At 47.8% G+C, this 69,052-nt stretch overlaps 4 protein-coding genes across 11 annotated transcripts in view; all 4 read left to right on the top strand.

Annotated features, from left to right (window-relative positions):
- Positions 1-27,930, top strand: part of slc8a2b (solute carrier family 8 member 2b) — a 28,595-nt gene extending 665 nt beyond the window's left edge. The window contains exons 2-14 of the mRNA XM_030109280.1: positions 3,242-3,379; positions 3,715-3,942; positions 4,202-4,585; positions 5,713-5,838; positions 5,993-6,188; positions 6,340-6,470; positions 16,083-16,456; positions 18,614-18,717; positions 19,706-19,723; positions 22,486-22,610; positions 26,150-26,249; positions 27,072-27,347; positions 27,527-27,930. Coding sequence (XP_029965140.1) covers positions 3,242-3,379; positions 3,715-3,942; positions 4,202-4,585; positions 5,713-5,838; positions 5,993-6,188; positions 6,340-6,470; positions 16,083-16,456; positions 18,614-18,717; positions 19,706-19,723; positions 22,486-22,610; positions 26,150-26,249; positions 27,072-27,347; positions 27,527-27,903 — 2,577 coding nt within the window. The 3' untranslated portion in view covers positions 27,904-27,930. The remainder of the gene's footprint in view (positions 1-3,241; positions 3,380-3,714; positions 3,943-4,201; positions 4,586-5,712; positions 5,839-5,992; positions 6,189-6,339; positions 6,471-16,082; positions 16,457-18,613; positions 18,718-19,705; positions 19,724-22,485; positions 22,611-26,149; positions 26,250-27,071; positions 27,348-27,526) is intronic.
- Positions 27,931-32,953: 5,023 nt separating this feature from the next.
- On the top strand, positions 32,954-40,291 carry srsf7a (serine and arginine rich splicing factor 7a). 3 transcript variants are annotated; one of them, XR_003932865.1, is made up of 9 exons: positions 32,954-33,150; positions 34,656-34,889; positions 35,033-35,209; positions 35,304-35,408; positions 35,702-35,743; positions 35,849-35,893; positions 36,701-36,799; positions 36,994-37,180; positions 39,629-40,291. XR_003932865.1 is itself a non-coding variant. In XM_030109285.1 (8 exons), the coding sequence occupies exons 2-8, from the start codon at positions 34,666-34,668 to the stop codon at positions 39,675-39,677; spliced, it is 741 nt and encodes a 246-aa protein (XP_029965145.1). In that variant the 5' UTR covers positions 32,954-33,150; positions 34,656-34,665; the 3' UTR covers positions 39,678-40,291. The 3 variants fall into 3 exon arrangements, 2 of the variants coding, with proteins under 2 accessions (XP_029965145.1, XP_029965146.1); XM_030109285.1 differs by lacking the exon at positions 36,994-37,180; XM_030109286.1 differs by having other exon boundaries at positions 36,994-40,291.
- An 823-nt stretch (positions 40,292-41,114) lies between these two features.
- Positions 41,115-49,193, top strand: LOC115401109 (heterogeneous nuclear ribonucleoprotein L-like). Of its 4 annotated transcripts, none has more exons than XM_030109282.1 (14): positions 41,115-41,259; positions 42,667-42,782; positions 42,878-43,115; positions 43,755-43,840; positions 43,985-44,081; positions 44,249-44,321; positions 46,528-46,560; positions 47,207-47,275; positions 47,346-47,593; positions 47,742-47,863; positions 47,935-48,136; positions 48,216-48,273; positions 48,398-48,508; positions 48,630-49,193. In XM_030109282.1, the coding sequence occupies exons 1-14, from the start codon at positions 41,182-41,184 to the stop codon at positions 48,686-48,688; spliced, it is 1,590 nt and encodes a 529-aa protein (XP_029965142.1). In that variant the 5' UTR covers positions 41,115-41,181; the 3' UTR covers positions 48,689-49,193. The 4 variants fall into 4 exon arrangements, with proteins under 4 accessions (XP_029965142.1, XP_029965141.1, XP_029965144.1 ...); XM_030109281.1 differs by having other exon boundaries at positions 47,204-47,275; XM_030109283.1 differs by having other exon boundaries at positions 41,182-41,259; positions 47,204-47,275; positions 48,633-49,193.
- Positions 49,194-49,879: 686 nt separating this feature from the next.
- LOC115401107 (protein sel-1 homolog 3) lies at positions 49,880-59,892 on the top strand. 3 transcript variants are annotated; one of them, XM_030109279.1, is made up of 23 exons: positions 49,880-50,039; positions 50,116-50,575; positions 50,802-50,928; positions 51,001-51,122; positions 51,192-51,307; positions 51,386-51,447; positions 51,512-51,644; positions 52,234-52,372; positions 52,451-52,585; positions 52,750-52,955; positions 53,038-53,217; positions 53,292-53,411; positions 53,869-54,009; positions 54,092-54,154; positions 54,224-54,397; positions 54,477-54,604; positions 54,689-54,772; positions 54,849-54,939; positions 55,030-55,117; positions 55,195-55,304; positions 55,397-55,524; positions 55,607-55,709; positions 55,822-57,170. In XM_030109279.1, the coding sequence occupies exons 1-23, from the start codon at positions 49,989-49,991 to the stop codon at positions 55,906-55,908; spliced, it is 3,048 nt and encodes a 1,015-aa protein (XP_029965139.1). In that variant the 5' UTR covers positions 49,880-49,988; the 3' UTR covers positions 55,909-57,170. The 3 variants fall into 3 exon arrangements, 2 of the variants coding, with proteins under 2 accessions (XP_029965139.1, XP_029965138.1); XR_003932864.1 differs by lacking the exon at positions 49,880-50,039 and adding an exon at positions 59,839-59,892 and having other exon boundaries at positions 50,110-50,575; positions 52,234-52,585; positions 55,822-56,968; XM_030109278.1 differs by lacking the exon at positions 49,880-50,039 and having other exon boundaries at positions 50,110-50,575; positions 52,234-52,585.
- The last annotated feature ends 9,160 nt before the right edge of the window (positions 59,893-69,052 follow it).

The following is a 69,052-nucleotide window of genomic DNA, read 5'->3' as shown; positions in this document are numbered from 1 at the left end:
TTATCAAAGTGTAAAAAGGCCTCATGGCGAGTTTTAGTAATGCCTCAGAGACTCTTTCCTTTTGTCCTCGACAACTCTGTGTACAACGCTTTTGATGCACTCAGTAGATTAATCGGGTGTTTGTTTCGTTTTGGGGGTCTTGTGAGGTCAAGGCGGGGGAGCATCGTTTCTGGTTGACGTCACTGAAAGACAGTATTGAAGTTGTGTGTGCTAAAAGCACAGATGACTTGTTTCTCTCCTAAAGAACGGCTTTCCTCTCAGGATCAGGTCCAGGAGCTCCTGTTTGCTCTCGATGTGACATGTGGGCGTGGCTTTTTCTGAAAACTGCTGTGATTGGATTGAAATTACAAATTCAGTTCAGTTCACTTTCAGTGCAACAAAACAGTCATTTTGCAGAGAAAACGTGAAGTAATCCACACGAGCAAGCAGAGATGACAGTGTGAATCAAACACTTGATTCGTTCACTCTCTTCTCCACCTCTTCCCTCTTCTGCTCTCGTGTTTCTCCTGAAACCTGAAATGTCCTTCTGACCACAGTTAACCTTTTTATTTGCTCCCACCTCCAGAAAACAGCGTTTTCTGCTCTTCGGGAGTTTTTGTCTTTTTTAATGGCCCACACTGGTCCTGAAGTGTTCTGCTGTGTTGACGTTTCTAACTGCACAGATGAGAGCTGATTCATCCGTTTGCTGACTGTACGTCTCCAAAATAAACCTACGTGACATTAATATATTCGTGAGGCGGTATATTGTAGTTTGATTCGGACATCATTTATTCATTAGTGCTTGTTATGTTGAGGGTTTGAAGGCATGTTCACTTTCAGGAAGCTTGGAAATGTGTTTGTATCATCAGATGGCCGCTCTGCAGCTCAGGTCCCGTCTTCATGTGTTAATCCTGCACGGTACAGCAAATGACCCTCAGCTGCTTCTCTCAGGTCAGCCTGGTGTTTCCACACTCATCCCGCCGTCCCTGGTGGCCTTTAATGCTTCCGCAGTCGTGTTAAAAAACACAGAAGTGGAGGCCTGAGAGGATTGAATGGAGGAGGAAGAACGAGCGCAAGGAAGAGAGCGGAGAGACAGAAGAGGACAGATTCACTCCGTCCCTGTGCTGCTGTGCTTACTTCCATCAACACACACATTAATGAAGGCATTCTTATTTTTATTGGTAATAATAATGATAATAAAGGAAATGAGAAGAAGAATCTCACACTGGCAGCTGGAGAAAGGGAATCAAACCTGTGACACTGAGATTGAGAGACGACGGATGCAGTAGACTAAAGTCTGCGCTGATCACTGCCAGGAGCCCTGTTCCTCTTTCTTCCTCTTCATATCTCTGAAAAAGCTGTGAACACCTAAATCTCTTGTTTCCTTCTGACTGAAAATAGAAATCTTCAATAGGCTGAAGCTCCTCAGAAAGCGTTCGCAGTCCTGTCTCATCCTGATCGCGATACGGTCACTCTGCCGTCAGAAGAGTGATGTGTTCTGGAATTGTTTGAAATGTAATGGTTGGTTAGAAAGACAGAAAAAGCTGGAAGTGACCAGTACAGGGTTGAGCTGCTGCCAGACGTGAAGAAACGACGCAGGAGATCCAGTGTGAACGTCGGCAGACGCTGGCTGTAGGTTGATAGAGGAAGGACGTCCTGGTATCAGAGGCTGTGGTGGCAGAAAGGAGGAAGATGGAAGGGTTAATGGAGGAAAACCTCCATTAAAGCCAAGGTCACTGAAAATGAGTGTGTGTGTGTGTGTGTGTGTGTGTGTGTGTGTGTGTGTGTGTGTGTGTGTGTGTGTGTGTGTGTGTGTGTGTGTTATGAGGATTTATGGGTGCAGTGTGGAGCGCTGTGAGTAAACTCCTGATGGAAACTGAGACGACCTCTCTGGATGGAGGAGCTCTTCCTGATGTGTGTGATCGTCTCAGCTCAGCTTCTCGTCCCCCGCTCGAGATGTTCAACTCATTCTCGATAGAACTGAGTGACTGATGAAGTATTTCATCATCCTGGGGTGTGTTAGGGTCCACAGTGGGAGACAGTCTGCTCAGTTTCTCCGCTGAGCTTTGAGGTTTTCCTGTCGGTCAAACGGTCGTTAAGCGCTGCTGATCAGCCTGCTCTGCTCTGCTTAATGTAGAAGATCTCATGTTTTCATCAGAAGAATTTGGAAATGCAAAGTGCCCAATAGTTTCATGTGTCGATGCTTTGATATGCAAGACAAGCGAAGCATACAGCGAAGAGCTGCTCCAGCTGCTAGCATGTCGCAGATTTGGACGCAGCTCTTGATTATTGTGTTAAATTTTGGAAACTCCTGTCCGTCGGTATGACTCCTCCAACCTAAAAACCTGGAATCGATCAGCTGGTCCCTCAACGCAATTGACAAGGTATTTTCACCGAGGAATGCTGGCGTGGCAGAGGGACTTTTCCTGCAGGCTACAGCATCTGTGCCCAACCATTATTTCGTAGGATGTTGAAGATTTGAACATCTCCGTATTCATGAAAGGACATCTCCTAACAGGTCTCCAGGGTTGGTCCCCGGAAAGACTCTGGCTTCTTCCAGCGGATAATGACTGAAGGCAGAGTGACCGGCCTTATCTGACCCTGTTCCTGACCAGAAGACACTCATGGACACAGCTGCTGCTTGGACGACAATCAGCAGCTACTGTTAAACATTCAGAAGCCATTTTCAAGGACACTGACTACAGATTGTCTTCATATACGATCCCCGCCTGTGAGGGTTCCCCTCCACGTCCCATCCGCCCACCCCCACCCATTATAGGCCGATGGAGGGCCTCCCTAGACCCATCCAAACAGCGTCAGATGTATACTGTTGTCTATGAACAGCGAGCTGTATAGCTCGTCGCCCCTGGCTGCTCTTTCTGGTTCTTCCTGGAAGAGGAAGGAGGTGTTGGCGATGCTCTTGGTTCGCTGCGACTCACTGAACGCGACCTCGTTATCGTATTGTACTGTAATGACAAATAAAGCTTCTTGTGTTCTAGTGATGTAAAGAACTTATAATGACCCAGTCCCACTTCAATACATCATAAAAAAAACCTGTTAAATCTCAATAATTTTATGCTGACAGTGGAAATGATACTTGTTGCTTTGTTGCCTGAAGCCAAAGTTAATAATGTAGAAAATGGTGAGAGAGGAGAATAATCGTGGCTCAGTACAAGGTCAAGTGGCTCTAAACACACGCTGTGTGTGTGTGTGTGTGTGTGTGTGTGTGTGTGTGTGTGTGTGTGTGTGTTGGGTTCATCAGGAGAAAGAGGTGACCATCACAATGCCCAACGGGGAAACATCCGTGGCCACGGTTCGAATCTGGAACGAGACGGTGTCCAATCTGACGCTGATGGCTCTGGGCTCCAGCGCTCCCGAGATCCTGCTGTCTGTCATCGAGGTACGCACACACACACACACACACACACACACACACACACACACACACACACACAGAGAGAAAAGTGCTGATCATAATCAGAGGACTTTCCATGAATTCTCTGACAGTATCAGCTCTCTCAGCTTCTCTTCTTAATAAACGTCTCATTTTGACTTTATGCTGAATCACTTGGAACTTTTCGCTGCATTGACGTTAAGAACTGCCAAGAAACCCATCAGGATGTGATATACCTCATCCAAAAAACAGAAATGAAGCAGAGAAAACAAACCAATGACCCCAGCCAAAGTGAACCATAACATCAGTTTAACATCAGACCTCCGGTTCGTCCTCCGCAGGTCTGCGGCCACAAGTTCGAGGCGGGTCAGCTGGGCCCGGGAACCATCGTCGGCAGCGCCGCCTTCAACATGTTTGTGATCATCGGGATCTGCGTGTGGACCATCCCCAACGGAGAGACCCGCAAGATCAAACACCTGCGGGTGTTCTTCATCACCGCCTTCTGGAGCATCTTCGCCTACATCTGGCTCTACCTCATCCTGTCCATCATGTCGCCCGGCGTGGTGGAGGTGAGCCCTGCACGGCGAGCTCACACGGGGACCGCGCAGGGGGGAAATCCTCTCTTGGTTGCTGCTTTTCACCTTTTGTCATTAGTTCACGAATCTGAGCTAACATCCAGATTACAGAACATCTTCCTGCCACTGGCTGATGGATCTGAAGTTAATGAGCAAATTAGTTCCATTTCTTCCTCATTTTGCTGGTTATTAATGTTGAATGAATCAACATTGTGTGTGTGTGTGTGTGTGTGTGTGTGTGTGTGTGTGTCAGGTGTGGGAGGCCCTGGTAACCCTGCTGTACTTCCCCGTGTGTGTCATCCTGGCGTGGATCGCGGACCGCCGCCTGCTCTTCTACAAGTACATGGGCAAGCGTTACCGCGCCGACAAGCGCCACGGCATCGTCGTGGAGACGGAGGGGGACCTGACCCCCAACAAGGGCGGCATGGAGATGATAGTGGACGGCAAGTTCCCGCCGCGCGGCGGCGCCGTGGTTCCTGCCGAGAACTGCGGGGGCGCGCAGGACGGCAACGCCGCCAACAGCATCGGCGGAGCGGCGGGAGCCATGGCAACGGGCGCCGGGGGCAACCTGCCCAACTCGAACAGCGCCATGGTCAACGTGGACAGCAGCAAGGAGCTGGACGAGAGCCGCAAGGAGGTGAGACGAGGACAGTACTGGACACTGGAGCCCGATCGCGACCAGCAGCACCGCCTGCCGCCTCTTTAAACCCTCTCACTGGTGACTGCTGGTAAAACTAACTGGATTCTAACTGGAGCCGAGCTGACAGCACACACAGACGGAATCAGAGAGTATGAGCAGACACACTCATCACCACACACTGTGAGCTGTAATCGATCAGTAATCTCACCTTCTCACAGGCAAAAAAGAAGTCAGGTAGCAGAAGAAACCGTTTGAGCGGTTGTGTTCTGAGTAATGGATCCTCTTCCTACCGGAGACAGCAGGAACGTAAATGTAACAAATGTCCTGTTTATGCTGCATCTCATTTCCACATGTGGATTATCAGAACAGGGCGACGCACTGCCTCCATCAAGCCAGGGACCTTTATGGGTTTTTAATCTTCAGCTGAAAGTGAAGAGAGAACTCTGTGAGCTGCAGAAGGAACACATGGAAATCACTCAGCCTGCAGCGAAAGAGAGCTTCTCGAGTGTCAGGAGGTTTTTATTCTCAATACTTCCATTCATCCATCCATCCATCCATTTATTTATGATAAAATAGAATAAAAATGCATTTTTCATCTCAGACTGAAGTTATCGAACTTAGCTCCACATAGAAAAGAACCCAAAATAAACAGCATTGAAGTTCAAATATCAATGATAGGATGAAGCTGAATAAGCTAGCAGTGGTTGGTGTCAGCGTAGAGGAGCAAACTGTCAGTAAAACACAACAAACACTCTTTACAGGGATTTGGTTACCAAACAGGATTAATATAGTTCTAGTTAAATACACGACTTCAGCAGTTCTGGCTGTGATGTGAGGATAGAACCTGCTGAAACTCTGTTCCACATGATTATTTGTTTGTTGTGTGATGTGCAGTGTGTCACATAGTGTGTGTGGGAAATGTTCGACTCTGAACATATTTCTTTTCCTACAGACCCTGAATGATCTGTGTTGAACTCAAAATTTCTCGTTTCCACTTTCCTGCAAAAAATAAGATTTTGAACACCGACACTTTCAGTGTTTGTGTGATCACCTGTGCCTGCAGTGTGTGTGTGTGTGTGTGTGTTATTCAGATAAGTGAAGTGTGTATGTGTCTTCTGCTGCAGGTGATTCGCATCCTGAAGGAGCTGAAGCAGAAATATCCAGACAAAGAGCTGGACCAGCTGGTGGAGCTGGCCAACTACTACGCTCTGCTGCACCAGCAGAAGAGCAGGGCCTTCTACCGCATACAGGTGACACACACACACACACACACACACACACACACACTCTTCTGCAGACCTCAAAAGCTGTTATGAGTTCGGACCCATCTCTATGGGTACATTAATAAAAAGATATTTCTTGACGGTTTCTCTACTCTTCACTCTGCCTTCGCCTCCTCTGCAGGCGACCCGCATGATGATCGGCGCCGGGAACGTCCTGAAGAAGCACGCGGCCGACCACGCGCGCCGCACGGCGGTGACGGACGAGGAGGCGCCGGAGGACGACGACCTGGAGATCTGCAGCCGCATCTCGTTCGAGAGCGCCCACAGTCAGTGCATGGAGAACTGCGGCGTGCTCACGCTGGCCGTCGTCTGTCAAGGTAGAAGCACCCAGCGCTTCCTCACAAACGACTCAACATCTAAACAGAGACAAGGATGAAAAGCTTATATTTTGTCGAGAACTGAACCTAAACAGAGATGTTTCACAGCCGTTAAATCCTCGATGTGTTCTCGTGTTGTGGTTGTTTCCAGGGGGTCTGGGGGAAAACACCTTCTACGTGGACTACAGGACGGAGGACGGCTCGGCCAACGCCGGCTCAGACTACGACTACAGCGAAGGAACGCTGGTGTTCAAACCTGGAGACACGCGTAAAGAGATCAAGGTGAGTGGAGAAGAGACGGGAGGTTCGGAGGAGACGCGTTACAGCTCAATATGCTCAAATCAAACTCTAAACATGTCCTACCTTTGTGCTCGTCATTTTGTTGTTCATCGTGAAAGTAGCTTTCGATGCTGACTTACTGCATTTGACGATCTCAGGTTTAGGCTGCAGCATATTTTACTTCAGTGAGTTCGGTATTGATCCGGGTCCTGACCTGTCATTAAAGAGCGACAGTGGGACACGACCAGAGAATAAAATGAAATGAGCTGCAAAAGATGTAAAGTAAAGAAAATAGGAAGTGGACTTCATTTCTGTAACATTTTCTCTGCGTCAGCATTTGTTAAGAACTAAGGTCTTCAAGACAGTCAAGCAAAATGGCAAAAAGCCAATGACATCTTTAATCTTGATAGATTTTTACTTCAGAATTCATCTTTCAGAAAAAGTTCCTGTTTTGATGGAGTTCAGATTGGCTTTTCCCACTAAGAAGAGTATTTTTTGCTTCCAAGTCCCCATGAATGCACCATTTTTATAGAACTCCTTTGTTTCTCGATGAGTAATATATATTAGTCCAAAAAGGTTCATTGGTCTTTCCAATTTATAATCCAAAAGCAAAGGTTCTTTTCCAAAGACCAGGGAGGTATTTTTGTTATTTACCTGACGGTTTCGGCAGCTGTCAGCTGTCTTCTTCAGAGAGTCACGTGATGTTGTTGTGACGTATCTTGTGGGAGAATAGCGCCAAAACCTGTATAAATCAGCTGACAAGATACGTCACAACAACATCACGTGACTCTCTGAAGAAGACAGCTGACAGCTGCCGAAACCGTCAGGTAAATAACAAAAATACCTCCCTGGTCTTTGGAAAAGAACCTTTGCTTTTAGTAATATATATTGTCCTAAGTATTTCCAATATTGGACTTGATTACCAGACATGGAGTTTTTTTTAAACAGGTTCTAAACCAGATACCTGATTTGTGGTTGTTTGGTCACAGTCTGTCCTGAAAGAAGTGACGATGAGTTTGTTGTTGTCGTCACAATAATCTAAATTATCCACGTGTCCAGACACACCGCTGTGGTTCTTCCGCATGGCGTCTCCGTTTGCTGTGTTGATAAACCCGAACACGTCGGACTCAGACTGGCAGCAGTCTGCTCCTCTTCCTGGTGTCAGCTTTGACAGGAAGCGGATCCCTCCATTAAAAAATTCATTCAGGTTTTTTGGAGCTGAGATGAAACTTTAATGAACCCAGTTGGAAAAAAATAAACAGCTGGTGGAACACATTCATTATCAAACCAGGGATCTGTCATTTCAGCCCAGCAGAGGGTTTCTACCCGATCAGTTACCGGGTTGCCAGGTTTGGTGCAGGAGGAGTTTTCCTCACTGGTGCAGTCTCATGCTGCGGGTGGATGGATCGTGCACCGCAGGGCTGTTACATGTGATTTAATCAGGAGATCAAAGTGAGGAGAGAGCAGGGTGATGATGAAACGGGAGGAGGGTCCCAGCAGGAGACACCGGGGGGCTGCAGGAGAAACCATGGCTGCAACGAGTCAGACTGAAAATAACAGCTACCACGTGACCGAAACTGAAAGTCTGTTTGTTCATCCAGCAAAGAACACTGAGACATCTGACAGCTGCAGTGCACACAAGATTCAACAGAGGCCTGAGATCTCTTTGAGAGGTGGCCTGGTATATCTTTTTTAATTAATTAACTTTAACAAACTCGATACAGATTTTAACTTTTCTGATTTTTTTAATGGCTCACTCTGATTTTTTTGAAGACATTTGCACTGTTTCTGATTGCGTGGGACATTTCCTCAGCTGGCTCCCCGTGACTTTCATCAGCAGACTTTTTGATCAGATATTTTCTGTGTTGCGCTTTAAACTCTGTGGATGAAGTTCCTTCACAAACACAAACACAAACACCTTTTTTTTTTTTTTTTTACATTAATCAGATTTCCCTTTTCCTGACGGCATTGTTTGACTCTGAAAACCGTATTCCTGCTGCTGTAAGCTGGATAATCTCTGCAAAGATTCAAAAGTCCGCTGGTGAAGGATCAAAAGAAACATCTGGATGAGAGCGGAACGCTGCAGTCGCCTGAAGAGGCGAGCAGTTTAAAAACGAGATTTTTCTGTGTGCGTTGGTGTGTGTGAGACAAAGGTCACACTCATCTGTTCCAGCACATTACATTGATCACTGCAGCGATTAGAAGTGAGCAGCGGGGAACCCAATTACTTACACCATCAGTGGTTTTGGTCACAGTCCCACCTGTGACTGTCTCCTCGGCCTCCGCCACCTCCACCCTCCTCCTCCCTAATCCCATTAAGTCCAGATCAGACTCACAGAACAATCAGACACTTCATCAGCACTTTGTGTTAGAAGGAAAATAAACTGTTACAAGCTCAGGTATGGATCTGTAGCTTTCTTTGCTGCGGTGTTTGCAGTTTAAAATGAGAAGACCATCTTAAACTTTTCCAGGCCCAGCCAATCTGCTGGCACTACCTCCGTTACAGCAGTGATTGACAGGTGGAGCGTAGCATTAGAACAGTGTAGCTCAGTCCGAAATTAAAATCTAGAATTGAAAAGGTCTTTAACAGCGAAGTACACGGATTCTCCATGTGTAGCCTGCCGTCGTGGCCTCTGTTGCTTTTCTTTTGCTTTGTTCAAATGAAGTTTTAATTAAAATATTTCACTCCTATTTATTCATTCTTCACTTTATTTCTGTTTTATCACAACTTCATCTCCATCTCTGCCCTCTTCTGCTGACCTCAGTGCTCCTGTCACTCTTTGACTGTGTTGTTTGGCACAAAGTCTTTATTTTTTCTTCTGTTTCTGATTTGATTCTTTGAATTCACTTTCAAATTGTTATGTATTGGATTTAGTCTTTCCGCTCCTTTAGCAGCCCTGAAGCTCTTTGTTCATACATTATTAGTCACATTCACCCATTCACCCATTCTCACTGTGATGGAGACAAATGGCATGTGAGGCGCTCCATCTATTGAGCTCCATCTGGGCTTTAGTTTCAAATGAGAGGGACAGGGATCGAACCGGCAACCTTAGCTCACTGTTCCCCTGAAAGACTTCATGTGAGAGCTGTTATATTTCCAATGAATGGATCCTGTATGAACCAGTATTTCTTGTAATCATCTGTGAACCTCTTGTGTTGCTCCTGTTTTCAGATTTAACTTTGTCTCAGATCTTCGTCCTCATTGCATTTTTTTCTCTTCTTTTCTTTCTAAGCTAAATTCATGTTCATGATCTCTCAGATGTGTTTGGCAGCTCTCTCCTCAACATGAACTCCACAGCATCACATTCATTTAGCCAGAGCAGTCCTCACAAAAGGCCTCATTTCAGGTGTCATGTTCTCATGGTGTCATCCGCGTTGATCACTTCGATAGCACACACACACACACACACACACACACACACACACACACACACACACACACACACACACACACACACACACACACACACACACACTCACACACACACACACACACACACACACACACACACACACACACACACACTAATAGCACTATTTATCTGTGTTAGCATGCAATTCAGCACTGTTTATGCAAAGTGAATTCGGCGATAACTGTTAAACAAATAGCTTTAATATCATGCCAGAGAATTCCAAATGCGTGAAACTACTTCTTTTTTCTCATTTGTGCCTGAAAGGAATATTAAATGAGCAGTGGCCGCGCACTGAATGAAGCCCTGCGCTGCATCCTGAGCAGACAGGCCGGCTTCCATCAGCAGCACACATCACACTCTGATTACAGAAGTGCCGCTCTGTAATATGAAAAACCATCGGAGGGTTTCTGCTGTCTGCTATTTCACTTCAGTGCATCTAATAAAGCCTCCGCAGACATTGTCAATTTGTAGCCTCGTTCACAAGTTGATTAGGACCTGTATTTTAAATGTTTCAGCAGCCCAACATGAATAGATGTCCAGAGACTGTGGTCCATTTTAATACAACGAAATCTGTGCTCTGTTGATGAATTTGGTTAATAACTGTCTAAATATGTGAGAAGATATCAGAAAAACTCAGCTAAAAACCTGCTAAAAACCTGAGGTTCATTGTCAGATCCTCGTCCTACTGAGAGAAGGTTGCAGTGGTGCTGACAGTCACCAGGGACCAGATAAAGTTCATGTGAAGGGGCTGTAAATGTTAACTTTCAAACATCAACATTATGGTTTAAACCACAAACTGAGTCCTGGAGACTGTTTTCTTTGCAAAATTTAAAGCAACTATCCTCTAAACCAGCGGTTCTCAAAATTTTCAGTGTGCACCACTGAGCTGACCCCAACATACAACAGCAGGCTGACTCTGTTCACTGTGGAGTTATTACTTATACATTTATTTTAAATGTGATTTTCACATTTCATCCATCCATCCATCCATCCATTTTCTACCGCTTATCCGGGGCCGGGTCGCGGGGGCAGCAGTCTCAGCAGGGATGCCCAGACTTCCCCGTCCCCAGACACTTCCTCCAGCTCCTCTGGGAGGACCCCAAGGCGTTCCCAGGCCAGCCGAGAGACATAGTCTCTCCAGCGTGTCCTGGGTCTTCCCCGGGGTCTCCTCCCAGTGGGACATGCCCGGAACACCTCCCCAGGGAGGCGTCCAGGAGGCATCCTAAACAGATGCCCGAGCCACCTCAGCTGGCTCCTCTCCATGTGGAGGAGTAGCGGCTCTACTCCGAGCTCCTCCCTGGTGACTGAGCTCCTCACCCTATCTCTAAGGGAGTCCAGCCCCCCTACGGAGGAAGCTCATTTCGGCCGCTTGTATCCGGGATCTTGTCCTTTCGGTCATGACCCAAAGCTCATGGCCATAGGTGAGGGTGGGAACGTAGATTGACCGGTAAATCGAGAGCTTCGCCTTTCGGCTCAGCTCCTTCTTCACCACAACGGACTGATACAACGACTGCATCACTGCAGCCGCTGCACCGATCCGCCTGTCAATCTCACGCTACATCCGTCCCCCACTCGTGAACAAGACCCCAAGATACTTGAACTCCTCCACTTGGGCTAGGGTCTCTCCACCAACCTGGAGGGGGCAAGCCATTTCATATATATTTCAAAATTATTTTGATAATTTTATGCATTTGAGTATTATGCATGTGAGTATTCTAGCATAATGGCGGCACGTGCACACGCAGCGGCTCCTCTCTGTCCCGACCACATGGTGTTTCCGTGTTTTTTGTGCGTCCCAAGGAGAACGTACTCCCGCAAGCTTCTGCTCGACATCCGCAGAATCATATTGAGAAATACATTCACGCCAGAGATTTCAGCGGACGTGGAAAAGCTCCGCTCCGACGGTCTGCTCCGGAGTCCCGCTCAACCCCCGCCCCTGCGGTAAGCCCACAGTGGAGGCGCCACAGGCGGAACAGGAGGAAGCAGAAGAGGGGTAAGCGCGGAGGTATCCGAGCTAGGCTAGCTGCTAGCCCTCATCGTCCGGCTATCCCCACCATCATCCTGGCTAACGTGCGCTCGCTGGATAACAAACTGGATTACATCCGCCTTCTTCGGACATCTGTAAAGACTGTGAGTGAGGGCTGTGTCCTTGTCTTCGTGGAAACATGGCTCAATGACAGCGTCCCGGACTGTGCTATCCAGCTAGAGCGGCTAACATGCTTCCGGGCTGACAGAGTGCTCGTCGAGGAGGGAAGACTCGCGGCGGGGGGCTCTGTGTTTACATCAGTGACGCCTGGTGCCGTGACGCCGTTGTAGTCTGTAAACACTGCTCACCACTGGTGGAGTTTATGATCATCAAGTGCCGCCCATTCTTCCTGCCAAGAGAAATTACAGCTGTTTTGCTGGCAGCAATATACATCCCCCCTGGCTCCACCAACAACAGGAGCGGGGCACTGAATGAACTCTATCAGCACATCAGTGAGCAGCAGACAGCCCATCCTGACGCCTTCCTCATCCTGGCTGGTGATTTCAACCACGCTAACCCAAAGAGCGTTTTTCCACAACTCCATGGACATATTAACTTTCCCACAAGAGGTGCTAATATCCTGGACAATTTTTTCACTACACACAGTGGTGCCTACAAAGCCACCCCCCTCCCCCACCTCGGGGCTTCAGACCACACTACTGTTATGCTCCTGCCAGCATACAGGCCGCTGGTTAAAATCACCAGACCAGCGAAGAAGACAATCCGTGTGTGGCCAGAGGGGTCGTCAGCGGCACTCCAGGACTGCTTCTATACCACTGACTGGAGTGTGTTCAGACAGGCGGCCACCTTCAACGACACCATAGACCTCCAGGAGTACACAGAGACCGTCACTGCTTACATGAGGAAATGCATGGACGACGTCACGGTCTCCAGAACCATCTCCACTCACGCCAACCAGAAACCATGGCTGACAGGGGAAGTCCACAGACTCCTGGGGCCTCGGAATGCTGCCTTCAGAGCTGGGGATGAAGCAGGCCTAAGGACAGCCAGGGCTAACCTGTCACGAGGTATCAGAGTGGCCAAGAGACAGTACTCCAGGAGGATCGCAGATCGTTTCACTGACAGCAGAGACACCAGGAACCTGTGGCGAGGGATCCAGACCATCACGGATTATAAGCCCGCTCCACAGACCTGTGACAACACCACCTCTCTGCTGAATCAACTGAACGACTTCTTTGCTCGCTTTGAGGATGACAACAACACCCCAGCACAGAAAGCCCCACCTCCTCCTGACGACCAGGTGCTGAAACTGTCCCCGGAGAGCGTGAGGAGATTCCTCAAAGGGACCAATGTACGAAAAGCCCCAGGTCCTGACAATATTCCTGGTCGTATCCTGAGAGACTGTGCTGAGGAGCTCACTGATGTTTTTACTGACATCTTTAACATCTCGTTGAGCCAGGCTGTTGTCCCCACATGCCTCAAAGCCACCACCATCATCCCGGTTCCTAAGAAGCCGTCTCCATCCCACTACAATGACTATCGCCCGGTCGCACTCACCCCCATCCTTATGAAGTGCTTTGAGCGGCTCGTCATGCAGCACATCAAGTCTGCCCTCCCATCCACCCTGGATCCCTACCAGTTTGCTTATCGGTCCAACCGCTCGACCGATGACGCCATCGCCACTGCTCTCCACTCAGCCCTGACCCACCTGGAGACCAAGAACTCATATGTCAGAATGCTGTTCATGGACTTCAGCTCAGCATTCAACACAATCATCCCCCAGCAGCTCATCTACAAGCTGGACCGGCTGGGACTCGACACCACCTTGTGCAACTGGCTGCTGGACTTTCTGACAGGGAGACCACAGGCAGTTCGGGTTGGCAGCAACACCTCCGGCACCATCATTTTGAACACGGGGGCCCCCCAGGGATGTGTGCTGAGCCCCCTCCTCCTCACTCTGCTGACCCATGACTGCACACCCTCATCCAGCTCATACCTCTTCATCAAGTTTGCTGATGACACGACCGTGGTGGGTCTCATCAACAATAACGATGAGACCATCTACCGGAGTGAGGCGAGCCGCCCGGCCACGTGGTGTCAGGACAACAATCTCCATCTGAACGTGGAGAAGACGAAGGAGATTGTTGTGGACTTCAGGAGAGAGCATTCCCAGCATGCTCCACTAACCATCAACGGTGCTGCTGTGGAGAGAGTGAGCAGCACCAAGTTCCTGGGTGTGCACATCTCTGAGGATCTCTCCTGGATCACCAACACCACATCACTGGCTAAAACAGCTCAACGGCAGCTCTACTTCCTCCGCAGACTGAGAAGAGCGAGAGCCCCGCCCCCATCATGACCACCTTTTACAGAGGCACTGTAGAGAGCGTCCTGACCAGCTGCATCGCGGTGTGGTACGGCGCCTGCACCGTGTCCTGCTGCAAGACCCTGCAGCGCATTGTGAGAGCAGCCGAGAAGATCATTGGTGTCTCTCTCCCCTCCCTCTCCTCTATTTACAACACCCGCCTCACCCGCACAGCCACCAGGATCGCAGGTGACCCCACTCACCCCGCCCACAGCCTCTTCAGCCTGCTGCCGTCGGCCGGGAGACTGCGGAGCCTCCGGGCCAGAACCAGCAGACTCAAGGACAGCTTTTTCCACCAGGCAGTCAGGAAGCTAAACTCCCTCCCTGCTCTGCCTCCACTCCCTGTCTCTGCCCCCCGCCACTGACCTCAGGCCTGAATTTTTCTGTGTTTTACTGTGTTATTAGTAAATTAATTTATTTATTTGTTTTGTTGCACCGTGGGTCCGAGAGGACTGTAATTTCATTTGTGCTGTATGTGCTTATGTATGGCATATTTGACAAATAAACTGACTTTGACTTTGACTTGACTTGATATTTATGCATAATTTTATGCATTTTCAAATGTATATATTTTTTTAAAACTATCTATGGCTTGCCCTCATGTACCACTACATGCGTACCACTGGTGGTCCTTGAACCGCAGTTTGAGAATCATGACTCTAAATAAATATTGAAGTTGATCTTAACGTACAGTAAAAACAGATGAATTATTCAACCTAAAGGATCATTTTGTCCAACTTTCCAAGTTTTCATGAGAAGCAGAAAAGAGTTTATTCTGTTGTTCATCCGTTCAGAAGGAAAGCAAAGCCCCGCCCATCCTCGCTGGAGTCACCATGTTTTCCCTCCTCTGGTTTCCTCCTGTCTGGACCATCAGAACCACCTGGGAGGAGGCTCCCTGGTCATTGAATTACGCTGCAGACGTGATGTGATTTGGGAGCTCTCACTTGTCAGTTAATGTGCGGTGGCACGATGGGATGATAACCACGTCTCGGAGTTCTCCTCTATAGCTGGGGCTTCTGTTTGGGCTTTGTTCAGAGGAAACCGATTCTCTCGTTTCTCTTCTGACACTGGGACCGGGGCTGGGCGTTTATTCGCTTTAAATTCAGACCGCACAATCAAACTGCAGCTCCTCTGTCGGAGCTCTGCTTCAGCGCTGAGAGGAATCCCAATAATGAATCCCATTAATATTGTGGCAGGATTGGAATAATAAATGATTAGAATTACAAATATAGAGTTAATCCAGCAAGAAGCACAGCATTAAGATATTACAAGGCGAAAACGTGGAGGGAGGAGACGCAGAAACTAAACAGACCGACAGAGAGGATGAGCAGACTGAGTGTTTAAATACACTCAGTGAGAGGTTCGGCCAGATGGACGCTCACGCCGGGCTGCCATGTAGCCATGCTGGATTCTCAGTAGCGTCACTGAGTTGAAACTCTTCTCATTCTCATATTTTGGCCATGATGTTTAAGGCACTTTGCCATCTCTGTTATTAATGATCACCAAGTTAAATGAAGGTTATGCCTCCTTTTTACAGTGAGTGGCAGTGTCGAGTCTCCTCTGTGTTTGTCTTCATCACTCATTACACCACCTTGTGGTGAAAACTCGAACTGCAGGTCTAAACTGTAGCACGTTGCAAGACCTGCCTGATTTTGTATTATTTTGTGAAACTTACGCTCCCCAGCTGAGGTAAGACACATCAGCCACTACATTATAACCACCTGTTTGTCATATATGTTGGAGTTTTTATATAGAGTTCAGGTCATGTTCTGATGGAACACACAGAAGTTTTTATGATGTTTACAGACATAATATTCAAAGTTCTGTCTCCCTCTTTCTCTCTTTCTTTCCAGGTCGGTATAATCGATGACGACATATTCGAGGAGGACGAGCACTTCTTCGTCCGTTTGCTGAATCTGCGAGTCGGTGATGCAGAGGGGATGTTTGAGAGTGACGAGGTGGGCGCCACCCCCAAAGCCCGCTTGGTGGAGCCTCTTGTTGCCACGGTGACCATCTTGGACGACGACCACGCCGGCATCTTCACGTTCAGCGAGCGCATGGTGCGCGTGAGCGAGAGCGTGGGCACCATGGAGGTGACGGTGGTGCGGAACTCTGGCGCCCGCGGGACCGTCATCCTGCCGTACCACACCGAGTCCGGGACCGCCAAGGCCGGGGAGGACTACGAGGACGCCCGGGGCGAGCTGGAGTTCACCAACGACCAGACGACGTGAGTCCCAGCAAATCTAAATCATACAAGTCATCGTGTTCTCCGTTCAATCGACTGACGACAGAACCTGAAGGTGCCGATCCTCTCAGACGGGGCGTAATGCCTTTTATTGATTACAGAGACGACCAACAACGATGGAGAGTGTGTAAACAGACTTGGCAAATAGTGAATAAAGTGACACATTGAGTGCAGATTTTTTGAAATTCACTGAAAATTTCCCTTTGTTCCCTGTTAATCACGGTCACAGCGGTGTTGTTGTCGTGGTCAGTCTGATAACACACCCTCATTACGTTCAGCTGCAGTTAGAGGAGGAAGATGCTCTATAATCTCCCAACATGCCGCCATTAGAGGGATGCTCGCCATTATTTGGGGCGGGGCTTCATCATCAACACCGCCACCTGGAGGCACAGATCCATGAGCGCTGTTGTACCAGTTAGTCAAAGTTTGATGAACAGCACAGAGATGACTGCTTCACTCCTGAACACACACACTGAACACACACCTTCAGCATCCAGTAACACAGGCTTAAAACAGCCTCAGACTCTGCAGATCCTTTTTAAATGCGTAATTGAACGTTTAATAGTATTTTTTTTCCTCTCTCTGCTGGTGGCTTCGGAACAGAAGGTGAAATGTCAGAAACTCTATAAATTTGATTTGGACGGAGAACAAAGTGACTTCTTTATCTCACTAATTCAGACCGTGTTTGTTGTGATGAAAGGCGGCTTGTTTGTTTAAAATGATGAATATTTCACGGCCCTGCGGCCTCCTGCTGCTGTTAATCAGCCGAAAAGTGAGAGAATAAGTAATCTGTCAGTCTCAGACTTTAACACTCTGCCTGTTTAGAGCCACATGAGGAAAACACACTCTCTGAAAGTTTCAATAATTCCTTTTGGGCTGATGAAGAGAAGCAATCATCTGACTTTTGAAAACGGTTTTGCTTTGATGGAGCGATTTGAACTGACGTTACTGCTCACTGCCTCGCTCACCTCTTTCTCCCTCTTGTGTTCGCTGACTGACCATGGTCAGTTCGGTACCCCCCCTCTGTCTGGTGTCACTGTGGATTTCTTTGCCTTCGCTGAGCTTCTTCTCTGGTGACAGTTCAGCTCTCAGACACTAACAGGTCCTGTCATCCTCACTTCACCTTCACCTCCTCCTAATACGGGACCATCGTTCCTCGTCTCGCTCATCCGTCAGGACCCTGGGGAGTCTGCTCTGACTCACTCCCACTTCTTTTCTATTTCTTGGTGTTTTGCTGACTTGAACAAACACAAAGTCAGCCTTGACGGCTCACTGTTTTAAAGCTTCAGGAGGGAAATACAATTATAGTGGAAAAACTCTCATCAGAAGCATGTTGATCTTATTCACTCATCGGTTTTGCCACGTCAGCAGGCTGCGCAGTGGTTTGAGTCTGGGCGCAGCGCCTGGTTCTCACCTGTGTGGGTGTATCCTGCCTTCACGGTCAGCCGGGATCGGCTCCGGCACACTGCCACCCTGAGTGAATTAAAGCTGGATCAGAGATGGATGGAGCGGCGGACACGCTTCGCCGAGCTGCCCACACGCCATCAGGAGAGATGGAAACCACACCGCACGGCCTTGTCATTGGTGTATTGCTACAGCTGAGCACAGCTGCTTCTCGATAACATCTTGATTAAAATCGTCCATCTTCCACACCGAGCTTCTCAAAGAGACATTTACATCTTGGTTGCTGAAAATCCAAACAGAAGCATCAAGGAGTCGGCGTTTGTGTTCATTTCTTCATGGGAATGTGTGTTTGTTTGGCTCATTTCCTTCCTTTGATTTCCTCTCTGGGCTCTGACCTTTGACTCGGTGATCGATCCCCTGTCCTTTTCCCTCCTTCTGCTCTGATTTACACTGCAGCGCCGTGTGATTCCATCAACAGGAGGGAGACCGCCATGTGGGCAGGCGTGTGTGTGTGTGTGTGTGTGTGTGTGTGTGTGTGTGTGTGTGTGTGTGTCCAAGTTTACAATACCTGCATGTCGATCACATAGACTGCCTCTGCTGACAGTCCAGCTGGGCTGCAGACTGATGCTTGACTTCATTATCAAACTGACAGTGTGTGTGTGTGTGTGTGTGTGTGTGTGTGTGTGTGTGTGTGTGTGTGTGTCTGTGTCTGTGTCTGTGTGTGTGTCTGTCCAGTCAAACTCTCCAGGTGAGAATAATTGATGACGAGGAATATGAGAAACATGAAAACTTCTTCATCGTGTTGGAGGAGCCTCGCTGGCTGAAGAGAGGAATCTCAGGTAACACACACACACACACACACGCGCGACATGCTCCAGCCTGTTAAACTGAAACACATCAACATTTTTCAAGTCAAAAGAAAAAAATCAATACAAACTCAAATAACTCAATAAGAGCCAAACAGGAAAATAGGAAAGTGGACGGTGGATGAACTCCCACACCGCAAAACGACCTGACCTAAAAAGCAGAACATAAACCGAGAAGAGGACCAGCAGCAGGAATGGATGCTCTCTCATCCCGGCTGGTTCAGTTCAGTTCACTTATCATGAGCACTGAGGTTCCCTCATTGACAGTCTCTCACTCAGTTACTCTTTCAGTTACTGTTCACTAAAAGCTCCAGGAACACTGACTAACAGAACCGTGAAGGGAACGTTGTGAGAAAGCTGCAGGAACTTTTTAGTGGAATATTTGGGAAATCTCAGTGACGAATTACGAAAGTTTCAGAAAAGATTTCATCAAAAACATCTCAGAGGTTACGGAGAAGGATGTTGGCGAGATGCTGAGTTTCTCGTTTTACAGCGCTGTTGTTCAGATGGAGCCACATTTATTCGAGCGCACAGTGCCTTCTCCTCCTCATACGGAGAAAAGCTGCGGATGTAGCAGATAACCGTGAGACTGAAGAGCAGCTAAAAACAGCCCAGGGTCACTTTTCATAGTGTCTTATAAATTACATGTAAAGCAACAAAGTAGCAAATCCTTTTTTTTTAAACGGGTCTTCCCATGGAGCTGATGTGTGAAACATGCAGGATTCATGAAAGTGAAACTCTGGATGTGTTTATATGTTCATCTTAGTGGCTGAGTGAACACTGCCTGGTTTTGTTTGAATACAAAACAAATGAAGATGATTATTTACTTTCAAAGCTTGAATAAGAAAAGTTCAAACTGGATAAAATGAAAGTGGAATCTGTGTGCCTTTGCTTTTATGGTAGAATCGATGTTAATCTGGATTTTGTGACTTTACTAACTGCTGATGTTTTTCTTTCACAGCTCTGCTGCTGAACCAAGGTAAGACTGATTCTCCACCGCTTCAACAGTCTGACCGAACAAATATCTACTGTTTCTGAGTCCTTCCGTGTTCTCTCATTCACGAAGACGATTCAGAACAGTTGTTCACGCTGGAGCGGCAGAAAGTTTTGCATTTAAGTCAGAGGAATCACATTACACCAATAGTAACAGGATGTTCAGACAGATATCTTTATTTAAGAGGAGTGAGGCTGGTTTTCAGTGCAGCAGTCAGAAACTGAACATGAAGAATAAAGGGGAAATTTCCTGATCATGGGCCATGCAGTCCCAGAACCTCTAACCGGAGACCATCGAGCTGTCAGGGTTTAAAGCAGCTCCTCATCGGCGCCACACTTTATAAAAACATCCTCAAATTCACCTAAACTGTTCCGGTTGTTTCCATTCATGTGTTTATTTCAGTTGGTTGAAAAGTCTGCAAGCTTTTCACTTCTTCAGCTGAGGTGTGGGGGCCACTGAGTGGAGAAGCAGCGCCCCCTGCTGTTCAGCCGGGCACCCCGGCCTCGTCTGGGCCTGCTGAGCTCTGATTGGCTCCCAGCCGTTTCTCAGAGATACACTCAGCAGCACAAACTGGGCCAGCTGTCGACATGAGGCAGCTCCTCCTGGAAGCTCTTCTCTGCTGACGCTGTTCACCCATCAGCCAAAACATTAAAGCTGGTGTCCGGAGTTTCCGTTCGTTTCCAACGTATGAATCATTTTTCAACAGAGCTTCAATGTGTCAGTCTGGTTCGATACTACAATATAATATTAGCATAAAGCAATATAAAAATGTATTTATGAGCCCGGCCTTCGTCTCATAGACCCCCATGTTATCCGAAAAAGCGCCGGTCAGCGTCAGCCATAAGAATGCGAGCTTCCGCATTCTCGTGCTGTCAGTCAACATGTGGAGCAGCCAGAGAGCACGGCCGCTCGCCCAGCAGAGGACAGTTAGCTCTGCAGCAGATATATCCACTGTCTGCTGAACATCCACCATAAACAGCTCAACATGGAGGATGCTGGAGGACTCAGAGGCTCTCATTTTCACCCGACAGATAATAGCGTGCACAATTAAAGGGGCGTGGCTTGGTCGCTCATGAAAGCAGAGGGAGGGCGGAAAAAACCTCTCTCTTTCAAAACTCTGGACACGAGCTTTAAGACCGGCTGAACGGAAGAACGCTGGTGTGTGTCGCCTGTTAGAGGGATGTGTTCGACCGCAAGTCAACAGCGAGTCAACAATAAGTTCATCTCAGAAGTGACGGCATCAGTGAGGAGAACGGGTGAGGGGGTCAGTGAGATGGCCAAAACTCCCTGACTACTTCCTCTTCCTCTTCCTCTTCCTCTTCCTCTTCCTCGTGTCAGTGGTGGAAGGCACAGTGCCCGAGCGAGCGTGACCCCAAATCCCCTACTGTCCCTGAAGCGAGTTCTTCTGCTGCCGAATCCTGAAAAAGAACAGACGTCCAGGACTGAACCTGCTCTGCCATTCATTCATTCACACTGTGTTTTAGTTCCGTAGACCAGAGGGTTCAAAAAGCATGGGATGGACGAATTCACAGTCCGAAGATAAACTGCATTATGTACTATGAACTAAATTACCCATGATGCTTCACCTTGCCTTGCTGGACGTCACAGCCAGCCGACTCTCGGCAACACTTAGACATGTTCTTTCTCACTCTTGATCTAATCAGTGCTTTTTGTACCTCATACATTTAGTTTAATTCAATTCATTTTATTATTCCATAAATTGCCAGAATAATATAAAAACACGATCATTAAAACAATCGATAGCTGCAGCCCTACTAGCATGGAACACTGATGGCCACATGCCACTGAGCTTTATTATTGTGGTTGATTTTTCTCCATCCCAGCCGGTGTGAGCACGCCGTGAGCACGCCGTGAGCACGCCGACCTTCAGCGGCGATGTTCACAGGAGCCGCATTTCTTTCATGGACTCTCACCGTCTCTGAAAATCACACGCTTGAATGCAAATCATTAGTTCCAGCCCTCCATGTTCACCATGTCTCCCTGAAAATGCCGTCCCTGCTCCCTCTCAGATCTCCAGAAAAGCTGTGAACACTCCGTGTTGTTTTCTTCACTCTTCAAACAGAGTAACCTGAAGGTTCAGCCGGAGAGCAGCTGCGTCTCACTTTCAGCTCAGAATGCTGACGTTTTAGCACCTCGGCTGATTTTAGTTTACTTCACAATATTTCATGTGATTTTTAGTTTTGGCTTTACTTCATTTCTCTACCATATGGACACAAAGTGCATTAAAGATGTAACTAAAGAGGAGTAATCTGCATGATGCAAATATTTATTATGTTTCTGACAAATACCTTCAGTGTGAGTGGACGTTACTTCCAGGCAGACTCTTCTTGATATAGATGAGTTAAAAGGAGCATTATTTATTTGAATCTCTTTGTGGATCTGGGGAAGCCCTCCTCTCGTTCCTCCACATGGGTGTGTCAGAGTAGTTTCTCCTGTTCTTGCCGCCTCATGCTCACACACACACACACACACACACACACACACACACACACACACACACACACACACACACACACACACACACACACACACACACTCCTTCCTGGTCGACTCACGGTGCAGAGGAATGTTCAGGAAAACGCTGATTTATGATCCATTATTGATGAACGGTCCAACCTGGACATATCTGTGATGCTCAGCAGTGTGTGAGCTGCTGGTTGTCACCATGAGGAGGAAACAGGTGATGACTTCCTGCGTCCTGACGTCTCTTCTTCTTCTGCCCTCAGAGGGGGCCGAGGGGCAGATGAGCGCCGAGGAGGAGGAGGCCCGGAGGATAGCGGAGATGGGGAAGCCCATCCTGGGAGAGCACAGCCGGCTGGAGGTGGTCATCGAAGAGTCCTACGAGTTCAAGGTGCCGTTTCTTTAATTGCCTCAGTATCGGCCTCATGTTTCCCCCCAAGGGGTCAGGACGCAGCTTCAGAGTCCAGAGATAACGGGAGGGGGGGGCTTCAGATGGGAATACGGCAAAGAAAAGCAGAATGAAAGACTTTAGGAAGGGGAGAAAATGTTCAGTGGGTTTATCCACAGAATAAAGGTTTGAGAGCCGCTGATGATCTGCTGGAGCTATCCTGGAGAGGAAAGAGAAAATTGCAGCTACATATAAGGAATTTTATTTTATTGTCTTTATTACTCCTGTTTTTATGACCTCTCAGTAAAAAGTTGTGCTGGCCTGTTGAACAAAGCCCGCTGCAGCTTTACAGTTTATCACACGAGCAGACAACTTTATTTTAATTAAAAACAATAAAAAAGTGAACAGGTCGACAATCTCCAGGCAGTGTGAGTAAATATGATCTGCTTTCTCAGAGAAAAAAGGTCGAGTGAGATTTATGGGCCAGTAGTTCAATACCAGAGAGTCTTATTGTGCAGAATTTACCTCCAGTCTGTGATTTCAGTCCTGATCCAATACAAACAAATCATTTCTCCTCAAACTCAACAGCAGAGCAGTTTCTATGGTTTTATGGGCAGAGAGGCAACAACACTGAAGCGGGTTACATAACTGACCTTTACTCCAACACTACTTTGAGTGATGGATGGTGCAGGAGTGCTGCTGGACAGACTTTCTGACCAGAGGCGTCCCTCTGCTTCCTGTTGGACCGCCTGCAGGACAAACCGGAGGCGGGATTCACACTCAGATGTGTTGGAAGCAAATAAAAGCAGCTCCACCTGAAATGCAGCCAGCAGCTTCAATCTGCTGCGCCAGGCCCCCGGATCACCGAGGGCTTCGCTTGTAACGAGCTCGCTTTAATGAACCAATCTGACTTTAATTAAAGGAAACACTGAAGGTCTCTCATGTGCGCCGAACCTTTTTTTTTAAAAACAAGGATTCTCAGCAGCTGCTTGGAGCTGATCAGAGAACACCTGAATGGAAGCTGTCTGTTCCAATCAGGGACACTGATGGAATAATGAGGCTGCTTCACGTCCCGCATGGATCAATCAGCTGTTATCAGACAAGAATATAGAAACAGTGGAGAGTGGAAAACACCTCAAAGGTTAAATTCAGAGACCAGATTTTGCTCAATGCATGTGTGACAAATGAAGCGAATGATTTCTGGAGGAGTTCTGATATTTTTAAAAAATCATTTTTAACTGTAGTAAGTATTTTAATTACTGTAATAGTTGTAGTTTTTTAAGAAGGCCCTCTGATGGTGGATCTGGTGGTGAATGGAGAACCAGTGCTTCTACTAAAATCCTTTGTGAGCATGGTGTGTAAAAAAAAAAGAAAAAAGAAAACACAGACTCAAAAAAAAAAAACAAAAAAAAACTAGCTGTCATTGAAATGGTGAAAATACTACAGAGTGGAGACACCTGGAGCTCATTACTTTAAAGCTCGGGTAGACGATGTTGTCCAAAAGCACTTCTTGTCATACTGAGTGAAATGCTCCCTGCCCCCTGGGAGAAGTCAAGACATTATGTGGACGGAAAAAATCTGACCACTGTAGCAGCCAAAGGACAGTTAAATCTCCGACCAATCCGTACAGTCGTTCAACAAGGTGATCAACATTGATGATTCCTGAAACACATCAATCACAGTTGTCTATCAGTAATATTTTACCTACATTTCATTAAAATAGTCTTTTTTCCAGGGGGACAATATTTTATGACGGACTTTGGTTCCATTAGAAACTAGAATTTGGCACTCAGAGAGGCAGACCTCCGCCACAGCTCAGATCAGTCACCAACAACCAGAAGAACAGCAGATATAATCACACAACATTGTGATCGGGGTGTGATCAGAGCCGAGCGCTGCAGCGTGCGGTGCCTCTGTCTGTTGCCCTCTCTCCCTGTGTGTGTGTGTGTGTGTGTGTGTGTTTATCTGAAAAGGAAAACCGAAAAGCAACATAATTAATGTTATTTTACTTCATTTTAATTTGAAAATGGACCAGATTCTCTCGTATTTTCCGTTCCCGACCTCCTGTGTGGTGCGATCTGCTCTGTCCAGCTTTACAGCTGGCGGTCCACGGCGGGCGGCTCGCAGAGAAAATAGAGGAGCGGAGCGCCGCGGTCCACGGCGCGAGCCGCTACGCCTCCTGTATGAACCGTCAGAGAGGTTAACAGCTGTGCCGATCTGACAGCCGGTGCGCGGCGCTTCCCACTTCCGCGTCAGAGGCAGCGCGTCCTGTGAACCAGGCGTTTGTCCCCCCTGTCAGCGGGCCTGCCCAACCATGTGAAAGACTCCCTATCTGTCAATGATAAAGAATCCTTTAAAAACTCCTGGATCCAGACAGTGATCCGGATCATCACCAAAATTTAATCAATTCTAAGTTAGTCCAAGACCCACCTTTCCACAGAGTTTCATTGCAATCCGTCCATTACTTTTTCCGGGATCTTGCTAACAAACCAACCAACCAACCAACCAACCAACAAACCGACGTGATTACATAACCTCCTGGCGGAGGTAAATATTGTCCCCGGAAACAAAGCACGATCGCAACGCACATCCATGATGGCTTTTACCAGAGGTGTTGTCACATTTTGTTGTGTTGTGACTTTTTGCTGCTGAGTTGTGCCACTGGCCCTTCTGGGCCACCGTAGTTCAGTCCGTTGATAGGGTTAAAAGTAGCAAAGCCTCATTTCCTTAATTTAAATGCAGAAAGTAAAATGATTAAACAAAGGTTAGACCAACATGTCAACAGCTCCACTTTGTTCAAATCTGAAAATATGAACTCTTAATCTTCGCTGTTGAGGCGGGGGCGGAGCTTAACGAAACTGGAGCGCACCAACAATTGGACACATCTTTCTTTCTTTCTTCATAATAATGAAAACTCCCCGAAGCAAAAGTGAAGTAAAAGTTTCCCATTAATGACTCCTGCAGTTATCAGACGCTGTGTATTGTTTGAGGATGAATGTCTGAAGAGAGGAGAGGTAAACAAACAACCTGCGTCTCCATCATCAGTGGAGCTCAATATCCCGGCGCAGCGCTGGACTAAGCTGACCCCTGCTGGACGGACGGAATCGTCCGGGTCTCCGGTGATTTGTGGCTGTGATGGAAGAGTCTGAAGGATAATAAACCGGAGTGTGATTGGCACTGAGATTTAATTCTCTGCAGATCAATGCAGGAACAAACAAACAAACCCAGCGCCCTCCACTCTGACGTGATGAGAAATCACCGACGGCGTTTCATTATCTGTGACAAAGCTCCTTCAGCTGCAGACAAACAACCTATCCGCTCATCACTGTCGATACGAATACAATGGAATAAAACAGAATGGAATAGATTTCTGTCATCAATCGGGATTTAAACAAAAACCAATGTTTGTACAGCCGTTTTCTGCTGCAGGTCTCCCCCTGACAGACCTGATCTCCATGTTGGAGGCCTCCTTTAGAAGCCTGTGACCTCTGTGACCTCTGTGACCTCTGTGACCTCTGTGTGTGTTGTTGGTGTGTTTGCAGAGCACCGTGGACAAGCTGATCAAGAAGACCAACCTGGCTCTGGTGATCGGCACACACTCCTGGAGGGAGCAGTTCGTGGAGGCTGTCACTGTCAGCGCAGGTGTGTGTGTGTGTGTGTGTGTGTGTGTGTGTGTGGGGGGGGGGGGGGTATTTCACTCTCTGGAATTCATCTTTTGTATCTTTTCAGTTTTATTCTGCCTTTTTTGAGCAATATTGTATGTTTTTTCTTGTTTTGTGGTCTTCTTGTCATTTCTTTAGCTTTCAGGCGCCTGTTTGACAGAAGATTGTGCGTTCTCATTACGTTTGTCTTTCTGTGGATATTTCTGATTTAGTCTAATCATTCAGTGTGCACATGTGTGCCTCTGTAGCATACATTTAGATGTTGTGTTTTTTAAGTTTTTCTCAATTGATTCCTTCAATTCAAATTTGATATTGTGTGATCCTCTGGTCAATCTGTGGTCTTAGAATATTTTAATGTGTTTATTAGTTGCTTCAGTGTCACTGTGGGCGTTACAGTGGTGGTTTTGTGTCTATTTGAGGATATTTAGTCTTTTTCTAGATATTTTCTTCATTGTTTTTGTGGTTTTTTTGTGTGTCTTAATTTGCAATCTGATCATTTGTTTTGCATTATTATCAGTGTTTTAATTTTGCTTGTTTGATGCCTGTTTCAGATCATTTTGAGCATGTTTCTGGCTGTTTTGTGCCACTCTGGGTCAACGTTTTGTGATTTCTGTTAGCTCCAGCATCACTGAGCTGGTCTTTACCGGAGGAGCATCGGCTCTTTAGTCCTGAACTAACTCAGTCCTGCAGGAGCGTCGCGTCGAGAGTCACTCTGGATCCACAGCAGCAGTGTGTGTGTGTGTGTGTGTGTGTGTGTGTGTGTGGTGGGAGTAACCGTGTATTAAAATCCCCCTTCCTCCAGGTGACGGCGACGACGACGAGGAGGGCCGTGAGGAGCGCCTCCCGTCCTGCTACGACTACGTCATGCACTTCCTCACCGTCTTCTGGAAGGTCCTGTTCGCCTGCGTCCCGCCCACCGAGTACTGGAACGGCTGGGCCTGCTTCTTCGTGTCCATCAGCGTCATCGGCCTGCTCACCGCCATCATCGGAGACCTGGCCTCGCACTTCGGCTGCACGGTGGGGCTGAGAGACACCGTGACCGCCGTGGTGTTCGTGGCCCTGGGGACGTCCATCCCAGGTGAGGAGGAGGAGGAGGAGGAGGAAGAGGAGTGTCTGATGTTATTTTCTGAGCTTTTGTGTGTTTTTTCCAGCAGTTTTGTCTTCTGGGTCGTTTTGTGTGTCTTTGTGGACCTGAGGCGTCCCACACGGCGCCTGCCTCCTGCTGTGAGGTGACCTTCTCCCTCCTCTCCCTCTCAGACACCTTTGCCAGTAAAGTGGCCGCCATGCAGGACCAGCACGCCGACGCCTCCGTGGGGAACGTCACCGGCAGCAACGCCGTCAACGTGTTCCTGGGGATCGGCGTGGCGTGGTCGGTGGCCGCCATCTACTGGAAAGTGAAGGGCAAGCAGTTCCGGGTGGACCCGGGCTCGCTGGCCTTCTCCGTCACGCTCTTCACCATCTTCGCGTTCATCTGCATGGCCGTGCTGCTCTTCAGGCGGCGGCCGTCCATCGGCGGCGAGCTGGGCGGCCCCCGGGTGTCCCGCCTCCTCACCACCCTGCTCTTCCTGGGCCTGTGGTTCCTCTACATCCTGTTCTCCAGCCTGGAGGCCTACTGCCACATCAACGGCTTTTAGAGGAGCCGCGGCGGCGGCGGCGGATTCCTGCACAGCGGCGCACATCTCTTTACTTCAGTCCACACAACAACACACACCTGGTACCACCGGGCTCCCTGCAGCCTGCAGGCGCCCTGGGCTTTGATGCAGGGACACACACACACACACACACACACACACACACACACGCGCATACATGCATATACAGACACACCGTAAGTAGACATGAGAAAACAGATCATTCAGTCAGCGCAGTGGTGAAGGGCGTAGAAAGTGTTAGTGAGGGGCGAGGGAAGTGAGCGGAGAAGGTTTTCCTGCAGAACGGACGGAGAGTGAGGTGACATTGGAGAGGTGAACTGAAGAGGGCGGCGGCCTCCGGAGCGCTGTGAGGCTTCATCTGAAGGCGGGCGGGTTCAGGCTGGACTGACGGAGCCGTCCTGCAGGCTGGTTTTCTGCTCAGAGACCGAACTCCACCCGTCTGAGCTGGCTGAAGGACCAGCCTGTTCCTCAGCTCCCATCGCTCACTGAGGAGGCGGGCCACCAGTCGAATGTTTACAATGACATTACATTTGTTTACTACAGGAGAGTCTTTCTGCTGGCGATGCTTGTCTAACACGGTTCAGAGGAAGGCGGTCTCCACACGCGCTGTAAATAGTGAAAACTCGGTGTACAGACAGAGAGCGTGGCGTTCCTACGGGGCAGATAGAGACGGCGACCACAACAAATACCCCCCGAGACGACAACCTTCAGAGCAGTCTTCTTTGTGTAAAATCTTCTTGCCACAGATGAAAACCAGGCGTTTTAAATATTAGCAAATCTCATTTTATCAAACAAATGATGCGCTGCTAAAACGGTCAGATTCTTTTTGAAGAGCTCCCCCGAACCATTCAGGCTCCTCGCCGGGCGGTCTTCGTTGTGACCACGCCCCCTTCCCCAAGGCAAACACTTGTAAATGAAACCAAAGGCCTATTTTCTGCATGTGTAGTCAGACAAACGGAGCATCTTCACCTTCCAGATCCCATAAAGTGTGTGAAACAGAATGAAGACGACCCGCCTGCGTCCTGCACTGCTCCTTCATGTCCTCCTCAGAGGCACACTCCAGGTCGAAAGGCTTCTCAGTGGAAAACAGATCAAATAAAGTTCAGTGAAACAGTGACAGTTCAGACAACGCCTTCAACCAATCTCCACAGCTTATATTTCTCATAAAAAGCAGGACGGGGAAAGATAACACTAAATTTCTGATGGACATGTATAAAACACAGGAGGACATCGTGGAAGTGTCTTAAAACCAGGGGTGTCAAACACGTTTTATTTCAGGGGCAGAATAGAGCCATGAACTGTAAAGTTTTTCTTCGTCGGGACAGAGTACACGTGATGAAAATGTCGATATTTTCATATATTAACAAGCTCTTACTACAGAAAATGACTCCAGTCTCAACGTAAAGCCGATTTTAATGAAACCGTTTGGTGGGAACTCCAGTGAAACGTTCAGAAACCTTTCCCTGCCGCTGCTGCATGCTCCGTGTTCTTCCAGACGCCCGCTGACAGCACGGCTTCCACACTCGGTGGACAGCAGCGAGGCTGACACGTTTCATGGCCGCAGTGCCAAAATCTCAGCTCGGCTCTGAAAAACAGTCTGTGCTTTATTTTGAAATGTTTCGGTGGCCTGAATGGGAGCCCTTTGGGGGCCGGTTTAGGCCCACAGGCCTTATGTTTGACACCCCTGTTGTAAAACACGGACAAACATGATGCCCCACCCACTTTTCACCGGCCTGTGCAGTCTGAGGGGAGGCAGAGTACTCTGATCAGCCACAGGCTACATTTCTAACACAGATCACCGAACAGATATTTAGACTGATTAATTCGGCCAGACTTCCCTAACATCTTAAAACGAACTGAGTAATCTATTACTGTGACAGGTAATCCTGCTTCCCCTTTGCTTCTGTGGCAGCAGCATGCGCGTTCAGTCATGTTCAGATCCGACAGTGTTAGTTTAAAATACAACCCCCCCCCACCCCCCCCGTCCACAGGACAGACGCTTCAAGAGAGAAAACAAAGGTTGCCTTAAAGTCAAAATGTAGTATTGAAGCTTTCAGCTGTACAAACTGCCCCGCCGCACTCTGCTCCGGTTCGCCCATGCTGTGTGTGGTTTTTCATTTTTCTGTTTGCTGCATGAGGAGAGTCCGGCTTCTCTCCCAGCCGACTGACGCCAGGCTCCATCCAGCTGAAGGTGTTTGTGTTGCGATTGGTAGAAAGCCGTCGATTCTCTGCTCAGAGCACAAGAACAACATTCCCTTATCCAAAAATACTAAAAAACGTCTCTCGTTTCATCATTGTGTTTGAAAATATGGAGCGCTGAAGCAGGAGCTCTGCTCAGAAGCAGCATCAACTCTAAGTTTGGATCAGAAGACGTTTCTTCATTAGAAAACAGGTGAAGTTCCCTGACAGAATGAATGAGCTGCTCAGTATTTCCTCTGACGTTAGCGTGGGCCAGCAGATCTCATGCTGACTCTACTCTGGACTGTCTGTTGAACTTGTTTTTCATTTCTTCAGAATTTTTCAGGCTTTCTTGTTTTAAATCTGGGATTTATTTTATTTGGAGCAAAAGTGGAAGCTGCAGTGTCCAGCCAGTTGTCTCTGTGACCAGTGTTTCCTCTTCAGCGGTGTGTGACTGTCGAGACTTCAGACTGCTCACGGCTGATCAGACTGTCCGCGCTGAAACACGCTTTGATCATAAAAACATCTAAACATCTAAAAACAGAAGGCGGAGCGTTCAGCTCTCACTTACTGTGAAGTCATTGAACCACGTCTGCGACACGAAGCACAAATCTGACATATTCAAACAACAACGACGCTTCATTCCCCGCAGTTTGAATGGATCTGAGGTCCAGACAGCCTGATATCAGACACTCTGAACACACTTCTGTTTGGACACTGCATCAAAAATCTCTCACCCTCAGACGATAAGTGCTATAAAGTGGAATTTGTTACCATGAGAATAATATCTGAATATTTGATTCATCGACCCGAACTAACTCTACTTTGTAAACTTTCTAAAACCGATTTTGTATCTTTTCCTTGCGAATATAGCCAAGATTGATTTTTTTGTACTTCTAAACGATGTTTAGAGTAGTATCCGTATATGAAGTTGCTAGTGTAGATTACCTTGTTGCTGAATTTAGTGGATTAGATTTTGATATATTTTCCACGGCGCGGAGCCTCGGCCCCCCGACCCGCTCAACCCAACTTCTCATTTACTGAAGTGCTGATTTGTTGGCGTCAGCCTTCCTTATGTATATTTTTCCTCATGAGATGATTTATATATTTAGGTATTCACATGATATATCTGAGGATAAGCTGCGTCGTGGGTCCTGGAGGCGAACAGTTCGTAGTTTCAAATCGAGCCGTTTATGTGCAATACGAGGAAAGAAGGTTCATCTCATGTCATTGGCTTTGAGGCGAGTCTGGTTCACGTCTTTATTTCTGCTCAGTGTTTGTCGTGACCCTCCGCCGATGTACAATTGCTCATCCCGTGGTGGTGAAGGAGGAGTTCTGAGTGTACGTAGCATGTTTACATGAAGAAACAGTCTGGAACATTGCCAGTGTGATTGTCAGTCTCGGCCGTGGCTGGGAGACAGCTCTGAGGTGTGTGAGGCCCCCCCTGGACCACCCGCCGGGCCCCGCGTCACATGCCACACACACACACACACACACACACACCTGCAGGGCTGACGTCCTGCAGCAGAGTGACTCCAGACGCACGCCACCCGCAGGCGGCGCCGCAGCCACCGACAGAACTGCCTACAATGATATCCGGACAATGTTCCTTGTTTCCGTGAACTTCTGTACTAACTGTCGGGCTTCGGCCTTTGCTGTTCTGTAACTAGATGTGATTCTCTCCCCCTCCTCACATCCGGCCCCCCTGTCCGGTGTGTGTCTGTGTTTGCCTCCCCCCGTGTGTCCCACTGCATATGCATGACGAGCCCCCGTGTACGTGTGTTAGCAGCATGGTCTACTGTGATGGACGCCTATAGGCATATTTTATCAGGAGGATTCTCCACAGCTTGATTTCCAAACACTCAGAGCCTCTTTGTGAGTGAGTGTGACACACACACGTACATCCACACACCCACACGCACACAAAGCGTGAAAAGAGTCGGTCTCGACTTTGTGACCTTTAGAAGCAGTGAGAAGAAAACCTGACACATTTGCACCCAGTGGCATCCCGGCTCATCTGTGCGTCTGTTGATATGATATCTGTGTTCGTGTTCACCTTCTCCCTGACCCCGCCCCCTCCCATCGACCCCCCCTAACCCCGGTCTTGCTCTTCAATGTGTCTTTCTGTGAAGTTGTTTCCCGTAATGATGAAAATTTCTCTCTGCCTGAATCTTTGTAGAGAAATAACGACTGAGTTACTACGATATCATGTGATAGACATATACATTTATTCAATACTGTAACAAAATTAACTGAAGATGATATTTAAGTTTTTTTATGAAATGCTGAAAAACATTCTTTAAAAAAAAACAAAAAAAAACTTGTTTTTGAAAAACATGGCATGAGGTGTAATGTGTTCCTGAAAGAAAATGAAGGTCTTTAATCAAGTGAAGTCGACCTTATTTAAATATAGTTTATTTATTTTCAAGGTGTGACGTGTCTGGCTCTTCATTTACCCACAAAAACCTCACAGACAGAATGCTACAATAGCCCGAAAGACAATAAATGATAATTTCACTGATCAATTAAATGTTCCTCTTTTCCATGATCTGTCGCATTTAAATGAATTCTGCATTATAGTGTTTTTTGATTTATATACAATGCACTTACCATAATTTTTACCCACATGTCAAATTTGTCTTTGAATAGAATGTATTTTAATATTTAACTATCTATCAAACTGGTAGCGCTTTGATATCATTAGCAATAAATCCACCGAAACGACACGTTATGGAGACATTTGCATTGTGTCTGAAGCTGACCCAGGTGTTACGGCTGGAAACGTCTCCACACCTGAATGAATGGCGTCGGTGCGCGCATGCGCCGTGACGTGCTGCGTCAAAGCGGACGTGACGCGGCCCGCGGTGAGGTCGCTGCTGCTGGTTGTGGCGGTCGAAGCCGCTCAAAAGACATGTGGAAGACTCGCTAATGTCCTCCGGAGAGACTTTACTCAGAGGGAGCCGCCTTTTGCTGTTGGAATCCCCCCTTTGTCTTCCAGTCCGGGCTGACGTGTGTGTTTACTCGGAGCGGAATTGCACATCTCCGGACAAGGTAAGTGTAGCTTAGCGCGTGCTACCGCCATTGTTAATGAGCGGGATGGTGGAAGGCCGCGTCTAAATCCTGGACACAAACCTACATACAGCGTGTGTATTTTATCCATAAACCTAAAATATTATCTGTCGGTTAGTGCCAGACTTACACGTTTTGATAAACGTGCGTTTTGTCATCTGTACGCGGTTCAGTTTAACGTATCTTTTGTGATATCCTGCTCACTGAGTTCAGCACCACTTCACTGTGAGGTTCATTCAAATTGTTTTAAAGCCTGAATGCTCATCGAGCAAGTTAATGATCAGACACGGCGATTGCCCCTGGTAGTATATCGCGTGCAAGACTGGTCACATAAACATTAGTCTGCTGCATGTTTTGTGAATTGGTCTTTGAGAACAAAACACTCGTGGTTACTAAGTAACCAGATCTGCGTCTACAAACTGGAGGCAGTGGAACGCGGTTACTACTTTAACTTTGTTAGATCCTGTGATTCAGTAAACATAAGGTCCTGTGGTGCTGAAGATTTTACCACTTTAGCTTCATCAGATCCTGTGATTCTGAAGCTTTTGCTCTTCAACATGATAAAATCCTGTGATTCAAAAGACATGATCACACAGGACACAATAAAGTTCAGTGGTAAAAGTCTTCTGAATCACTTGACTTTGTGAAGATTTTCATCTCTTCATCATGTGAGCACAAGGTGATTTCAAACGAGACTGCTCTTTATAAATCAGAACCACCTTTCTAATTGAATAAAATCACTTCATTGTCACAAGACTGCTGGACAGTCATACAACGCTGAAGAAAATGTTTGGTCTTCTTTGGCTTTCCAGACTCCTCTGAACAAATATGAAATGAAATTACAACTCTTACTTAATGTAAAATTGTCATTTGATTTAAAAACCAAATGTGGAGGGAAACAGTTTTTAAGGGGTAAAGATAGAAACCAATCAAATGCATTTCAGTAGGACTAATTAACAGTGATTTCTACATTTGGCTCAATCTGGCATGTGCCCTTGGCCCTGATGCTGTTGTTTGTATTGGCGAATAGCTGTAATATAAATTAGGGGTGTTGGACCTAGGTCCTGAAGGGCCACTGTCCTGCATATTTTAGCATAATAAGGAGCAACTGAGAGAGATTGAAAACATGTGGGACAGTTTCCCTCCAGGACCTGGGTTGGACATCCCTGATCTAAATCACAGGTACCACAAGGTGAGACGGTTTGAAAGCTCTCATGAGCTTTTAAACCTCGAAATGAGTCTGTTGTCCTGAGATTTGAAGTTAAAGGTGTGACTATATCTTGCTTTGTTTTTCACTTTGAGAACTGAATGCATGTCCTGTGATAAATGGGTCTGTTTGGTTTTCTTCCAGTGCCTTTCTTATTGTGTATCTAATGTTAAATGATCTTGGCATCATTTTTCTTGTGGCGCCATAGGTAAATCATTATCCTGTTGAATGTCTTTATGAAGTTGTGTGGTGTGTGAAGCATTTTTCCCTCTCCCCACAGCTGAGGAAAGATGGCGTATCACTCCTCCTCCCGGAGCTCTTCTCGAGCCCCAGACTGTAAAGTGTACGTGGGTGATCTGGGTAACGGAGCGGCCAAGGGTGAGCTGGAGCGTGCGTTCAGTTACTACGGCCCTCTGAGGAGCGTCTGGGTCGCCAGGAACCCACCTGGATTTGCTTTCGTGGAGTTTGAGGACCCCAGAGATGCAGAAGATGCTGTGAAGGGCATGGATGGAAAGTGAGTTATTGATTTTTAAAACAAATCAGATCCTCTTCAGTATCATTTCTGAATGGAACCACATTTTATGACAGCGTTTAAACTTCTGTCGTGCCAGATCCTGAGCGAGCACCGTTCAAGTCTGAACCTCTGCTCTCTTTCAGGGTCCTCTGTGGTTCTCGAGTTCGTGTGGAGATGTCGACAGGCCTCTCCAGGAAAGGCCGCGGGCGCCCCAGCCGCCGCCAGTTTGACCCCAATGACCGCTGCTATCAGTGTGGAGACCGGGGCCACTACGCCTACGACTGCTACCGCTTCAGCAAGAGAGGCCGGCGCAGCAGCAGGTACACCCTGAGATTCACACTCTCCGTTCTCTGACAGTCTGTTATTGGCACAAAAGAGGAGGAACTGGAATCAACCTTATCTTCTTTTTTCCAGATCTCGCTCTCGTTCGCGCTCTCGCTCCAGGTCCAGGTCCCGGTCCCGGTCTCGGTCCCGTGGGCGCCGCTACCGCTCTCGGTCCCGCAGTCGTAGCCGCAGCAGGTAGATGGACGCTAAAACACACAGCTCGGTTCTGCAGGTGGAATTCAACCTGCATTTGCATGATTTTAAGGTTTAGTACATGAACCGTTCATGGTTGAATCTCGGCTGTGAACCTCCAGAGGCCTCAGGGAGCTCAGAGTGTTCAGTCTTTCAGTAGACCACAGCATCATCCTGCAAATCTGAGAACCAAGAGAATGGATTCAGATATGTGTTCACCACATCATCCTCCAGCTCCTGTGTGTCTTTGGTTCCCTTCATGCTTTGTAACCACGCTACCTCCTGTTCTTTACCAGGAGCCGACGCAGGTCTCCGTCTTATTCCAGACGCAGGAGCAGGTCAGAACCTTGTTTAAGTTCTGTTGCTGTTCTGCAGAAATAAAGTTCAGTTTTTCCTCTTTTCTGTTGTGCCTCATTCTGATGGATCACTTCTTCTGGCTTCAGGTCTGGTTCTCCAAATCGCTCCAAGTCCAGGACTCCAGCCAGGAGGTGAGAGAGGTCTTAGCTCAGTTCCTGATTCTTAGAGAAGAGTGGAGGGAACGGGAGGTTAAGCGCCTTCATGGTGAAAAGCTGCAGCGGTTGTTCTTTACTTTTTCTCCTGCTTGAAATCAGCGGCATGAGGCACCGCAGTGAAGAATCTCAGCAAGATCAAAACAGAGACAAAAATAACAGCCTGGGTTTGAAGAGCTGCGCCTACCGACTGTAGAATGAGCCCTGTAACGTGCAAGCTGCCATATTTCTGCATTCTCAACATTTATCAGTGGAAAATGAATTACAGTGACAGAATACGTTGTTGAATGTTGCTTGATATTGAGATCAGAATTACTTGAAATCATTCAGTGAAACATTTAACAGTTCATTACTTCAAATTGAATCATTTGATTAAAAGAAATCTGTTTTGTAGAACTAAAAATTAGATTTCTTACAAACGGCCAATGTTTCCACTCAGCCATGTTTCATTCAGAAGATTTTGTTTTAGTTGTGCTCAGAGGTTTACAGCAGAGACATCCCATAAATCCAGTGACATAGTTTTACTGTTGTTGAAATAATGTGCATGTTAAATAAGTCTGAATTCACTGAGACATATACTTTTAAGAAAACTCCTCTCATCTTTCACTGTTGTCACCGTGGGTGGTCACAGTTGGTCTGCAAGAGACGCCTGGTGGAGCTGCTCTCTACAGATCAGTCTTCAGTTGTAACTTGAGTCGGACCTCAGCTGGATTAGTCCGCAGCAGGGTTCCTCTGCCTGCCTCCTCACTCAGCCGTTCTGCACGTTAACTTCCCGTCTCTCTGCAGTCGTTCCAGGTCTCGGTCGCGGTCTGGCTCCGCACCCCGGGGGCGCTCTTACTCCCGGTCACGCTCACGATCTGCCTCAACCAACCACAAGAGGAAGAGGTAAAGCTTCATTCTACTCCTTTTCCTGTTAACTGAGACAGAGTAGACAGTTTGTGATGCTGAGTTCTGCCATCTGTCACTATTGTACCAATTCTAGACATTTGTAATTTGCTCCAGTGAGGTGTAGAGCAGCAGGTTTCAGATATTTTGTTGTTCAGTTGAGGGTCAGTAAGGTTTTTTTTTTTTTACATTAGTTAGAAAGAGGTGGTCCAGCTGCTAAGTAGATCTTGGAAGTGACTGGGAGAGTCATGCTGCCTCCGCCCGAACCCACCCACCCACCGACCGACCGCCCGCCCGGCCGGCCGCCAGCCGCACGACGCTGAGATGGACGACCTCCGAGACCCTCCTGCCTGCTCAGCACAGACATCTCCTGAGGACGGGGTGGGCTACAGGGCAGGGAGCAGCACCCTCAGGCTGATGTAGGAGAGGAGAAGTAGATGTCAGGTTGCAGCTCTTTCCTGTGCTTTCTGTTCTGCGCCGTGACCGGGAGCCTCTGCAGTCCCAGGCCGCCCCGAAAAGAGAGCACAGGAAAGACCACCTCAGCTCAGCCTGCAAACTAGAACTAAAACTTAGATCAGCTGGAGCTTTGTATGTAAATCCTGTGTTCAGGCTGACGCAGAGACTGTTTCTATATGTAAAGATGGTCAGACAATTTTAAATGTTTTCACTTCTGAAATCTGACTTCCCTGTCCTGAATTTGGCTAAAACAGTGCTATTTGAGATCAGACTAAACACCTTTGGTGAGCATCTGTGCAGCAGTTTTGTTTATTTTTCATATTTTCTTTAAAGCGTGTGGTGGGAGCTGAGCACTGCACTGACACCGCAGCTGATCCCAGGCCCAGGGTCTGCCAGCTGGCGGTGTGTACGTCCTGCGGGAGGGTGACTAAGCCAGAAAGAGGTCGACCTACCGACCGAACCCTCCCCACAGTGACTGGGCGGCTGTCTGTTCAACCGACGCACACGCTCAGACGAGATCAGCCCGCGCACACACACAGTTGTTCTACTAGAACCAGCCAGCCAGCCAGCCAGCCAGCAGACGTACCCGAGGGCCGACCCACACAGATCAGAGTTCGGCCTCTTAAAATCCTTTACCTACCTACCAGAACCCCTACCTACCTACCAGCGCTCGTCGACCACTGTCTTAGCTTCTGAAAGTGAAAGAGCTGACGAGAGATCAGTCTTCAAGAGCCTCCCAGCGCAGTGTCTCTGCAAGTTGTAGTCATCCGTCCTTCAGTCCTTTCATCCTTCGCTTCTCTGTACTTGTTGTTTCTGCCACTGTCTCCAAAGGTAACCAAAAATCAACCCCCTGACAAGCTAATGTTGATGGTGAAAAGCACATTTACAAACTTGATATGTGATTGTTGGTGACTGTAAAGCTAAAGTTGAGGCTTTAACGAGCATGTTCAGAGTACAAGTGATGTGTGGCTGCATGAGTGTGTGAGAGAATGAGCGAGTGAAACTGTAGAGATGTTAAGGGGCTGATATGAGGAAGCAGATACATTATTTTCTTCTTGTCTCACATGTTGCCACATCATTATCATTTAAATCTGCTTTTCACTGTTTGTAGTTGTACATTTTTCAGAGCAGAAACAAAGCTAACGATTACTTTTCATTAGTTTGAAAGAATGTTTGTTTGTTTGTTTGTTTGTTTGCCACGTGGGGTTCAATAGAGTGCAGCAGGAATGAGTCCTAAAAGCTCAAAGTAATACGTTTGTATTGTAGTCTTCAGCATTTAAAGCATAAAATGAATCTCTAGAAAACGAGCCAGTAAGTACCAAACACTGGAATTAGAGCTTTCTCTACAGCAGCTTCCGCTTATATTTGGAACAGCTTGAATACAAATGAATCGATACTAAAACGAGGTGACAGTCATAAACCCCAGACTAATTGGGTAGCGGAGAGAGAAAATAACAGGACATAGAAAGATAAAGTAGTAATAAAAACCATTGGTGCAAACTTAAAAGAACAAACAAGCTCTACTGCCACATCCTGAAGGAAGGGAGTCCTTCACACACACAAGCTAGTCTAAGAGAAATCTGGTTTGGAGAATTTTCAGTTTTTGTTCCTAGGTGTGATCAAAAGTCTCAGGACTGCACCGACCGGAGGGGAAGAAGTATCGGTGGAGCTGTCGTCCTGTGCCGAGATCCATCAGCGATACTCGGTTTATCTTCCATGTCGTCAGAATGACGTCGCTTCAGCTTGAACTTCATGTTGAGGAAGAGGAAAACGTCTTAAGGAGCCAAATCCAGTGAGGCAGAAGGACAAGGTGGTTCCAGAAGAAACACTGACGATGCCGTAGTCTTCCCGATGAAGGTTCTACGATCCAGATCTCTGCTGCAGGGACGTCGTTTGACACTGGAAGAAACTGAGTGTTTGACAGAGTTAAAAACTTCCACCAAGCCATGTGTCTTTACACAGGGAGACAGCTATTTGAAATAAAACATGGCGGCAGAACTTTGGTGCAGTCGCAGAACGTTTGAATCACATTTTCAGTTAATATAAGCACAAACCTGAAATAGAAAAGACGTCGTTTCAAGAAGTAGTTTTTCAGAAACACGTGGTTCCTGAGGGCAGATCTTCAGCCGAGACTCTGTTTTCAGTCCTTCAGACTGACGGAGTGCGGCCGGCGCTCTGCCTCCAGACTGACCTGCAGGAGGACGTCGGCCCTGCTGCACCGTGTTGAACATCCACGAGGCGTGGCAGACGTGTCCAGTTGCTGATTATCGGCACCCGTCTGCTTTAGAGGCTGCTCAGTGTTGAAGTGTTGATGTTCCTGCTCTCTTCCATCCTCCCCTGCAGCCTCCTAATCCCGCCCCCTTTCTGTTTCAGTCGTTCCCGTTCAAGTCCAAACCGGAGCCCAACACCAGCGGACGACTGAGTGAAGAAAAGTATTAGTTCCCCCTCCCCTCCCCCCCCCCCCCCCCCCCCCCTCCCCCAGCCCCCTCTGCTCTCTCAGCCCTGCAGCAGCTGATTTCTCGGTGTGTCTGTCTGCTCTCAGTCTCACAGGTTTCCTTTTCTCTCCGTGCAGCTCAGACTTGTCTCGTTCAGTGGAGATGAACTTCCCAACGTTGAAGCTGTGGTTTTGAGCAGCTCACACAGCTGGATCGAGACAGCTGAGCTCAGAGTTTAAGGTTTTAAACTTTGAGAGTTGGATAAATTTTGTCTTTTTTTTTTTTTTTTTTTTTGCACACCGATATGCTTGAGTTTACACTCGGCTGCGTCTCCACTCCTGCCAGGGAGGAGATGGTTGTAGGTCTGCATGCCTTTCAATACCGTGTCACATTCCTGCTGTTTTACAAACCCGAGTGTGGCTGTGTGGAGAGCAGATTCTCCCCAATTTTGATCTATGATTTATTCCTGTGACTTGATTTTAAATGTAAACAGTGCTTGAGTTTGATTTCTGTGAGGGTTTAATACTTTCTTGGTGTTCCTGGCTTCTACGGTAAGACAGTGGCAGTTTTATTTTTGAATAAACTTCTTCAATGTGCCTCAGTGGTTTTGTTTTCGTGTGTATTCTGTGACTGACTGACTGAGCCATCGGGACTGTGTGGGTCTACTGTCTGATTCACTCATGAGGCTCAGCTCAAGTTTTCATTCCAAATGTTTATTCATGTCCACTTTTTCACTGTTCTCAGTGCAGAACAACGAGCAACTCCTCATGATCATGAGTTCACACAGAGATTAAAACAGTAACTCCATAGATGTATAGATATAACATATATATATATATATATATATATATATATATATATATATATATATATATATATATAGAAATATAGTAAAGGGGTTCAGAATATTTTACAGCTATTAAAAATATGTGGAAAATGAATTAGGTTTCCCTCTCCAATGTGCCTGTAATTATAAGCATGCACTAAATTCTGTTATTGTAATGTTTGTGAAATTCAATATTGAATTTCCAGTTTTAATCTTTTTAGTCTCCACTTCAAACTGATTAAACTTTAACTGTGTGGATAAAGCATTAAATCTTAAAAATTAAGGAAAGATTTCACCAATGTTCCCTTGGCAGCTTCATTCTAACTACAAAGATTCTCCTTCCTACAGCCTTCTAGCAGACTGCCTCACATCGCCGTAAGCAGCAACTCATCCGTGTTCAGAATAAAGCAACATGCAAACTCGGTAAATAATTCAAAATGCTTACTTTATGTTTCACATGAAACTAATTTGGTTTTCGAGGCTGCTTGTGTGTCCGCTCATCCGATTGGCTAGTGCCAGTTGTTCGTGCTGATTGACGGCTCCAGGAACGAATCACCGGCTGTGACGTCACGTCAATGGGCGTGGCGCTGCTGCCCCTTTTTTTCTTCGCCTTTCCGTCCATTACGGTTCTTCGTCACCACTCTATCCTTTTTAACCGGGACAACATGGCAGCCTCAGCGGGACGTTACTACAGCGAGGACGGCAGGGCGACGAAGCGGCAGAAGACCGACGGAATGTCCACGGTGAGTCGGTGAACCGCAGTGTGAGCGGGTTTCGTCGGGGTTTCATTCATTCTGGTGTGCGCAGGAAGAGTCACGACGCGCCGCGGCCCGGTGAATCCTCCCCGCGGGAGGGAGGTTTCCCTCGTAACCCTTTTCAGGGTACCATGTGCAAAACACTCCCAGACGAGCTATTCGTGCCTAAACCAGAGTAGTTTTCTCTGAATCTGGCCGTTGGGAGGGCGTATCCACCGGATGGGCCTCCCTCCGGTCCGGCTTTGTTCTCAAGTCGGGGTGTTAGCAGGCTGCTAGCCGCTAGCTGCGCGCTGTAACCGGATAGACGAACATCAGACGACCCCCTGGTTGGTGTGGTGCTGACCCCGTAATCTGTTCAGATCGGCTGTCAAAAGTGTTTAAAGCAACCAGCAGTGCCCTCAGCGTAGCTCCCCCTCGTTACCTAAACTGCCCCTGCTAGCCACCTGAAGGCTAATCTGTTAGCTTCCACGTTAGCATCATAAGTACGTATGTTTGCAGACTTGTAGCCAGATGTTGGCTGGTATCACGAGGGACAGTGGTGCCAAATTAAACATGTGGCCACCTGAACACACTCAGACAGCTGGCAGGTGCATTTGTTTGATCATGTGAGCAGAAATCCTGTTGAATAATCATTTATTGTAATTGTTTTTATTGAGGCTATCAGAAGACTGCTCATCTGTGTGATTAATGGAAAAGTAAGTTTGAAAGGTTGGTGGAAAAATGCGTTTAAAAAACTGCGTCCTCGCAGAACCAACAACAGATTAGTATAACGTTGTTTCATGCATACGTATTGAATATTGTTGTGTGCACAAAATGTCTGTGGTCAAACGTAAGGCTACAGGTCTAAAATTAGTCCAATACAAGATATTTGATGGAATTATTTTCAACTGCCATTGGTCTTTTCTTCAGCAGGGTTTTGACATGTTGCAATGCTGACAGATCAGGGATGTTGTGAAGCAAATTTTAATTTTAGAAAATTTAGACAGTACCTCTTTAGAGACAGCGCTGGGCAACTAGTTGGTAGTGTTTTTGTAATGCAGCTGCTCACTTATGCTCCCATCAAGCTCTTCTACAATGCCATTCTTTGTCGAATCTGCCTGGTGTCTGGCGGATGTCAGAAATGTGTCTCAGCATATGATCCAGATGTTCATGCAATAATTGTTGCCTTTGTGGGGGTGGTCTGTTAAATTTAGAAGGGTGTGTTTGCCAAGCTGCTTGCTCAAGTGCAGGGCAGTTTTCCTTAGCTGTAGTGCACAGGTGCAGTTTTGGTGCTTTAGTGATTCTGAACGCTCAGTAGCCAAAATACAAACAAAGCTTTGGGTTTGACGTCACTCTTGTCAGCAGGAACTTGATCAGGGACATATTTTCATGTCTTCTATGTCTTCCTCCTGGCAGGGCTATGAAGATCCTCATAAGACCCTTCCGTCGGTAGTGGTGCACGTCCGGGGGCTGGTGGACGGCGTCACAGAGGCCGACCTCGTGGAGGCTCTCCAGGAATTTGGAGCCATCAGGTATAAAAGAAAGGTTTCTATTTGAAATTCATCTGATGACTCCTAAAAACAAATCGATGTAATGAACATGAGCTCTATATTTATTGTTTCTTCAGCTATGTAGTGGTGATGCCTAAGAAGCGCCAGGCGTTGGTGGAGTATGAAGACATGAACGGATCCTCCACAGCCGTGACGTACGCTGCAGACAACCAGGTTTACATTGCTGGACACCCTGCGTTCATCAACTACTCCACCAGCCAGAAGATCTCCAGGCCCGGGGACTCGGACGACTCCAGGAGCGTCAACAACGTGCTCCTGCTCACCATCATGAACCCCATCTACCCCATCACCACGGTGAGCCCCCTTCTGTTTTCAGCATGTCCAGAGTGGACCACCAAAAGCCCTGAAGCTGAACAAACTGGAGGGAATTATTTAAAATAATTCTGGTAGTTAAAGTGACACTAAGGAACTTTTCAACCTTAATAAAACAGTTTATTTATCTTTGGTGATGATACATCGACTTACAACTAGCTGAATGCCCCCTCTGTCACGGGCTGAGGGCATCAGTGTTGCTTTCACTTGGACTGAGCAGCTGTGAGGAGAGTGGTCGGAACCCTGCACACTAAAAAACTCCAAATGTGCAGACTGCTTTACGTCATGCGTCACATCATGATAGAACATTGTTTATCCATTAGATTCATGACCATGTCGCTTTCCATCCCTCACACAGCCACTGGAAACAAATGTAGGCGAGTTCAGTCCGACAGCACGCCACCGGGAGCAGCATTTTAAGACGCCACGCGCTAGGCCTCATGGGAACTGTAGTATTCCTTCAGGCAAAACACTACCGCTTTGTCCACTGGCACCGCCAAAATAAACGAAAACTGAAAGTTCCTTAGTGTTGCTTTAAATCTGCCTCTTTTTTTTTTCCTTTCCATGTTAAAACCAGATGTGATCAGAAGTAACGGGTGCTCTGTGCTTGTGTCGTCACAGGATGTCCTCTACACAATCTGCAACAACTGTGGGCCTGTGCAGAGAATCGTGATCTTCAGGAAGAACGGCGTGCAGGCCATGGTGGAATATCCTCTTGTGTGGTCCCCCATGTTTCATTGGCTCTCGTTAGCGTTACACATTCTGCTCTTCACCTCATCATGCAATCGTAAATCTTTGGAGGCTACTGATCCAGTGATCTTTGGCAGTTGTGTCCTTAACCCTGTGCTCACGTTTGACTCTGTGCAAAGCGCCCAGCGGGCCAAAGCTTCACTCAACGGAGCAGACATCTACTCTGGCTGCTGCACGCTGAAGATCGAGTATGCAAAGGTATGAGTCCGTGAGCCCGGGCTGCTTTTTTATCTCTGCGGGATCATAATAACAGGAGGTGGCTCATGCACTTGTTTAAACGCGACAGTTGTATTTTGACTTGTTTTCTCAGTAATCTTTGCACTGGAATTGACCCAGTTGAATCTAATTTGTCGTTTTCTCCTCAGCCCACTCGCCTGAACGTGTTCAAGAACGACCAGGACACCTGGGACTACACAAACCCCAACCTGGGGGGCCCAGGTAAAACCTGCAGCACCCAGCACGGCCCACAGGTCCACAGAGCTCCACACATGAAGGGAGACTCTGCTCCCATGTAGTCTGACTGTGTCCAGGAAAGAGGCGTGGCCTTATGACAAAGTGTTATTTCAGCTCTAAACAGTTTGTCCATGACTGTTTTGTTTTTTCAGGACAGTAACAAGGAAGGATGGTTGGAAAACATGCAGACAAAAGAAAACCTTTTTTTTCCTAAAACTTAAAAGAGTTTTCGACTGTAATGTGTCCATAGTTTAAAAAAAAAAAAAAGGTTGCCAGGTTTTGTTTTTGTCTGCGTTTGCTCTTCCTGCCATCCTCACACTGTTTATTCCTGTTTGCATCTTTTTTTAATTTCTGTAAACATACATTTCAAAGTTGATGGATATTTGCTGTATTTGCCTCTAAGACTGATCCTGGTCTTTCCTGCTGTCATCAAACTCGCATCAAGTCAAAGTGTCAGAAGTGTGACGGGGGCCGCAGAGCCGCCGCTTCGCAGCCGAAGCCAGTTGGACGTAAAACATTGAGCCTGCCGTGCGATTGGGCCGAGAGGCGATGACGGCGGTGCAGATCAGCATCAGTCCAGAGGCCGTCTGAAGTCTGTCACCTCTGCAACAAAAACCCCAAACATGCGCAGGGTTGTTGTGCTGAGAGGGAGAGCAGACACACGCTGACAACATCACCACCACTCAGCAAGCGTCATCTCAACCTCCCACTGCGACAGTCATACAGAGGCAGGACGCCCCCGAGACAACACCCACGCCACATGCCGATGTAGGACTGATTCCCTGCTGGGCTCCGTGTGGGCAGCGCTGGGCACTGAGCTACACTCGGGCCCTCCTCCCTCCGCTGCGTCCTCTCACTTTGAGACACACTGAAGCAGGCCAAAGCCTGTTCCCACAATGCTCCACTGTCTACACCGTCAGGAGGCTGAGCCCAGAGGACACAGCATCATCCAGTCAGAAGGTAGAGACAGACGACGCATACTGACACTGACCAATCGGCCGAGAGCGCACGTTGTAAAGGCCGCCGCTCCGCACTAAACAAGCGTCACACCTGCCCGACACCTGACGGCGTCCAGCCGTAGCCACTCACACTGGAGTCGACACGAGACAACTGATGAAGACGAGACACTGCTGACAACACCGAGCACATCCTGATTCACCCTCCACATGGAAGTCAGCTTTTTCTCTCTCACTCTTTCTCCTCATCTCTACTCCCTCTGAATAACGTGCCACATGCATCCCTGTTTAGCTTTCCCTTTTGAGTTTCTGAGTGATGACCTTCTCGAGAACCTGTGTAACGCCTTCCATGTGATGCAGGTTTGGCTCTTTGGGGCTAAGAGGAGCCAGCTTCCCAACTGAAATGTGCTCTATGGCAACCTCAAGGCCTCCCTGTGGGCGCTAAGTGGACTTTTCCAAAAAAGGAACAAACAGGATGGAAACCAACCAACCGTCTGACCCCCCCACTGGGCCTTTCAGCTTGATAAAACCAGGAATCGCTCCTGAGCTGGAGAGTTGTTTCCCCCAAAAGAGGAGCAGGATAAGAGTAATGGATGAAATGAATTGAGTGGAGAGTGGTGGAACTGCTGCAGCAAATGTCTTCTCCCTCTGTGTGTAAACATGCAGTAAGTAAATCCAGACCCTCCTCGGGGAACATAACTGCACAGCACCACATGACCCCAACGCCCAGCAACCAACATGGCCACACAAGACAGACACGACTCCATGTTTTCCCTCACAGGGGCTTAAGCTCCTTCTTTCTGGAGCAGGCTGGTGGTTTGTGTCTCAGCTCGTCTCTAACGTCACTCAGACCTGCTGTTTGTTTGCTACGTGTCTCCGTTTCCTCTGTTGGCAGCTTAAAGCCATCAGACATCTCATCTGTGTGGTCTCCTGGACTCCTGACAGTTACTTACTTGCATTTCTCACAAATTGAATTTGCTAGTTAATCTGGAGTAAAGAGCGTGGAGCTGCTGGTCCACCGGCCACAGTGGCTGCTGGGACTCAGACAGCCTGGTCGACGACCCGCATTTTCACAGTTCATTTGCTAGATTTGCCGTAAATACGGACAGAGCTTGTCACCAACGGTTTTTTGACACTTACCAGGGGTCAATTGAGTAAATTTGCGAAGTGAAACTGTCACGTTGATTAACCTGGCATCCATTCTGATTGTGTATGATTGTTGTGTACCTGTACAGATGGTGATGCAGATGGCAATGGGAGCAGTTCAGGTGTGTGTGAGCGTACCAACTTCACTCTTGAGTTTTAGACACTTGTGATATTGATTTGATATTCCCTCCTTCCCCTTCACCTCCCTCATCAGAGGGGGGCCCTGGTGGTCCTGTGGGGTTGTATGTCTGAACCCTGCAGGACCAGCAGCAGCACCCCCCCCCCCCCCCCCCCCCCCCCCCCCTTGCTTTAGATCTTAAGCATCCATCATCACCTCCACCCCCCCCCTCCCTGACTTACTGAAGGCCTGGTCTTTGTGGGTGTTCTTGGATTGAAGGGGCTTGAGGTGAAGGCCTGTGTTTTGTCCTCTTGCCTCCTTCAACACCTTTCCACTGACCAAGGACAGTCACCAAGACTCTGCTTGTTGTGTCCTGTCCAGGGGGTGGGGGTGGGGGTGGGGGTGGGGGTGGCTGCTGTGACTCTGACTGGACGGATGAAGCTACCTTGACATGCATGACGAGCTTTGAAAAGTCACCTCACCAGCTATGCAGACTCTTACTGGCTTCAGGCTGTCAGTTTATCACAGCACACGTCTCGTCCTCCTGCATCCCATTCTCATGTAACCCCCCCCCCCCCCTCCCACCGTCTGGTTTCCGGTCTGATCATGTTTCCGTCTATTTGTCCACCTCTCCCCTCTTCCTGTAGAAGATGTGAATGCCAATCCCAACAAGCGCCAGAGGCAGCCCGCCCTGCTGGGAGACCACCCTCCAGAGTACGGTAAGACGGGAGTTTGTCTCCGTCACGTCGTCCCGCCGGAGCTGAGCTGACCTCCGCCCTCCTGCTGTAGGAGGTGGATATCACGGCTACGATGACAGCTACGGATCCCCGCCCTACGAGGGCCGCCGTATGGGGCCGCCCATGAGGGGGCGTGGAGGGCGGAGCTACGGCCCCGGGTACGGACCTCCGCCCCCGCCGCCCGGAGAGTACGGCGCTCACGCAGACTCTCCGGTGGTCATGGTCTACGGACTGGAGCCGGTCAAGATGAACGCCGACCGCGTCTTCAACATCTTCTGTCTGTACGGAAACGTGGAGCGGGTCAGTGTGTACACACACACACACACACACACACACACACACACACACACACACACACACACACACACACACACACACACACACACACACACACACCATGTTAACGTACTGTGTGTTCAGGGCCGCTGCTAACCGTCTGTCTCTGCAGGTGAAGTTCATGAAGAGTAAGCCGGGCGCCGCCATGGTGGAGATGGGAGACTGTTACGCGGTGGACCGCGCCATCACTCACCTCAACAACACCTTCCTGTTCGGACAGAAGCTCAACGTGTGGTGAGGCCCTGCTTCCTTCTGCCTCCGGTGTGTGTGTGAGCCCTGCTAACCGGTGCCGTCGGCTCCTCCAGTGTGTCCAAGCAGCAGGCCATCGTGCCGGGTCAGTGCTACGAGCTGGAGGACGGCTCCAGCAGCTTCAAAGACTTCCACGGCTCCAGAAACAACCGCTTCACCTCCCCGGAGCAGGCCGCCAAGAACCGCATCCAGCACCCCAGCAACGTGCTGCACTTCTTCAACGCCCAGCCGGACGTCACCACGGAGATCTTCACTCAGGTGAGCCCGAAGCGCCGATTCAACGAACCACGCTGTCTGTCAAGGTGGAAATGACGGCTGTTTCTGTTCCCGTTTCCAGATCTGTGAGGAGATCGGTGTCAAGAACCCCGTCAACGTGAAAATGTTCACCGGGAAAAGTAAGTGTTGATTCAGCTGCTGTGGCTGAGGGGGAGTCTGGGCTTCTCCGGTGGTTTCCCTTCAGAAGACACTTCATATCTGAAATCCAGCTTCCACTCAGCATTGTCCTCATTGCACCACCAGGTGGCGCAGCTCCCAGTGACCGCAGCGCCTCAGGGCTGCTGGAGTGGGAGTCCATCAACGACGCCATGGAGGCGCTGGCCCTGATCAACCACTACCAGATGAAGAACGCAGGTGTGTGTGAGGCCCTCTCATTGAAGCTCTGGAGTTCACCGCCTGACCGAACACCGGATTTCACTTCCTGCCTCAGTCAGAAAGTGATATTTAATGGTGTGTTTGTGTGTTTTTTTTGCAGGAGGTCCGTACCCATACACCCTCAAACTGTGCTTCTCCACCGTTCAGCACGCCAACTGAGCCCCGGAGGACCGCCACCCGCCATTCCCAAGTTCACGCTCAAATCGACCATGAATGCAGAAAATACACCGGGGTCAAAGTTCAACAGCTCACCGGCTCAAATGCGACCTTCCAGAGTTCAGTTGACCCTGTAATTGTTTTGTAATTGGTACAAGAGGCAGACCTGTCGTGTTTTGATACGTGAGCCCCGCCTGTGGTTTGTAGACTTTCAGGTTTTGGTTTTTTTTTTTTTTGTTTTTTTTTTTCTTTGTGTGTGTGTTCGGCGTTGAGTTGACCTTCTGACTTTTTGTACGGAGCTCTTGAGGAACCTGTCAGAGTTTCTGAATCAGGCAGTTTGATGCTGGCTCGACTCGCCCGCAGTGAACGTGACGCTTTTGTAAACTTTTAGGATACAGCCTTTTTATTTGAAACGCCGCCCGTCGAGTCCTGCGTCTCCGTCTGATCTGCAGGCAGGAGAGGGTTTTTTGTTCAAACAAAATAAATTAAACCAAAAACTAAAGCTGCTCAGTGTGTCTCGTCTGAATTCTTTGTTTCGTTGAAGGTGTGCTGACGTTTCCTCTGAAACTCCGTCACTTCGCAGCCATCGCTCCAGTTCCTCTTCATATCTGCCGTCATCTCCCTGAACTCTGGCCTCATTAATCACTTCCTCATCGAGGCTGTTCTTCCTGAAGGTGTTGCTGCAGAGTGTGATCGTCTCAAATGAAAACATCCTTCAATACTTTGACAGCTTCAGGCTGAATCACATTCCCATGCGACTCTGACCCTTTTGCTGTTTAATAGCTCTGATGATGAGATATTTCTCACTTTGAAGTCATGAAAACACAGTATTACAAGGTATTTGTATATTTCTTGAGATTATTAATTTCCTGTTCATTATTTACCAGACACCACAATTCTTCTAAATGTGTTTATTGTGTCATGAGGTCAGAAGAGCCTGACGGCCAGCATTGAGGTTTCTTTTGAGATTGTCTGTGATGTTTCTACTGGGAACGGCTGAGCTCTGTTTCTGAAGCACATCGGGGTTTCGGTTTCCAGAGGATCGGTCACGCAGCAGAACTCCCGTACAGAACGGTTCCTCTCCTGCTGTATGGTGATTACTGGAATGCAGGTCACTTCGTAAACCTCCACCTGAGCTCCTCTGTGTTTATAGTGATCGGGCGGAGCGCCGTGCTGTTAAATATTTACCGAGCACTGAGTGCGGCTGAGGTGGAGCAGGATGAGGACCGGATCTTTGGACTCCTCACGTCACTGCAGCCTGAACGGCTCTGATGGACGCATTAATGAGAGCGCCGTGTGAAACATGGACTTTCTCCCAGTCTACAGACTCATCTGGTGGTGCCTCGGTCTGCAGGTAGGAGCCGGCTTCACCGTCGGTCCCTCTGTGGTTCCCTCCGCCGTCTGACAGCCGCCCTGTGCCTCCCATGCAGACGGTGTGGGCCTTAGACGAGGTGACGCTGCTGAACCCTCCCGCCGAGGCGCTGCCGGACCAGCTGCTGGACGTCCTGTACTCCTGCGATGAGCCTGCCACGGTGCGGCTGGACTGCGTCGTGTCTTTCGAAACGGGCGGCACGTCCACGCTGCTGCTCAGGCAGTGGAGCTGCATCCCCGGCGACCCCGAGGTCAGGACCGTGAGGCTCAACCTGCCAGACTGGCTGGTGTACCGAGACGACGGGGTCGTCTCAGACTCCGATTGGGTGCTGAGCTGCATCCTGCGGGCCTCGCTGAGGTCCGGCGGGGACGCCGTCACGGCTCAGGATGTGGCGGCCCTGCAGCCCAGACCGTTCTTCAGCCGGCCCGTCAGGCGGTGGCAGCGGTGTGTGGACTGGGGTCTGCAGATGCTGGAAACAAGTCGGCAGCTGCTCCTGAAGCAATGCCCAGTGGAGCAAGGTAACGCATCAAAACACACACACACACACACACACACAGCAGGCGTCCGGTCTGCAGTCCTGCAGTGCAGACCAGAACACAGACAGTCATGCAGCACTTTAGGCATCACCATGGCAACGAGCTGGGCATCCTGTGCATCCACTGTGCTTTTTGAGCTGATGCTTCTGAATTCCTCAACGGTTTGACAGTTTTCAAAGTTCACGCTGCAGACTCTCATACCTCGCAGAAACCGTCCAGTTGCTGTCGTGGATTTACGCCTCTACGGGAGAGAACTTCGGCGTGACCCGGACGCTGGAGCCCTTCGGGAGTGAGGCTCTGGAGTTCCTGAGAGCCAAGGACGTGGCCTCTCCCTGGTAATCAGTGTGGTGTGCGTTGCTCCTCTGCTGTGGCGGCGTTCCTTCATCCCGTGGCGTTGTGTTGACCAGGTGTACGTTCACCCTCTGGATGTTTGTGACCAAACACTGCGAGGAGCGACTGTGTGGCGTGTTTTACCACATCGACTCTTATAATGACTACAGCACTCCAGCACTGTTCCTCAAACAGTCAGGTACCTTTCACCACCTTATTTACTCGTATCCTTCCATCGTCTGAGCTGGAATCACTCCTTCCTTTGCAGGCCAGCTCCACATCCAGCTGACGGGAGCGTCTGAGGAATCCTCGGCGTTTCTCTCTCCGTTCAAAATCCCTCTACGTCAGTGGTGCCGGCTCTCTGTGACTCTGCAAGGACGAACAGTAAGCAGCCTCCTGTCGCTCCCAGATCCTGCCTGAGAGTCACGAGAACGCTGAAAACAAAGCCTGTTTTCCTCGTAGGCGAGCGTCTCCATGCTGTGTCTGGACGGAGAGCAGAGGACGGAGGAGAAGACGGAGCACACGTGAGTGAACCCGGTGGAGCAGGTCCTCTCGGCGAGCCGCCGCTCAACCAGCCTCCCTCTCCAGGTGCAAACACGACGTGGTGCTGGACGACACCGACGGATACTTCGTGATTGGTGGAGGGAGCTATGTGAAAGGCGTGGAGGGTTACTTTGGACCGGTCCAATACTTCCGCAGCAGAGCGCCGCCTCTCAGCTCGGTAATACCACTACTGTACTGCAGCCCACAGCTGTAACAATAACAGCAGTAACTAAAATCATTACAGCATGATAAATATCACGAGACATTAGCATTAATATAGTAATTACAGCGCTATCATTAGTGCATGATTAGATTTGAGTGCTCATAGTAATGAGCATTTCTACAGCACAGAAGAGGAAGTAAAACATTTTTTACATTAAAGAGCGGACTGGAAGACATGTGAGGATCAAACTGACTGCAGGTTTGTACAGAATGTCATGAAAATCCCAATAATGTTTTGAGCAGCCTTCTCAGTAGCAGATGGAGTCTGGTCAATACGGATTAGTGAACATTTTGGAGCTCGACACAGAAAGCTGCTGGAATATGTTCTACAGGTGCTCCGACGCTTTGAAACAACAAAAACAAATTGATTCTCACCAAGCCCATGTGTTTGACTTGAAACATGTTCTCACTCTGCTCCTGCTCCTCAGGTTGCCAGATGAAGGTTTTCTTTAACACAGTAAAATAAAAATGAAAGCAGAGACCTGTTGAAAGCCAGAGGACCTCGCACGTCAGCAGCAGGACTGACGGTTTGTTTGCTCCTGCAGCTTGAAGCTGTTCTTCCACGTGTTATCGAGAGCGTGAACCTGACCGGATGGCTGCACACCTGCCAGGACTTCAGGCAGCAGATGAGTGTGAGGCTCAGCGGTTACTCCCTCAGGGCCAGGCGGAGGACGGAGTCCGGCAGTAAGCCTTTACATCCACCAGATGGTGACAAAATCACCGGCATCTTCACTGAAGGCTCACAGCTTGCTGTTGTTCCAGGAGTGTGTCCTGATGTCCTCCATGAGTGGCTGGAGCAGGAGAGCCGGCCGCCACTGCAGTGTGAGCAGTGGGAGTCGGCTGCGCCGCTCAGACGACCTGCTGCCACACTGGCCAAGTCACTGGCTTTTAAATACGGTGAGACAACACAGAGCGGTGTCTTCGTCCTGACATCCTGAAACTGAAGGTCCCTGCACCACCCTGCTGCACCTGAATTCTTCTGTTCAACACACAACATGCATTAGTATCTTCCACACACACATGCCATGAAGCGGAGGGTGAGCTGCTGTTGTGGGTTTCAGGGGGAAGGCCGGTGGGTCTGCCGGCTCTGGGCAGGGCGCTGTACTCCTTATCGCTGCGGAGGCTGAGCAGGGCCGGCGGCAGCGGCCCGGTCCGCAGAACGTTACCTCTGCTGCTGCAGGCCGGCTGCCTGGCCGACAGCCGGGCGCTGTACACGTCGTCGGTGCTGCTGGGCACCGGCCTGGGAGTCCACCGGCAGCCCTGGAAGGTGAGTTCCGCCGGGTCGGCCGGAGCTGAGACCGAGGCCGTGATGAAACCCTGCTCTCCCTGCCTGCCTGTGCTTCCTGCAGTCGTGGCTCCTGGCCCTGCTGGCCGCTCAGAGCGACCACCGGCTGGCCCTGCTCCACCTGGGCCACCTGCACCAGCAGGGGCTCCGCGGTCTACCCTCAGACCCAGACCTGGCCTACGCCTACTACGCAAACGTCGCCAAGCAGACGACCTTAGATCGTCACAATCACACGGCGCAGCAGGTAATGCAGACCTTTACCACAGGGGGCGCTGCAGTGCAGCCAGTTCACACCCGTTCGCTCTCCCGCCTCATCAGACTTTCGTTGAGGCCGTTTACCTGAACGACGACGAGGATCTAAACCTCCAGACCAGTGAAGACCACCACATATTCCAGTGGCTGAAACTCCAGGCCCGACAGGGAGCAACGGAGGCCGAGGTACCTCAACGCACCGCTGTCTGTGTTTTGTTTTTTTGTGTTTATTTTTTTGGCTGTTTTTATGAAAAGACCTTGAGGAGCACATCTGGAAACGCCCGTCTGCAGGACGACCACGCTGTGTCACTCACGCCTCACCTTTCTCTTTCCAGTGGGACTTTTATTTACCCCAAACAAACAGCTGTTTGCCTTTCAGTTAATGTTCCTGCTTCAGACCTCACGTTCAGCTGCTGTTCATTAACTCCCACTTGGTGTGACTGTTTATTGGCTCCCCAGGCTCTCCGCCCACAAATTCTTAAAACACTTTAATTTGTCACCCTCTTTAAGGACACTCTGAGCCCACTCCGGCGTTTACCTTCAGCACGTGGAGATCTTTAAACATCAGATGTTTTCCTGACTCTAGTTTAAGTGAATGAATTGTGACGACAGACAGACTGAACCTTCTGGATCCCTGTTTCAGCGAACCATCGCACGCATGCTGTTCTGGGGTCAGCAGGGAGTGTCTCCCAACATCCAGGAAGCCGTGAGGCACTACAGGAGAGGGGCTGTGCAGTGGAAGGACCCGGCGTCCATGTACGACTACGGCATCGTGCTCCTGCAGGTCAGACTGACCTCCAGCTTCAGCACGACACTGAGGTGCAGCTCCGTCCACTTCCATTCATGGTACTGTCGATTTCCGGCAGGGACACGGGGTTGAGCAGGATGTTCCTAAAGCGGTCATGTTCCTGAAGAAGGCGATGGAGCAGGTTTTGTATGAATACCCGTCAGACCGGAGCACAGAGAGCCAGCTGCTCTGACGGCAGTGTGTCCCGCAGGGCTTCGTTCCCGCCATCAACGCCCTGGCCTGGTACTACGAGCAGCACGAGCAGGACTACGAGCGGGCGGTGCAGCTGTGGGAGCAGGCGGACGTCCTCGGCTCTCCAGAAGCTGCTTTGAATCTGGGCGTCATGTATTCTCGGGGCCTGTATCCCGGAAAACTCTCCAGCCAGGTTTGTTTAGCCATAAAAACACAATCATGCAGCGTGAAAAAACACTCCAGACGTCTGATGTGTTTGGTCTCTTTGGCAGTACATGGCGTACAAGTACTACCTGAAGTCTGCGGAGAGAGGCCACATCAGGGGGGCGGTGCAGCTGGCTGACATCTGGATCACCGGGATCCCCGGCCTCGTACGGCGACGTCCCTCAGACGCCGTCCTGTCAGCTGCCGGTCATTCTGAGTCTCTTCTGTCCACAGACAGGAGGCCTGGTGTCTGAGATGTTGTGTCTCTGACTGCCTGCAGGTGGAGCCGGTGGGCGGCCGAGCACAACGGGTACCTGGGCAGCGTCCTGCGGCGAGCGCTGGACTCCTACCTGAAGAACCACATGTGAGGGTTGCTCTCCCGCCACGTGGCGCCGCCGCCGTCCAGATCAAGCCGGTCAGGCTCTCACTCTCTGCTGCAGGTTCAGCTCCCTGCTGCATTACCTGATGGCCGCCGAGGCGGGGTTCGCAGCCGCGCAGTTCAACGTGGCGTTCCTGTGCGAGGAGAAAATGGTGAGAAGGTTACCGCTGCAGCGACGTCCGGACCGCCCTACTCCTCCTCATCCAGCAGGACGTAACTCTGTTCACCCTGCATCCTGACAGGACGGCATTCTGGACCCGGGCTATGCGTCGCGGTGCATGTGGAGGTTTTACAACCTCACCATTCAAAGTGGAAATCCCAACACTTACGGTATGCGTGCTCCATGCACACCCTGAGTCCAGCTGTGGACTGTGTCTGACGGTTTTGTGGTGCTGTCGCTGCTCCAGCCTTCATTAAACTGGGTGACCTGCTGTACGAAGGCAGTGAAGACAGACGCTCAGACCTGCTGTCTGCAGCTCACATGTACGCTGAGGCGGCGCGAAGAAACGACCCCCAGGTGGGTTTCAGACCTCTGCTTCTGCACCAGTTTCTGTTTGAAGTGTGTTTCTGGCAGTGCGCCTGAAGCCGCTCGTCTCCTGGCCTCCTCAGGGCTGGTTCAACCTGGGTCTCCTGGTCCAGGAGGGCTTCAGGCTGCCGCTGTCTGTGCTCGCTGAGCTCGGCCTCTCAGACCTCTACCTGGCCGACAGCACTCTGCTTCTCACTGCTTTGTACAAAAGGTGCGTCTGAATAGTTTGTGCATCAGTTGTTATTTTGGAAAATAAATGTGTGTGAGAGAAAAGATGTGTCCTGTGATCACAGGTGCAGAGACTTGGAGGACTCGGAGTCATACCTGCCCTGCAGCATGGCCCTCTTCTCTGTCTATCTACAGTCCTTCCAAAGAGACTACAGTGCTGCGGATAAGGTAACACCAGGATAATCTCCCTCCAACATCTTTTACCTCTGATTCTCAGCAGCAGTGTGGTTTTGTTGATTGTATTCCACTAAGATTGATTGATTGACGGTTTCTCCCCCAGTTGTCCATGGCCGTTGCTGTGGTTGCCGGTCCAGCAGCCTTCCTGCTCGTCCTTGGGGCGCTCCGGGGTCGCTTGCTGTCTGGATGACGGTCCTGTGAGGGAGTCTGAAAGACCAGCTGGAAGGACTGAGAGTGTTCTGCACCTAGATTATCACTGTGAAAAAGAAAACGGTCAGATGTGTGTTTTCCTGTCTTTTTTACTCTTCTGATGAGTGTTTTGAAAGTTTATGTGAGTATTATTGAAGTTCAGCTTCACTTAAAGTGAAGCATTAAAGCGACACTAAGGAACTTTTCAACCTTAATAAAACAGTTTAATATCTTTTGTGATGATAAATCGACTTACAACTAGTTGAATGACCCTCTGTCACGGGCTGAGGGCGTCAGTATTGCTTTCACTTGGACTGAGCAGCTGTGAGGAGGGTGGTAGGAACCCTGCTCACTGAAACACTCCACATGTGTGGACTGCTTTACGTTATGCGTCACATCATGATAGAACGTTGTTTATCCATTAGATTCACGACCTCGTCGCTATCCGTCCTTCACACAGCCACTGGAAACAAATGAAGGCGAGTTCAGTCCGACAGCACGCCACCGGGAGCAGCATTTTACCACGCCATGCGCTAGGCCTCATGGGAACTGTAGTATTCCTTCAGGCAAAACACTACCGCTTTTGTCCACTGGCGCCGCCAAAATCAAGGAAAACTGAAAGTTCCTTAGTGTCGCTTTAAAGCCTTTGAATGGTGACAAACTCTTGAACCCATATCTACTTCAAGGCTTGATATTTTATTGACACCAGCAGATTTCCTCTTTCTGGAGAAAAGCTCCGGTGTTTTTTGTTTGGTGTGTTGATGGTTAAAAAAGGAGAGAGAAAAAAAAACATTGAAATAAATCCTGACTGATACATTTAGCTCCAGCTGTGAGTAAAAGGGTCAAAATGCCGATGATACTTTGTAACTTAATGTTTGTATTGATTTATTGTTAAGTCGATGACAGAATGATCTTGTATGTGGGCAGAACAGTGGAACAGTGGAAGAGTCGCTCAGTGCTCACCGCCAGAATGTCAAAGGTTCAATACTGTCCAGGACGTTCTGTGTGGAATTCGAATGTTCCAGAAACGTGTGTGTGTGTGTGTGTGTGTGTGTGTGTGTGTGCGAACGTGCGTGCGTGTTTATGTTCAAGCAGATGGACGATCTCAGACATCGCATTTATGTGCCATTTAATGTGAAAGCTGATAAATCAGTAGAGGGTTCTGTTTTGTTCCTTCATCAGAATATTGAGAAACGGTAGATCTGAATAGATTGTCAGGAACTGATTAAAAATGAACACAAAATAAATTCATGACAAACTGTTCAGCTGACTGTGCATGATTTTATATGAAACAAGCATCATCATCGTCATCCTAAAATGTCTCACTGCACCACTGTTATGCAAATGATTCGACCCAAACTAATATATTAATGAAGCGTCAATTCTTCTTCGTCTGTGGATGAGATGGAGTCAGACCACCGAAAGAGTCCAAAACACACTTTACCTCCAGGAAATCTGTCCATCATGTATTATTTACTCAAGTCACAGAGTCGGGCTGAAGGTCGACATTCATTTCATCTTGTTTAATGTGAGAAAAGTCGACTGTGGCAGTTTCTCATGTGAAGCTACACAAACTACACAAACGTAAAAGTACAAAACAAACCCAAGCCATTTAATCTTCCACCAATCATCATTTCAAATGTCTGGAAAAGGGAGACATTTCTCACAGGAAGGTTTTTGTTCAAACATTATGTTTTCACTTCCTCGTCTTAAAAAAACGTTGCATGAATTTGACATGTTGTCAATACGACAAAGTCATGAGCAATTTATTCCGCCGTGAGCCTGAAGGTGTTTGGATGGGATGGAGAGGTTCACAAATAGTGCTTAAAGGTTGTATAGAAGATCTTTATTACTAACAAAAATGAATTAAAGATAAAAAAAAATGGCATTATTAAGCTGTAGCAGCCTTGTTTTTATCGTGATCAAAAAAAAATCATAAACTTTAATCAACTCTGGAGGTTGTAAAACCAACATTACTTTAGCCAATCAGTAACGAGGTAGCCTCGTTATCTATTGGTTTTCTAACGTGTCAATCAACCTCTCTACATTTTTAGCGCAACTGTCATGCTCCTACGCCCTTTTCGTACCCCCACCGCTCCACCCCGCTCCCCCCATGCTAGGCTCTGCTGCCGCGATCAACAGTTTCAGTTTCAGTTCAGTTTACATTTTCACCTGTAGACTTCAGACAATTGCCACAAACAATGTGTGTTTTAATCTTAAAACAAGACTATTATGAAAAAGTCCAGATAGTCGGGGGGGGGGGGGGGGGGGGGGGGGGGGGGGGGGGGGGGGGGGGGGGGGGGTTGTTTAGCCTGCAGGCTGCAGCCACACAGATCAGCTGTGAGCTCCAGCGTCTGCTCCAGTCCTGCAGCTCCACAAACCTCCCTGTCCTCCTCTGATCCACCGAGACCAGGGACGGCTCAGGGACAGGGTTTGGCGCAAGTGCAGGATTTTACTCATATTGGCTGTGTTTTGTGCTGTTCAAAAGGACTCGTTGGTAGCTATGTGTTAGCATTAATGATCCAGATGAAATATGTTCCTGAAGCATGTCAGTAAGAAGAAACTCTCCCCTGTGACCCCTCTGAAAGGAGAATGAATGTTTTTCCATTGCTGGAGGCGACACACAGGGAGAGCAGGCACCTTCTACCTGAGCGTGGTGGCAGGTATGGATCCAGATCCTGCTCATCAGGCCAGATGTGTCCTCCTGCTCCCAGACGATGAGCCTTGACTTCCGGGTCGCTCAGCGTGACTCAGACTGTTTCTATTCTATTCCTGACTTGAACACTCACTGATCATCCTCGGAGCTGCAGCTGGAAATCTGAGTTTTCTATTTGAGGCTGTGATTCTGTGGTTTGAAGGCTGAGTGTGTGAAATGACTCATGAGCCTGTGGAAGCGCGGCGTGCACTCAGCAGGGGGTCCGTCCTTCAGACGCTCGCCTCCGTCAGCTCACGTTTCTGTTGAAGCTGCAAAGTCGTGGAAACATCACGGCTTCCTGACCTCTGATCGACCTCTCCACTGTCCAGAGCGGTCACCTGGCCACAGCAGGCGGCGGGAAACGAGATGAAAACGCCTCCTCTGTTCCTCCCTGAGCTCAAAGGTCATTCAATTATCAAATAAACACCTCTAACGCGACCAGGTCAATAAGATAATACACTGCTGAGAGCCACATTCTGTCTACTTGCTCTGAGATGCATCGCTTGTCAGTCCAACAGAAAATAGAACTGTGAGAATCTGCATGATATTTTTTGAAATAGAATTTGAGCTCATAGCAGAAGGATCTTTACCGAAATACCTTCAACATATTGAGTTTTTGTTAAATCCAGTCCTTCCCACACGTTTTCACTTTTATTTCCTCGAGCCTCAGCTACATGTTTTCAGTTTTGTGCTGATTGTTTTCTTCATGCATGGGATCTGTGATCAATACAGCTTGTTATTTTGGATTGGCCTTGGCTTTCTACTCTTATGAAGCTTTCTGCCCTTTTTCTTTTAACCAGGTCACATCCTCAGATTATCAGATAAAATATTCTGCAGGACATTTTGACATGTTTCAGTAAGATCCTACAAAGATTGTGCAGCTTGTGATTTGGACCCCAGAAGCTAAAATGAGCGAATTGAAGAGATGAAATAATAGAAGAAGAGATGAATTGATGAGGAGAGGATTTTTGCTTCACGCACACAGCTCCTGACAGCCTACACTATAACCGCTATCCTTCTCTCTTTTCTGTTTGTTCTTATTCATGCCCCCCTCCTACTTCTCTTCTTTTCTTCTTTTCTTCTCTCCCTCTGTTGCTGGAAAGAGGTGATTTGTCTGGGGAAAGGAAGCAGAGCTGTGTCAGTGGCGAGCGAGCAGCGAAGGGAAGGAGAGGAAACTCACTGAGGCTGCTGGGAACTTTAGCCGTCTGCTGGATGAATGGTGACAACACAGTGCAGGTGTGTGAGTGTGTGTGTGTGTGTGTGTGTGTGTGTGTGTGTGTGTGTGTGTGTGTGTGTGTGTGTTCTGTCACAGTGAAGCATGAGTTCATTATTTCTTATTGGAGAAATGAGCCTTCAGCGCTGGAGACTAACAGTCGGCTGCATACGGAATCATCTTTTACTGACAGTTGCGTCACGTTGCAAAAGTTGCTCTTTGCTCCAAACAAACATCATGTTTAGTTGTCTTCATGAATTTGTTGTAATAAAATAGATGTTTTGTATTTTTTTATGGAAATGGCTCATTGTGCATTGTATTATAAACTTTTATGAATCATGTTTCTCATCAATAATCTAAATCAAAGACCTTTGGAGTCAATAAAATTCTTAGAGAAACATTTTGCTGAGCTGGCAGGTTTTCTGTGTTGTTGGCTTTAATGTTTGTTATAGTTGTGATTCCTCATCCGTCAAGCCATCAGTTTTCTACCGTTCCATCCCACTCAGTGTTGTTGGACCTTGCAGCCAATCCCAGTATGCTTTGGCCAAAAGGACACAGACGAGCTGACAGTTTTCCACTCTCTGTGACAAATCTCAACTTGTTCATCCACTGTACCACTTTAAGCAGTGCTGCTGGAAGTGCCAGCTGTGTGTGGATGTAAGAGGTTTTCATCCTGGACAGACGGACTCACACCTCTGTCCAGTGTAGAGTCATGATCGGCTTTAAACAGTGAGTTTGTCAAATGAGTTCGACTGGCTGCCTTTACCATGTAAAATGTTGAATAATTGCTTAAAGTCATGGTGACTGCTTTGCTTTCTCTCCACCCTAAAGCGTTGAATTAGAGTCCCTCACATTCTGATATTCATCTGAACGTCTCTGATAATTGTTGTGACTCAAGTGAAGCTTTTTACACCATTAACTTTTCCCTTTTCTCGCGCTGCCTCTAATGCAGCAGCAGATCGGTGGAAAGGCAGCGTTTAGCCAGTGATGGCTGCTGATCAGACCCAACGCCTGTTGTTTGCATGCTGTTGTTTTCTGTTTGAAGGCACTGCGATTTGCTCTTATTTACCTGGACATTTATGAAATGGTGCCTGATAATTAATCTCTTTCTTGGGTGTCAAGATGTGAATATAAATGAGTGAATGGAAAGCACAGGTCTATTGATCTGGTCTCCTTTGTGAAGTGTCAGGGTGAGTGATGGCTCTTGGGATGCAGTGTGTGAGTTATTGGAGTGGCAGCAGAGAGCTCTGCCCATGTCTGACTGTCGCTGCAGTAAGAAATCCAGAGTTTTACATCAAACCAAGAGAATGGAATGATTTACAAGGACTTTATTTTGGTGATTTTAGATGGTTGATTAGTTTTTATATGCTCAGCTGCACAGTTTATTCCCACTATCAGAAAACTCTTGAACAACCAGATAATTTTCATGAGATAGAACATGAATTAGACATTGTTTATTAGTTGTACTTTGTTTTAATGTATATGAATCTTGTTACCGTGTAGGAACAGCTCATTTAAGTTTTTCTAGCTGGAACTTCCCTGTATTGAAAACAGAGTGAACAGGAAGGAGATATAACCCCAAATTTTCCTTCACTCTCAATCACAACCGACATGTCGTTTTATCAGCGGGTATGGGTTTTTGATTTGTGAGTTTTTTGTTTGTGAGTGTTTTTGTTCATTCCTGTCAATGAAAAAGTTGTGTTCAGGGTTTCATACAGTATTGTGTTTAAGTTACAGTTTTATAAAACTTTCATCTTCATCACTTTAGCTGAATATCTTGTGTATTGTGTTTATATATTTGCACATTGTGTTAATTTTTTTATTTATTTTTTTTTTATTTTTTTTTTTTTGAATGTCCTCTTTAGTCCTTTACAATGAATTTCTGGACGTGTCTATTGAATTTGTGCCTCTTTTGCTTTTTTTTTTTTCAACCCTGTGATTGTAAATCTTTGGGGATTTGTTTATTAATGTACAGCCTGTAGCCTTTTTTTTTAATTGATGTTTTTTTTCAATTTTGGTTTGATTAAAAAAAAACTATGGAGGTCGTCCATTTTAATGTTGTCTGAGTTTACTGCCTAATAATTTTCAGAAAAAAAAAAAAAGATGGATGAATGTGGACTCCAACTACCGGTTCGTGGGTGTTTTGGTACCAGGCTACAAAAAGAGAGCAAAATGTTATATTTTGAATTTATGTCTGTTAGTCTGCATTGAATTTTATTTTGAAGAACACTTCAAATTAAAGCTATATACATTTTACACACTAATTGGATTTCAACATCACACATTTCTGTACATGGAAATAAAACCTTCCTACATGTGTTTGCATTCAAAAAATGCACATAGAGCAAAAAGTTGTTTACAGTTGTGAAAAAAGGAATATTTATCTTAAATTTATTGACCCATCCATCAAGCCACAAACTCAGAAAAGAAAATTTACTACAGGACCCCCTTGGAAAGGGGGCCGAGGCAAACCACCAGCGTTGTCCTCTGGAGGGCAGCCACAGGGGCGACCTCTACGCCATTGAGCCCCCGTCAGCAAAGCTGTGAGGCGGACCGCCGCCTCCTAGTAGTAGTAGCATAGGGAGTAGACACGTCCTGCCAGCTCCTACATATATTTTGTTAAACTAAGTTTGTGAACTACTGTCTCGCTCTCAAAAGCCCAGCCTTGGTTCATAAGAGCCTCGGGATGACAGGGAAAGGCAGATCTCGCCAGGAGCGGGCTGAGAGGGGCCGCCAGATGAGGAATGCTGACAAAGCCGATGCTAGCTCTGATGCTAACCCGTTACCACATAATGGCGGTGACGACTCGGACGAGGAGGAGCCGTCCCTCACCTCCGTGATGAGACTGATTGAATCCTTCCAAAACCAGTCCCGAGCTTCCATCGGTACTTTCCAGTCCACGCTTGATTCATACGCCTCTCGCCTCACGGATGTTGAATCGTCACTCCAAGATATTGACGGCAGGGTCGCTGAGCTGGAGGCGAAATATGAGGCGCTGAGCAAAAGCAACGCGATGCTGGTGTCTGAGGCCGAGGACTTGGAGTCCAGAAGCAGGCGATCCAACCTGAGGGTCCTGGGAGTCTCCGAAAACACCGAGGGGCCTCAGCCAACCTCTTTCATTTCAATTTTTTTTTCTGAGCAACTGGACATGGATAACTCCGGACCCCTCCCGTCGCTGGATAAAGCCCACCGTTCACTGGCCCCCAAGCCCAAACCAGGAGCCCCGGCATGCCCGATGATTGTTAAAGTCCATCACTTCCAGGTTAAACAACAGATCCTCCGGCTTGTGAGAGAGAAAGCTCTGCTGAAGTACCGCGGACAGCAAGTGCACATCTTCACCGTCGCTAAACGGAGAGCTGCATTCAGCAGCATTAAGCAGAAGCTCCAAGGTCAGATACAGCCTCCTGTTTCCTGCACGTTTGCAGCTCACATTCAATGCGAGAAGCATATATTCAACACCCCAGGCACCGCAGAAAATTTTTGTGGCACACACCAGGGCTGTCCGATCTCCCCTTTTTTGTCCACGCTCGCTATTGAGCCCCGGGCAGAGGTAATAACAAGTGATCCTCAGGTAGATCCTCAGATCCATCATTATAGGTCCCCAGAAACACACTATTTCTCTCTACGCAGATGATGTTTGCTTTTTTTAAGCAACCCTGAATCTTCTGTTATCAGAATTGTTGAGATTTGTTGGAACCTTTGGACAGTTTTCGGGCTACGAGATTAATTATTCACAGTCAGAAGCTATGCCCCTAACTCTCCACAGCTTCTGGTATTCCTTTAGTACAGCCTCCTTTCGATGATCACCTTCTGGGTTCAGTTATCGTGGCATATACATAACTCCCTCCCTCTCACATCTTTACAAGGCCAATTTTGTATCCTTAATCCGTAAAATTAAGGAGGACCTGGTGCACTGGTCCAGTCTTCCATAATCTCTTATAGGCAGGGTAAACCTTTTTAAGGTGAATGCATTGCCCCATCTGCTTTATGTGTTCCAAATGGTTCCAGCTCTTCTGACCAGAAAGTCTCTCTCTGTCCTAAATAGCTCATTATCGTCCTTTTTGTGGAGGAACAAACGCGACAGGCTAAAACTGCAAAAGCTGCAACTTCACTTAGGAGAAGGAGGGCTATCTCTGCCGAATATTAAATATTAATATTAAGGCCTCCTGCTATTTCATAAAATCTGGCATCCATTTTTGAGTTACATTGGTGTAGAGAGTGCACAGACTCTGCAGATGGGCCTCTATGGATTTATCTGGACTGATATCCCCAAAGGGAACAATACTTAAGTTGTAAATTAACCAAACTTTTGTATCTGTAATACCTGGATATCTGTTTATATGCTGATGTACAATGCTCAGCTTTTAATATTGTTATTAATACGTTTTTGTTTTGCTTTCATTGTGTGGGACTCTTTTGTTTATTTGTTTGTTTGTATAATTTGAAAACAAAAAAAATAAAAATAACAAACAAACAAAAAAACAACCAACAGCGCCTATAGTGGTCCGGCTCTGTGAAGTATTTGTCAAGATTTTTCTTCTTGGATTGATGAAGTGGGGCTGAGTGGTTACACTGTGGTTAGTACTCTCCCCTCACCATGAGACGGTCATGGGTCCAAGTCCCGGCCGCCTTCAGTGTGTCCTGCGATGGAGTGGAGACCACCACAGGACAACCAACATTTTTTTTTTTTTTTTTTCACGACAACCTGAACTATCACATTTTCTATGCTTGAATGATCTCAGGTGAACGTGGAATGAGCAAAAAGTCAAAATAAAAAAAAGGGGTTTTTTTTGGATGTGTCTCCTAAACAACCTTTAAACAAAGACAACAAAACATCTCCGTATATATTGTTGACTCTTTATTTTTCATTTTGCTCAATCTTTTCTTCCTCTTTCTTCATTTCTTTTGTTTGTTTTTCCTTCTGGTGGCTTCAAAGAGGCTTCTCCATGCCTCGTAGTTTTGCTGAGTGACTCTTTCTGTTGCAGCTGGTGAAGCGAGCTTTTATTCAGCCCTTTTGTCCAGCCCTTTCTGTTCAGAAACCTTTTGAGTTTTTATCCTGCTGAGAGACTTGTGTTTTCTGTAACAGATGTCATAGAACCCAGCAATTATTCCTGTAAATGTCGACTTACTTCTACTGATCTTCCTCCTCCTCCTCTTTCTGCTTCCTCCTCCTCCTGCGCCTTTTTTTGCGCTGTTCTTCTCCTCCTGCTTCTCCTCTTTCTACTGGCAACCTCTGTTCTTCTTCTCCTGCTTCTCCTCCTTCTACTGGCAACCTCTGCTTCAGCTTGAAAATGTCATCTTTGTACTGTGTTTCTTTGAGATCCCAGTCCATCTGCCTGTTTCGGAGTTCCTCTTTCTTACTTTCATAGAGGCTCTGTAAATTCTTTCTCAGGAGCTCTTCTTCTCTAAGACTGTGACATTGTCTGAATGTCGACAGCAGCTTTCTTTTCAGCATGGCCACCTCAACGTTCAGACTGGCATTTAGCTCATTTGTGGAATCTATCTCTGTTTGCAGTTTTACAGTCTCTGTCTTCAGTTGGCCTTCTTTCTGGTTCCAGCTGGAGCGCAGGTTTAGGAGTTCCTCCTGACAGCTTTGGTGAAGGCGTTCCAGTTCCTCTTTCAGAGCTTTGTGCTTCTGCTGAGCTTCTGTCAGACTTTCATTTTCTCTGTCTCTTGCCTGCAGCTCCTCCTTCAGTAGAGACACCTCGTCTGTCAGGTTGCCGCTTTGCGCATTCAGATACACTATTTCCTCTTCTTGCTTAGAAATTTGAACTTTGTAGTGTAATTCCTGTTCATCCCAACTTACCTGCTTGTTTTTGAGCTCCTCCTTACATGTTTCATAAAGCCCTTCAAATTTCACTCTCAGGGCCTTCTCCAGCTCCGGAGCTTCTTGCAGACGCTGGTTTTCTCCTTCTGCCGTCTTCAGCTCCTCCTTCAGCTGGGCCACCTCTCTGTTCAGACTGCTGTTCTGCTCATTGGCAGAATCTCTCTCCATTTCCAGCTGTAGAATTTGGCTTGTAAATTCAAGTTTTCTGTCTTCCCAGCTGGACTGCAGGCACTGGAGTTCCTCCACAGAGCTCTGATGCAGTCCTTCAAACTTCTCCTTCAGGTTCCTTTCCTTCTCCAGAGCGTCTTGCAGACTTTCATTTTTCTTTTCCGTTGTCTGTAGCTCTTTCTTCAGCCGGAATACCTCTCTCATCAGACTGGCGTTTTGTTCAGTCAGACCCGACATTTGATCAAGTCTTTGGACTCTGTTTTTCAGGGCCATTTCAGCAATCAGCTTGTCGTTAAGCGCAATAGCAGCGTCTCTCTCCTCTCGTAGTTTGAGGATAGTTGCTTGCAATTTCTCCCCTCGTAGTTTGAGGATTGCTGCTTGAAATTCTGACTTGATCAGGTCAAACTTGGGTTGTTGTTGGTGGAGTACATCCTCACAACCCTGATGCCTTCTTTCACAGCGCTCTTTCTGGGTCTGTCTTTCCAGTAGCTGGAGTTTGGTATATTGTAAATTGTCCTGCAGTTGCAGGCCCTCCTTTGTTTGCACACATTGTGTCCCACGGCGGTCTGCCTGAGTTTCAAATGCAGCCATCATTTCCATTCCAATGTCGTCAGCCAAAACCTTGAATTCTGGATTAAAGTCAATCGGTTAAAAGCTCTGCTCAGCAAAGTTAAATCAGTCCGGGTGTTTGTCTGAAGTAATTCAGAATCAAATCAAGCCAAACCAACTCGTCTCACAAACTAAACCTCTAACCGCCTGCTCTCTGTCAGCAAATTAAGACCTGAAAGGACAAGCAGCCGCAGAGAAACCCGATGACATCATCATGCTTCATGATGTCATCAGGTTCTCTCTGAGGCTGCGTGTGGGTTGCCTAGGAGACACAACCAACAACCTAACATGTTCATTGTATTTTATTGGGTGACTTTTGACTCATTAAACTATAGTTCCACATTCACCTGAGATCACTCCAGCATACAAAACCCTGTGTGTTTACATGGGACTGTGTATAAATCTGAATAAAGCCTAATTCTGTCACGGTGCGTGGGACAGAGAATCATTCGCAGAAAGCAACCAGACGCAGGGATCGAGTTAAAGTTTATTTTACAGACACTGACTGAATTAGTCCGAGAGTCGAGTCTGAGAGTCGAATCGAGTCTGAGAGTCGAATCGAGTCTGAGAGTCGAATCGAGTCTGAGAGTCGAATCGAGTCTGAGAGTCGAATCGAGTCCGATGGATTGTAGGTGAGCAGCGGAGGGTCGGAGTGACAAATTCCACTCTAAAATGACCATGTAAACATCAGAAAACTTCATTCAGAATTAAATTCACTTCTGTATAGACCGGCAGGTTTATTCTCCTTTGGAAGTGGAATTATATGCTAATTAGACTGTGCAATGCCTTCACACGAAACTCCACACGAAACTTTTTAAATGATGGACTTTTTACTGTATGTGCGCGATTGCTATGTGCATACATGTCGGTGTTAATTCCCCAGCATCGTCACTGAGCGATGGCGCTCCCCCCCAGCACCACCAATAAGACATCTCTGGTGCCACTGATATTACAGTGCCATAACAATGTCAATGACATGAAATCTCCCTAATGTCAAATAATGATAATATTTTCATTAAATAATTTACATTTATTTTAAATATGCACTTTATTGTGTTTTGGGGAAAAAATGTTGCTTTTAATCAGATTCTTACCAACTCCTCATTCAGAAAATTTCTACATGACGTCATGTAATTTGCATACCTGCTCATTTGAATATCTCGATCAAATTAGATGATGATGTCATTTAAAACGATACATTGTTGCAACTCCTCAGCCATCAAAGTTATGAATGACGTCATCATATCTGCTCATATGTATATCCAGGTCAAATTGGGCTTTACCTACAAGACCAGTAACGGGTTAAAATGAACTGTGATACTGACAGTTACTATTTCAGTAATGAGTAATCTCCTTCTTCCAGTGTTAAAACACCTTTACCGTGGCTGACCATATGATATAATACAATATGAGGCCCGGTGTCGTTACGATAAATGACTGCTTTTCGCTGGTTTTTCCTCCGCCAGAGTCCAGCGGAGGGCGGGGCATGAGGTTTGTTTACAAAAAGAAGGGGCAACAGATTACATATAACGACGTTAGGTGATTAGGATACAGCAATGCAACTGTAATCCGTGACAGTACATAAAAATATGTAATCTCGCCTCAGAATTAAAGGCGGGGGGGCCCATTCAGCACCCCACTCACGGATCCTGACGCAGCATGCAGGCACCGCGCCACGCCTCCCCAACCCATAGGCCCGTCCATGCTTCACATGTACGCATTTCCGCGTCTGCGCACCACCGATGCGCACGCGCTTTCTCCCATATTTCTCCCATACTACATTTTGAGCTCAGCTGTGCGCAATGTTCAATGCTGGAACGCTGACCCATGCATCCTTGAAGCTTTTCCGGCACTACAGACTGTTTATCTGTTTCTTTATTACAGATTATTTAGAGAAAATTAAGCACATACATTGTCAGTACATTATCATTACATATTGAAGTTTATTTAGCTTTTTTTTTTTCCTGTTTCTGAATCGCGGGGGCGGCGCCGGAGCGATTAGTTACTTTCACTTCTGTCTGCAGAGCTTCTCCTCCCTCCAGACAGAGTCTCTCTCTCTTTCCACGAGTTTTTCACTCTTTCGGTGTCTGTAAGTGGAGCCATCAGGCTGTATCTCCGTCTACTTTCACCTTTTACCGTCATGTTTGGTTTGCTGTAGCGGTCTGGCGCATGCGTACACTGCCACGAGCTGCGCGCAGCGCGGTCTCAAAATCTGGCTGCTGCACGGACGTCCGCGGATCGGTCCGCGGGACCCTAGCGGACAGGAATTCATGATGATTTTTACGTCACGCGGACCAACGCGCAACGCGCACCCACGTGGACAGGTGAAGCATGGATGGGCACCGCATCCAGGCACCGTGCCGCACCGTTCTGCGCGCCGCCGCACGCCGTACTACTCCGCACACCGTGCTCTGCTCCGCTAAGTCCGGGTCCGTATTGGATGGCGTCTGGGTCCGGATCCAGACCGCGGTCCGCCAGTTAGTGACCCCTGCTGTAGACAAACCTCTGCTCCTCACTACAGCAGTACAGCTACACAGCAGATTGAGTATATAATATAAATTTACAGATACAGATAGGTCTTTATTATCCCGTGAAGGGAAATTTGTTTCCACAGCCTTTCATGTCAACTTCAA

The sequence above is a fragment of the Salarias fasciatus genome, chromosome 14 (assembly GCF_902148845.1).
Source record: "Salarias fasciatus chromosome 14, fSalaFa1.1, whole genome shotgun sequence".
Taxonomy (NCBI): domain Eukaryota; kingdom Metazoa; phylum Chordata; class Actinopteri; order Blenniiformes; family Blenniidae; genus Salarias; species Salarias fasciatus.
The sequence above is the reverse complement of the archived record's forward strand: the minus strand, read 5'-3'. Positions and strand labels throughout refer to the sequence as shown.

Excerpts from the sequence above, each read along its gene's own strand:
- LOC115401107 (XM_030109278.1), top strand. The coding sequence starts at position 50,110 with ATGCAGACGGTGTGGGCCTTAGACGAGGTGACGCTGCTGAACCCTCCC. Across the intron at positions 50,576-50,801 it reads GCAATGCCCAGTGGAGCAAG|AAACCGTCCAGTTGCTGTCG; the intron begins GTAACGCATCAA and ends CATACCTCGCAG. Across the intron at positions 54,940-55,029 it reads TCCTGTGCGAGGAGAAAATG|GACGGCATTCTGGACCCGGG; the intron begins GTGAGAAGGTTA and ends GCATCCTGACAG.
- LOC115401109 (XM_030109281.1), top strand. The coding sequence starts at position 41,182 with ATGGCAGCCTCAGCGGGACGTTACTACAGCGAGGACGGCAGGGCGACG. Across the intron at positions 41,260-42,666 it reads AGACCGACGGAATGTCCACG|GGCTATGAAGATCCTCATAA; the intron begins GTGAGTCGGTGA and ends TCCTCCTGGCAG. Across the intron at positions 43,116-43,754 it reads CCATCTACCCCATCACCACG|GATGTCCTCTACACAATCTG; the intron begins GTGAGCCCCCTT and ends GTGTCGTCACAG.
- srsf7a (XM_030109285.1), top strand. The coding sequence starts at position 34,666 with ATGGCGTATCACTCCTCCTCCCGGAGCTCTTCTCGAGCCCCAGACTGT. Across the intron at positions 35,409-35,701 it reads CGCAGTCGTAGCCGCAGCAG|GAGCCGACGCAGGTCTCCGT; the intron begins GTAGATGGACGC and ends GTTCTTTACCAG. Across the intron at positions 36,800-39,628 it reads ACCAACCACAAGAGGAAGAG|TCGTTCCCGTTCAAGTCCAA; the intron begins GTAAAGCTTCAT and ends TTTCTGTTTCAG.